Here is a 72,089-nt window from a genome sequence, read left to right on the forward strand (position 1 = left end):
TTACCCTTTTACTGTCAATAGTGTACTCAGTCTGGTGCTTTGCTTTCAAGGTCTGCTAAATATTTTATCCAGACTTATTTAACAGTAATTTTTGAAACTACCACATTACTTATTTATTCCACAGGTGTATTCTATCTGTAGGGTCTAGGACTAAGGAAACCAGCTAACTGTATTTTAGTATTTATGTTGGTAGAATTCCCATTTAGGCATATGAACATCATCTTTTAATTAGACTCATCCAAAGCCATGGTTCTTGAAAAATAGAACTGACAATTTGAATTATATTTGGAATAGAATGTCTATAGATAGTGCAAAGTGCTACTACTAAATGGAGAATGTTGCTAAAAAAAAGTGCTGTAATGAATTGCCATCAAAGCTAATAAGGCCATGCAGATTACATAGAAATATATTTGAACAGATCTCAATAAACTACATTGATCATTGTGTTTGACACCTATGGATCAGGGAAAAGTCTGACCTTGAGAAATGCAACCATAACTTTGATTAGCTGACAGAAGGTAAAACCACAGACATTAACAGTATTACTCCAGACCTAACACCAATTTAAGTGGCAGCAGGATTTATGATTAAAAAATTAAGTGTATATGTGTCTTATTAAATAAAAATTTGTGTAGGAAATTCAGTGATTTTTGTAATCAATGATTTTTTTTAATTGGTGTCTTCAAAACAAAAAGAGGACACTTTCCCTAGCCTGGAAAAATCTAATGAAGTTCTGAAAAATAAATATTATATCAACTGATGACAGCTTTAAAGAAGAGAAAACAGAATTAGAAACCTTGGGCTAATAAAATACGACAAGGCATAAGATTGCAACCAGAGTTCCTGCAGCACATTAAAAAGAGAAAGAAATCAAACAAGACAGTCTAATAAATATAATATGTTTCCTCTTCTTCCCTTTCTTCTCTGTGCACAGGTTTTATCTCTTGTTGTGAATACTTAAAGAAGAAAGCAGTAAAAGTATCCCAGTTGCCTGTGTTCATAGTTATGTATTCTGAACACTGTTATTCAAAACATAGAACTCTTGAAGGCATAATATGAAACACTGCTGCTTATACAATATTAAGATGACAAAATAAAATGAAGGGAGTTAGTAACAAGGAATCAGTCAATAACTTGATCATAGTTGGAATGCTGGGTAGAAAGTAAGGTGGGGTTTTTTTTTAAATAATAAATATGTAAGTATAACTGCATTATGCTTACTTGCAAATCCTACTTAGAATTCTTGCCAAAATTTGTTGAAACTTTTTGTAAAAATGATTGGAAAGTACTTAACTGTCCCTCTCTATATATTCTGTCTCTTTTGCTCTTGCTGTTTGATAAATTATCTCTTTGTTTTTCTTGGTTTTCTTTCAACTTATTCCTAGGGAGAATTATTTTTCTAAGTTTAGCGACTTTGCTTTTCAAATGTTTTTCTTCAAAATATATGTTGAATTACAAATAAAAACCCACATCTTGATAAGCTATTTTAACCACTTGAGTTTTAAAATTTAAGGTTTAGATTCTGAAAACTATATAGCTAATATATTAATGGATTATTTGCTGAATATGGACTTAAAAACCTGTGACTTGTTTTTATACAGTTTATAATACTATATTTTGATCTAGAAAGTCTGTTAAAATAACTTATGTCTTAACAGGAAAGGACAAAATAACAAGAATCTTGGCACACATAGCATTAAGATGCCCTTTCATGTTTCGTGTATCCTGTTGATTGTGTTCCTGTAACACTGAGAATTCTAAAGCACTAGTTCTTTCTTAAGGCCTTATCCTAGGATCCTAGCCATCCAAGATTCTGAGAACCTCTTGTGTGCATATGTAACACAAAGACACAGCGAGCCTTTATTGAAAAGGAACTGCACTGAGGTCATTCTTTCACGCACTCAGTGTTAGAAAATACCAGAATTTAGAACACAAGCAAAATGTAATTGCTCTCCCTGACGTATATGCAGTGTAGTTCACTCTTTAATCATAGAACCACCTATTCTTATACCCCTCCCCAACAGAAGATATGCTTCTATTCATATGCAGGCTGGATTATGATCGTTTAATGAGAAGCTATCATATTTTCTTTTCACTACTCTATAGCTGGCCCCAGGCATTATTATTTACTCTACACTATTCAAAGTCTTGTTCAAAGACAGGACTATGAATTTTCTTATCGATCTTTATGGAACTCACTTTAGCATCTGAGTGCTTCATAAACATTAATACATCTCCTTTCACAAGTCTCTGAGATAAAGCGATACTATTATCCCCACTCTGTAGCCTCTGGGCTTCGGTTCCCATCTACATTCCTCAAATATATAGGTACATCAGATATATGGGAACATGACTTCTACTAATTTCAGTGGAAATTAGATATTTGAATACTCAAGGTCAAAAATTGTTTAGCATTGCCATTAGAATTGATAATGAGCTTTGAGAAAACTTGCTTGAATAAAAAAAATTATAAAAATCCACATCATATGTTGTGTAATATAAATAAAACAAAATAATGACAGTTTTTTAAAAAGCTTATTCCTATCCAGTTTTACCACAGTACTGTCCTTTGGCTTAATTTTACATTATCCCTGGAGCTTACCTGCTTTCTTACTTTACAGAAAGAAACAATACCTCCTCTCAGTTTTTTATATATTATGTGTGTGTGTATGTATGTGTGTGTGTGTGTTTACAGCTTAAATATATATACAAACACACACCTAGATTTCTGAAATGGAAAGATATCTATATAGTGATGCCCAATATCTTAGCATATACGCTAAAATAAATAGATTATATCTTTGAAGAGACTGCCTTGCTTAATGGGAGTGCATATGCACTAAGCAATATCTTTAAATGTTGCTTATATATTGTATTCTTAATTTCTCTGATCAACCTTACAGATCTTTTCGATCTGGACAAAGGGAATAGTTGATGAATCTGTCCACTTAAGTGTATCTGAGACCCCTGTACAGGATTAGTAGATACACAAGATGTATTGAAAATCCAGATTTCCTGAGTCACAGCTGAAACCACATAAAGTATTCTAGAATATATCAAATGGAACCAGATGTTTATGTGTGGGCACTTGAATCAAGGCCTGTTTCTCCAGTAACTACAACGTGAAGATGTATAGACATCTTCCTTGCATATTGGCACAGTTATTTCTGTGTCTACATGTAAGCATCTACAGTGTATGTATCTGTAGTCTAGAACTGAGCTGTACTTTTAGATGTTTTCTGTCAGCATTATAAATGAATATATTAGACTATCAGTCTGAACACCATTCCTTGATAAACGCCATAGGTAACAACTCTGTACCCTTCTTCTGCCATCTCTCTCCTAACCAGTTACTTAGACACTGAGAAAGTCAATGTTAGAAGAGAATCACTTCTTTCCAAAACTTTCAGAGTTCTCAGCCTGATGTAAATTAAAATATGTAATCCCAAAATGGGATTTAGGAAAAATTATAACCAAATCTTTTAGTGGGAAATGGTGACAAATTTAACAAGCAGTAAGAAATAGCAGATGTCTGTACCTGACCATACAAGCAACAACTGTCACAGTCATAATTTTGCCATCATTAGTAAAATATTTGGCTTTAGACCCTTCATAATGCCTCCATCTTCAGATTTTATAAGAGTTAAAAGTAGTCTTAATTTTCTTTTTTACATCACAACTGTGTTAATCCTTCCTAGGGTAGCTAGTGAAAATGTCAATTGATTACAAAGACAGTGATGTCATGTATTCCTAGAACTGAGCTTGAATTGTCGAAGTAACAGATTATCTCCTCAGAGCTAAAGACAGAAGTCAGTATATTACTGCTGATATAATGTCTATCAGCAATCTTTATCAGAGTCAAATCCTTTCTCACATTCTACTTCCATTTCAAAATTCTGATTTTCCCATAGTTTATCTATTGAAGATGTATGAAGAAATGACAGCTACATCTGCTGCAAACACAAGTGCTAGGATAATGGAAACTGACTGGCAGACAGACTTTAATGAAAGATAGGAAAAACTTAATGCAATTATGTGCCCGGACTAGGCATATTACTGGGTGAAATCCTTGTTATTGTAAATTAAAATCAGAAACAAAGTTACAAACAAAACTGTATTTCCCTTCAACAGGACTAGACTGTATAATATGTCAATGATTTGACCGTTTTGGAGTATTGTCTAAATTCATAAAGTCAATTTGAAACTTACATTGTTATCTCAAATGCATCCATACAAATTAATTTTTCTGTGAAACTCGGTAGTTAATATTTTTTTCAGAACCTACTTTACAGCCACTGACAAAAGACACGGAAAACTACACTAACACAAACGTCTAGGACCTTTGGATACTATATCATGTGCACGTACGGAGTTTGAATAAATACAAAAAATAATGAGGAGAGTATTTTGGAATGGAAAGAAACAGAAAACTTCAAGCGCTAAAGTCACTACAAGCTTCTTTTCAATACCAGCAAAAAAATATCATTGTAAAATAATAATTGTGATTGTGGCCAGAATATCCAATTTAAAATAGCAAAATGCTAATTAAAAAAAAAAAGCTAAATTACATCCCTGTCTTACAAATAAAGTAATCAACAAAAACCCCAAGTAATTTGAAAAAATAGGTTAAATTGTAAGTATTTCAGCTTTTAGCCATCTTGAGATCTACTGGAAGGGCAACACAGCATGGCACAAGCAATCCAGGATTTTTTTGGAGTACATTGATAGCAACTTCCTGCCAAAGGAGATCAAAGAGCCAATAAGAGAACTTGCTCTCCTGGACTACATACTTGCAAACAAGGAGGAATTGGTCAGGGATGTGGAGGTTGGGGGCAGCTTGCTACAGTGACTATGAGATGGTGCAGTTCAGAACCCTGACAGGAAGGAAAATAGGAAAGGGCAGAATCACAACCCTGGCCTTCAGGAGAACAGATTTCAGCCTGTTCAGGGACCTGCTGGGAAGAATCCCAGGCGATATGGCCCTGGAAAGCATTGGGTTCCAAGAGAGATGGTTGCTTTTCAAGAATTACTTCCTCCAAGCTCAAGAATGGTCCATCCCAACATACAGGAAGTCAAGTAAAGGTGGCAGAAGGCCTGCAGAGGTGAACAAGGATCTCCTGGCAAAACTCAGACATAAAAAGGAAGCATACAGGAGGTCAATGAAGGGTTTACTCACCCAGGAAGAATACAGAGACACTGTCTGAGTGGTCATGTATGGGGTGAGGAAAACCAAAACTCACCTGGTGTAGAGTCTGGCAAGTGATATGAAGGGCAAGAGGAATACCTTAGATAGACAGGTGTATCAGCAGCAAAAGAAAGATAAGGGAAAATGTGGACCAGCTGCTGAATAGGGCAGAAGACTTTTTGGCAAATCTCATGGAAAAGGCCAAGGTACTCAATGCCTTCTTCACATTGGTCTTTACTGTAAGACTGATCTTCAGGAATCCTAGGCCTCTGAGGTCAAAGGGAAAGTCTGGAGCAAAGAATACTTTTCATCAGTATAGGAGGATCAAGTTAGGGAACATTTAGAGAAACTGAACAGACAAAAGTTTATGGGACTTGAGTGCTGAGGGACTTGGCCAATGTCACTGCAAGACCACTCTCAATTATCTTTGAAAGGTCATAGAAATCAGAAGAGATTCCTGAGGACTGAAAGGAAACAAATGTCACTCCTGTCTTCAAGGGGGGCAAGAAGGAGGATGCAGGAAACTACAGGCTGGTCAGCTTCGCCTTAATCCTTAGGAATTTAATGAAGCAAATGATCTCAGAAACCTTGTTCAAACATATAAAGGATAAGAATTTGATCAGGAAAAATCAGCATGGATTTATGAAGGAGAAAACATACTTTACCAAGTTGAGAACCTTCTGTGATGAAATGACCAGCCTGGTGGCTGAGGTGAGAGAAGTGGATACTGTTTATCTTGACATTAGCAAGACTTCTGACACTGTCTTCCATAACATCCTCATTGACAAATTGATAAAACACAGACTAAATAAGTGGACAGTTACGTAAACAGAAAACTGGCTGAACTGCTAGGTACAAATGACTGTTGCCAGCAGCACGAAGTCCAGCTGGAGGCCAGTCATTAAAGCTATGTCTGGGGTCACACCAGGTGTTGATAGTCTTTGGTAGTGACCCAAATGATGGGACAGAGTGCACCTTCAGCAAATTTGTAGAGTGTACAGGACTGGGAGGATTATTTGATACACCAGATGATTGTGGTGCCTTTTTGGCAGGACAAATGGACCAACAGGAATATCAGGAAAGCAAAAAAGGGCAGATTCCTTCCCTACACCTGGGGGGCAATAACCAAGACAGGCTGCAGGCTGACTGACTGGAAAGCAACTTGGCAGAAAAGGGTCCTGGTGAACAACAAGTTGAACGTGAGCCAAAATTTCTGCCTTGCAGCAAGGAAGACTGACAGCATCTTGGGCTGCTTAGGAACAGTGTCACCAGCCCATCAAGTGAGGTGATCCTTCTCCTCTGCTCAGCACTGGAGAGACCACACCTGGAGTGCTGTGCCTTGGTCTGGGACCCCCAGTACAAAAGAGACATGAACGTACCAGAATTGGTCCAGCAAAAGGCCATAATGATGATTAAGCGACTGGAGCATCTCTCCTATGAGGAAAGGCTGAGAGAGCTGGGACTGATCAGCCTGGGGAAGAGGAGGCTCAAGGGGGATCTTATCAACAACTGATGGAAGGGGGAATAGAGAAGATGGAGCCAGACTCTTCTCAGTGCCAACCTGTGCCAGATAAAAGGCACTAGGCACAAACTGAAACACAGGAAATTCCATTTCAACATGTTTTTATTTTATTTTTTACTGTGAGAGTCATCAAACCCTGGAAGAGGTTCGCTAGAAAGGCTGTGAATTCTCCATCCTTGGAGATATTCAAAATGTGACTGGACACAGCTCTGAGGAATTTGCTGGAGTTAACCCTGCTTTCTGCTGGGGAGTTGAACTGGATGATCTCCAGAAGTCCCTTCCAATGTCAATGGTTGTGTGATTCTGTGATATGCATAAGTATTTATCATTTTTTTCTGTAGATTGAGAAAAGTTATATAAAATCGGTACTGCTTAATCACTGAAGTCATCTTCTATTGCTTTCACTATAGAGTTTACTACCTTACACAATGTCAATGTTTCTATCTATAAAATAACCTATTTTTTATTTCCTCAATAACTATTCAAGCACTGAAACAAACAAATTACTTTGTACAAGTTTATATGCTTATGCAACTTGAGCATGTACATTTTTACAAAAAGTAAACATGAAAGGGTCATGAACAATGCCAACTCTACATTTGCCTTTGAATTTTAATGCATGTTTGTAGTAATTTTCTGTTCTAACTCTGATCCACTATGCTGATCTTACACAAACACGTTGTCTCTTCTGACTAACTGCATTGAAAAATCTTTTTTTCTAGACTAGTGAGTACTCAAAGTAATGTATTTTAAACAGTCCAAAAATGACAACATAAATAATTTTATCCAAAACCAAACACAGCATAAACAGAAAATACTTTATGCGTACAGCTTTTTGTGTAGGTATCTGCTACAGAACCACGATGAACAGGCACACCTAACAGGGAGTCAGCAGTTAATGTGATAGTTGTTTAATATTTACAAACAGAGCTGTACTCCTATTTCTGTTGATTGTTTCCTGATTAGAGTCTGCCTATACTTTCTAACTTTAACTGATCCCTGATTCAGGTGGATCAGGAATCCTATTCAACCTCTTATTCAACTGCCGCTAGGGGGCACCTAAGTAAGTGTTGGTCACAATGCTCAGGAGACCTGGAAAGAGAATTAGCTAATAGGGATTTTAGCACTATGCATGGAGGATAGCCTGGGACATGCTGGAGTGCTAATCTGTGCAGTAACAGCAGTGACACAACACAGGATGTCTTGTGGAGCTAGTAGAGGGAGGAGGTAGCAATGGAAACCTCAGGCTGCACGGGTGTGTGGTGGGTTGACCCTGGCTGGATGCCAGATGCCCACCAAGCTGCTCTATCACTCCCCCTCCTTAGCTGGACAGAGGAGAGAAAATATAGCGAAAGGCTTATGGGTCGAAATAAGGACAGGGAGAGATCACTCACCAATTACTGTCTCGGGCAAAACAGACTCGACTTGGGAAAAAAAATTAGTTTAATTTATTGCCATTCAAATCAGAGTATGATAGTGAGAAATAAAACCAAATCTTAAAAACGCCTTCCCCCCACCCCTCCCTTCTTCCTGGGCTTAACCTTACTCCTGAATTCTCTCCCTCCTCCCCCTCAGCAGCACAGGGGGATGGGGAATGGGTGTTGTGATCAGTTCATCACACGGTGTTTCTGCCGCTCCTTCCTCCTCAGAGGGAGGACTCCTCACACTCTTCCCCTGCTCCAGCATGGGGTACCTCCCACTGGAGACAGTCCTCCATGAACTTCTCCAATGTGAGTCCTTCCCACAGGCTACAGTTCTTCGTGAACTGCTCCAGCATAGGTCCTTTCCGTGGGGTGCAGTCCTTCAGGAACAGACTGCTCCAGTGTGGGTCCCCTGCGGGGTCACAAGTCCTGCCAGAAAACCTGCTCCAGCGTGGACTCCTCTCTTTCCACGGGTCCACAGGTCCTGCCAGGAGCTTCCTCCAGCGCTGGCTTCCCATGGGGTCACAGCGTCCTTCAGGCATCTACCTGCTCCAGCGTGGGGTCCTCCACGGGCTGCAGGTGGATATCTTCTTCACCATGGACCTCCATGGGCTGCAGGGGGACAGCCTGCCTCACCATGGTCTTCACCATGGGCTGCAGGGGAATCTGCTTCGGCACCTGGAGCACCTCCTCCCCCTCCTTCTTCCCTGACCTTGGTGTCTGCAGAGTTGTTGCTCTCACATATTCTCACTCCTCTCTCTGGTTGCAATTGCTGCTGCCCAGTAACTTTTCCCTTTCTCAAATCTGTTATCACAGAGGCGCTACCACTGTCACTGATGGGCTCGGCTTTGGCCAGTGGTGGGTCCGTCTTGGAGCTGGCTGGCATTGGCTCTATTGGACATAGGGGAAGCTTCTAGCAGCTTCTCACAGAAGCCACCCCTGTAGCCCCCCTGCTGCCAAAACCTTGCCATGCAAACCCGATACAGGGTGCATGTCTAAGGGGTGCATTTAGGGAATGAAGGTGACGGCAGCTTCACCAGTGGGATGTGTTGGCACTGAGCTGCCAGGTGAAACAGCTGTGGCAGGAGGCAAGTTGACCGCAAGGCATCAGGGAGGAGGAACAGGACATTTGCACAGACAAGAATTTGAATCCTGAATTGCATGGAAGGAGGGACTATGCTTGAAAGACCAATGGATAGAGACTCCCAAGATGGAAAAGGCTGAAAACCTGTGACTTCTAGCCACAAAAGGTAGGCTGCTTCTCCACCTTCAGACATACATCTACAGAATAAGTGCAGTGGCCTGGTAACAGTTCAGGAGAAATCACAATTATCAAGGGAGGCATTAGCAACAGCTGAGGCAGTAAAGCAGCATCCTCAGAACAGCGTGACTAGGGACTCTCACTTATTTCCAATGCAAAGAACAACGCAGCTGGATGTTTGTTTTGAATGCCTGTACGTGATTATATAAAGCATAGGAAACAGTGGAGAAATTTGAAAACCACAGGCAATTTCAGAGCTATGATATCAATGGGATCACACAGATGTGGGATAGCTCACCTGACTGGAGTACTGTGATGGATAGATAGAGGTTGTTTAGATAGACTAGGTATGTGAAGAGAAGGAGGGTTTGTACTCTAAAGCAAAGGACTAGCTTGAATGCATGGAACTTTAGCTTATCATGGGTGACAAGACAAGCCAGTTGAGAGTTTATAAATTAAAATCAGAAGGCAAACCAATACAGGTGATGTCACAATCTGAAATAGTCCACATGATCAAGAAGAGGAAGTAGATGAAGTTTTCCTTAGACGGATGAAAGAAGTCTCATCAGCCAAGCCTGGATGACCTCCAGAGACTCCTTCAAACTTAAGTTAGTCTTTGAATCTATTTTGAGAAGCTACTTCAGGCAAAAGTCAGTTAATGACATTTCTATAGATCTAAGTCCTTTGACATTTGTTATCCATATAAACAATATAGTTTAAGATATAAAAATTAGGTCTGGCTCCATAGGATTTAACTATGTAACTGCACTCTATGTACATGTATGTACTATGTAAAGTACTATGTACTTCAGCTACCTAAAGTAATTCCAAGTTTCCTGTTTAATCAAAAGAGTTACAAGCAATTCTAGAGAACCAGACAAACATCTCTACAGGAGATGTCTGTCTCTCAGCAGTCTAAGATGAAAAGGTTATAGTCTTTGGCAAGTGACTGAAATTAGGTGGGGAATCTACTAGTAATTCAGTATAATGCATTATGAAACAGACATTTTTAGTTAGTGACAGTTTCATCTTAGAAGTGGGGTGCAAGGATACAGTATATTTAACGAAAAAGAGGAAGAATTTTTTATTATGATTAAAGGGCTAATAATGCCAGAAAATTGTTGATCACCACAAAATCATAGGATGAACGATGAAAATTATAGTGGAGCAATCCACTGAGCTTCATAGATGTTTGTGTACTAATATACTGAAAACCCAGGAAGAACTGGAAGTGTTAATACACAAGATAATCATGGTTAAATTGTCTTTGTAGGGTTTAGCTTACTTAGAAAACAATTTATCTTGTTGTATTGGGAGACAGGAAGATATATCTTAAAAAAGCAAAAATAGATGAGCGATGTTTTTCATACTAAGAATGTAAACTCTTGGTCTGAATCCAAACTGTAGAAAGCTAGGGAGTTTTTTAAAATAATTTTTGGGAAAACAATAAAGGTGCTTCCAAAGAGCTATCAATAAGGTTAAACAGAAATAAGGAAGGTTTAGACTATCTACTGTAATTATTTTTAGTAGTAAGGATAATTATGCTCTGCAGAAAAGAGCAGGAAGGCTGTAAAAACCCCAGTAGTTGAGGTTTTTAACTATAATACTTTTAACCATGAAGCATTTTGTTGTGTCACTTGTCTTTCTGTTTTGTTTTGGTTTTTAATTATTATTTTGTTTTTACTTACTTAAGAATAAGAACATTATAAGCATTGTACCCAAGGGCCATAACTTTGGATATAAACAAAGGATTCTTTCAGACTCTATGATTCCATAATTGTACAATTTTTCTATGATTGTGTGATTAGTTCATAATCTGAATGGATTTATACATGTTATGTTTCAACATCCTTCTTTGTGAATGTAAGAGGAGGTGCCTGCCTTTGAGAAGAGCTGAACAGCTTGATATTCTGACTGAAAAACTGAGTCCAGAAAAAGGAGACAATCAACGTGACTTTACTATCTAAAAGTAAACAACTATGGAGCAAGTCAGGTGCCTAAATACAAGAATTTAGTGTGATGAAGTACTTGAAATGTCTGTACAGGGCTGGCAAGCATGACATGGACCTGTGGGAGATTCATGTCCTTCTGAAGCAATAGCTGGAAGACCTGCTGGGATACCACATAGATGTAAGCTCTCAAATTACACTATGTATCTATATTTCACCACCTGAATTGATTCCCTAACCAACAGTTGCCTCAGCAATGGTATTTCCAAAGAGTGATTCTTATTTTAGAATATACGGTCTCTTTAGAAATGCTTTTTTTCCCAAGGATTATACAGAAAAACTAGATGACTAACTAATTTCTGAACTTTTAGATAAGCTACTGTTAGGTGAAATAAGACACCCATAAGTCATGTAAGATCATTCTCAGACTTACAAAGTTCAGCACCTTCTGTTTTACAAGTCTATACAAGTTGCATGAGGAGACCTGATGTGTGGCTGTAGGTGCATATTATATTGCTAGAGCAACAGCAAAAAACTAGTCTTTAGAATTCACCACTACACCATCTCAGATCTTCAGACACTGTAACCCTTAACCTTTCCACAGCTAATTGTTAGAGCCAAGGAGTTTAAAAGCATGTTCAAAGTCATTAACTAAAGAACAAAAGTGGTAAGAAAATAATCTTAGTGAATTGATATGTTTTAATAGAAGCCTTAACACCTGTAAGTACTAACTAATTAAATATTCTTAAATACACCACTTAGTAGAAAAATATAATTGCTTACTATGCTCGCTAGAATGTTGAGATATGCAGTACAAAATACAGTATTACAACACCCTCGATAGGATCAACAAACAAGGGACATGCCACTGTATGATCAAGAAAACTGACATTATCATATATAAATGCACTTTGCATTACACTTTGAACTCATGGATTTTAAAGAAGTTCTTAAGTTTAAAACACAACTTTGCATAGCTTCAGAACAATAATGCATCTCTAAACAGTATTCAGTTCTGTGTTGATATGGTGTAAACTCAACTAGTGAGGGCAGAGGAAGTAAATGGGGGCTGTACATTTCAGAAATATGTTTACTGTGGTCATCCTCTTTTAGAAGATAAGTGTGCATATCAAGAAAACTGAGAGCATATTATACAATTCCAGCTACATGCATGGCCTACAAAATTTCTAAGTTCTGCTTATAATCCAGATTTATTGTCAGATCTACAGCAAATTTATTGACAACTCTCATTCAGGTGTTTTCTCCTGCACACTTGTTGTGGCTTCTTTTTACAGGATTTTATTCTCATTCTTTAGAACTAAACAAAATAGAAGAATCACCTTGATTCTGAAATAATAAACATTTTTTCACAACTTAAAACAAGACTATATTTTATTAAATTACCTACTCCTATGGTAGTTATTCTGTTCTAGCCCAGCTGAAATGAAGGTACGAAATCTACAGTTGTATCCAAACAAAGGAGTTTTTGTTTGTTTGTTTGGGTTTTTTCTGCAACCTCAACTGACAATGTTAGACTGGGGACTAATAAAACTAAATGAAGCTTGTCTTGACATAACGGAAGTTACTCAGTACTAACCAGGATCTCACCATGATCTGAAGTATCCTCTTTGACAGGTAGATTATAGATATTGATATTTTTACATTTCATTTCCTGATGTGTTGAGAAGTGGACAAGGAAAAGGAGAAAGAATATTTTCTCTATCTAAAACCTAAAGCTGAATTTCATTGTACAGTGTTTCCTGCCATTGATTACTGTAACAGCATTTTGGTATGCCATTAAATAATATGTAATCTGCATGTGAGGAGGAGCTGTTTTGCTGTGGTCTTTGAAATAATCACCAATCACACTGCATAAAAAAGTTCAAGCTTGTGAAGCTTGAGTCCTTCAAAATGAAAGACTGGAGACCTGAAGCCCTGCAGTCCTTCAAAATGAAATATTGTTAGTCTAATATTACAAGTAACACTTCACGAACTGTGAGTTTCTTAAAAGCCATAATTACACAAACTTTTTTTTTTTTTTTTAAATCAGAAGTACTAGAGACAACCTGTGGAAATCTGTGCATTTAATAGATTCTCACAATAACTTGCTGGAACTACAGTGTTTATAGTGTAGAAGCCCACATTACATAAAACTTATTGAACTCATACAGTGAATAAGAACTGATTCTGTATGACTCAAAGCCTTTGAGATCACAGTCACAGAAGTACAGTAAAAATATATAAATCGAAGAGGTAAGTCCAAATAGCTCTGGAAATACCTTAATATGGCAGAAGTTATGAACAGTATTTCACAGCTAATTCTGAAACATGTGATATGTCTTCATATTTTTTTAGTTAATCACAACAATCATAGGTAAAATAAATTAAACTTTACACTTTCACCAGTAACATTATCTCCTCAAAGAAAATATGTGAATGAAATTAAAAGATGTAACTTCAAACTGTATGTGAAGGGGAAACATTCCCATAATTGGCACAAACTATATTCAGCCTACATATGTTGAGCCCGGCCTATTAAGTAGTAGGTAATGCTTAGAACTGAAGTAGAGCTTGAGAGCTTGAGAACTTCCAAGGAGATAAAAGAAGCATTGATGAGTAAAAAGGAGATCTAAAGAAGCTCAGACATGCAGACATTTGTAGAGCTGTGGAAGTCCTGTTTATCCTAGGATGCTACAAGTGAGGCTTCATAATCAGCTTTATTCAGTCTATCTGCAAGCTACTGTTGATTTTTTTTCAATGGCACTCGCAAGTGTATGATCAGATAGTAAGTCAGAGCAGACTACTGATTCGGTTAAAGACAGTGTTAAAGACACTCCCCCCATAAGAAATGTTTGGAAAAGATCTCCTGGGTTATGAAGTCCAAATCCCTTGCATGTCATTACAGAAGAGTGTATTTCACACAATTTCAGGTATCTAAACAGAATTAGCTGATCAATATGAGCACGTAAGATTTCACAGTAAGAAAAGAATCTTGTTAAGGTAACTCACTATTAACCACGGAGGTACGCTAAACAATGCGAGCAGAGACTAGATACCTTTTACAGAATTAGAGCTATGTAAGAGTAATTATTTCATAATCCATGAATCTATAAAATGGGCTCCTTTGCTGTTTCCTGCAATCTAGACATTAAGTCAATCTACATATTACCTATAGCTATTTTCCTCTATTTCCTATTCCAGCATATGCAGTAAATTCATTCAATGTCATCTACTGAAGATTTCATACACTGAAGATGGCGACATTTTACTCTTTTCAGAAAGATTTTATTTATTGCATTTCCCTAGTTTAACTTTCTGACAGCCACATACCCAGAGAATTTCGAAGTCTGATTAAATTGTGAATACATCAAAGAATGTCACCGAGACAGCCAAGTACTGCAAGAGAACAAAATCCTACAGTAATTAGCAGTACAAAACACACACCATACTGTGCAGTCATTCTTGTGTCAGCAGAATAAATCCTGTTCAGGTGCATCAAAGCCTACTTATCCTATCTGTTAGCATAAACTCATGAACTTTTGCTGTAGTAGACAAACTAACCAACCTTTTGTTTAAGTAGAAGTATACAAAATATGATCAAAGACCTGTCCCAAACAACAGAACTAACATTGAATAGTTTTTGTGTGCTCAGGGAAATAGACAGCCAAACTATACAAACAACCGGCTGATCATCAAGAAGTGCAAACTTTCAGAAGTGTCCTGAACAAGCAAGTATTAAACACCAACAAAGGAGACCACAAATCAGACAACATTAGTGTAATTTGAATGGACCAGTCAGCAAGGAAGTATTCTCTTCCTAATCCTATAACTAGGAGAGACGCATCAAGGAACCTAGAAAAAGGAGAACCTGAGGGACTCTGAAGGAACCCCACAACCCTCCCCCAGGACTATGTAATGCACAGCTGGAATGACTGTGCTGATCTGCCCAACTTTTCTTCTGGATTGCGACATCTCTCCCACAGAAAGGGGAAGTCACGTAATCCATAAAATTGCACGTATTTGTGATTAAAGTGTTTTGGTTTCCAAACTCTTTACACTATTTTGTCTTAAAAAGCAAGGTAAGTGTTAAAAGGACTGATGACATGGACTGCACCATGGGCATCCATGGGCAATTTACAATGGCACTCGTGTTTTACACACTCTAACATTCACATTTTTTTCTTAACGTAGGGTGGAGGTTCTCCTACACTTTAGAACTCACAACTCAGATAAAATTTCAGCATCCAAAAACTAATTTCAGAGTTTGAAGTACAGGTTTTGTTCTAAGTATGTGAATATCTTTTAATCAATATAACTTCCCCTCATGAATAAAACAACATCTGTAGTGTTACATGTTGTCAGTTTTGCCCTCTGCTGCCAATAAAGAACAAATCATTTCCTGCCATAAAGAAACTTGCTGGAGAAGATGTCAGAGTATTTAATGAAAGTGAACAGTATTATGTCTTGCTCTCTAAGGTGAAATACATCCCACTTACTTTTCTTAGTCATGCTAAGGATCATCACGATCAGTGATTGACTATTTCACCATAGAACAGAATGAACTTCATACTGTATAATTATTTTCTTGTATCTGCAATTAGTTTAAGAGCTAAGGATACAAACATTGCTATTTAAGCCATGTCGGATAAAGCAGTTGCCACAGGACTTTCACTATTTTAATTATAACCACCAATGTTATTCCAGATTTATTAATTTAAAAACAAACATCACAACACCATTTCACACATTAAAAATCTCCCAGTTTTAGCATGAAATGCCAAGTGCAGCAGAGAAGTGTAAAGGGAATATTTAAAGAAAATCCAAAACATCTTCCTGAAATCTTGTTACCCAGGTAAAGTGCTCATACTTGAACAGGAATTGTGCTACTGCAACTGACATTGTGGAAGAGGATTGCTTACTCAACAGGCAGCTCCTCTTATTTAAATAGCAGCCTTTTGAGTTAACTGTGACTGGGATCAAGTCCTTGATAGATGATCAGTGTAGATGCTTAGCAATCTCATCTTTATGTAGATAACTTACTGGTGCAAAGATACAGTCTTTACATTTTGCAATGTTACTTTGTTGCCTGTTCTTTAATCAAGGAGAGTGGTCTGTGATCAATACAGTGATGGTTTTATGCTAATCATCTGTCATTTATTCATAAACGTGCAGATGTTAGTCTTCTAGAAGCACCATTTGCAATTTTTTCAATGTATGATAAAATGAGGTGAAGTAATTCCATCCTTCCTTAAAAGCTGTAAAACTGCTACACATATTACATGAATATTACAAGGGCATGTTCTTGCCAATGCTTTGTTTAAAAGTTGTACAGTTAAGTTAGTGGCAGTTGTTGGAAGAGGTCATTTTCTTATAGCATTGCTCTGTCACTAGTAATCTAATTTCACCCTCTGACCACACCTGCCCTAATATATCCCACAGTTGCCTATTACCATGTGCTATCTCTTAAATGGCACCATGTGATATGAAAAACAGTCAAGCTATTTTTTTGTTTGCATACAAAAACATTTATGAAACCTTCAAGACTAAAAGAAAAGAATTCAGAGAAAACCAATTACTTAAATTCACATAAAGTCAGCAGAGGCTCAAACCCATTTGCACCAGCTTTTGCAATACACTTAATGTATATTTTATTTAGACAAAACTCGCTAACCCAGTGGCCAGTCCCAGGGTCTCCCATGTCCCATCAGCCACAGCAGGAGAAGCAGGCCCTCCTGGGACAAGAACCAGCCTATCAGGAAATGGCTGGCAGGTGCCATTACTGGCAGGAGCTCCTGGAAGCTTCCAGAAGCAGCTGGCACTAGGGGTCCAGATTTACCAAAAACAAACCCAAAACAAATAAGCAAATGAATAATCACACAAAAAAGCTGCTCAGGTGGGAAGAGCTATTAACTTCCCTTCCCTCCTCCTCCCCACCCCCACAAATTATCCCTGCCAAAATACATAAAATTAACCCACAGCAAACTGCCAAAACCCAGGATCCTTCCCCCAGAACTGCTAAAAGCAAAGATAGGCCAAACAGACAGTGATAAAACATGTGGAAACCGCCCCAAATGCAGACTACTAGAAAACAAGGCTGGGGACATAAACACTCACTGCCCCCAGTAACAACAGGAACCACTGTTGGGTACTCATATTTAGAAGTTCAGTGTACAGATAGCTGTTTGGGATATAAATGTCATCCTTTCTAATCCCAGCTGTGCTAATGACCTTCAGAAAGTCACTTTACCTTCTGTAATCTTATATAACCTTTTCACATAATCACAGAATCACAGAATGGTTGAGGTTGGAAGGGACCTCCGGAGGTCATCTGGTCCAATCCCCCTGCTCAAGGAGGGCAACCTAAAGCCTGTTGCTCAGGATCATGTCTACACAGCTTTTGAATATCTCCAAGGATGGAGAATCCACAGTGTCTCTGGGAAACCTATTTCAGTGCTCCATCATCATCACAGTTAAAAAGTGTTTCCTTATGCTCAGAGGGAACCTCCTGTGTTTCAGTTTGTGCCCATTGCCTCTGGTCCTGTCACTGGGCACCACTGACAAGAGCCTGGCTCCATCCTCTTTCCACCCTCCCTTCAGGTATTTGTATACATTGTTGAGATTCCTCCTGACCCTTCTCTTCTCCAGACTAAACAGTCCCAGATCTCTCAGCCTTTCCACAGGACAGATGCTCTAGTCCCTTAATCGTCCCTGTGGCCCTTTTTTGGACTCTCTCCAGTATGTTGATGTCTCTCTTGTACTGAGGAGGCCAGAACTGGACCCAGGACTCCAGATGTGGCCTCACTAGTACTGAGTAGAGGGGAAGGATCACCTCCCTTGACCTGCTGGCAACGTTCCTGCTAATGCAGCCCAAGATACCATTAGTCTTCTTTGAGGCAAAAGCGTATTGCTGGCTGATGTTCAACTTGGTGTCCACCAGGACCCCTAGGTTCTTTTCTGCCAAGCTGCTTTCCAGCTGGGTGGCCCCCAGCATATATTGGTGCATGGGGTTGTTCCTCTCCAGGTGCAGGACTTTGCACTTCTCATTGAGCTTCTTGAGGTTCCTGTCAGCCCATTTTTACAGATTGTCAAGGTCCCTCTGGAGGGCATCACAACCCTCTGGCATGTCGGTCATTCCTCCCAGTTTGATGTCATCTGCAAAGTTGTTCAAGGTACACTCTGCCCCATCATCCAGATCATTAATGAAGATGTTAAACAGGACTGGACCCAGTATTGATCCCTGGGGTACACTGCTAGTCACTGGCCTCCAACTAGACTTTGCACCATTGATCACCACCCTTTGGGCCTGGCTGTTCTGCCAGTTTTCAACCCACCTCACTGTCAACTCATCCAGCCCATACATCAACAGCTTCTCTATGAGGATCTTATGGGAGACAATGTCAAAGGCCTTCCTGAAGTCCAAGTACAAAATATCCAATGCTCTCCCCTCATCTACCAGGACAGTCACTTGATCATAGAAGTTTATCAAGTTGGTCATGCATGATGTCCTTTGGTGAAGGCAAACTGACTTCTTGTGATGATTTTCTTGTCCTTAATGTGCCTGGAAATGGTTTCTAAGATTAGCTGTTCCATCACCTTCCCAGGGACTGAGCTGAGGCTGAAAAGCCTGTAGTTCCCTGGGTTCTCCTTCTTGCCTTTCTTGAAGATGGATGTGACATTTGCTTTTCTCCAGTCTTCGAGCATTTCTCCCTGTCACCATGATCAATGAAAGATTATCGAGAATGGCCTTGCAATGACATCTTCCAGCTCCCTCAACACTCGTGGATGCATCCCATCAGGGCCCATGGACTTATGTATGCCCAGTTTGCATAAGTGTTCCCTGACTTCTTCCACCAAGGGTAGATCTTCCTTGCTCCAGCCTTTCTCCCGGGTCTCTGGGACCTGGGATTCCTGAAGGCTGGTCTTATTAGTAAAGACTGAGGCAAAGGCGGCATTCATTTTAAAGGTAGGCTTAGCATTGTTATTTACATATACAGTAGTTTGCAAAATTGAGATCCAGTCTAAATTGGATTTCTTGGTATTAGCGTCATGCAAGAAAACCCCATAATGCTAGCTCTGGGTTGTTGTTCTACATCTCTTAATAAAGCACAATATTCATCCACAAAAATGACAAAACCAAAATATAGGTAGATGTATTGGTCATATCTACTTCTAGATATCAACAGTATAGCTACATATAGTACTTCTCAGATAGTGTCCTCAAGCCCACTTTATATTCAATGAAGGAAAAAAAAAATATTTTTTTGACACAGTCCATCTACAAAATGCAAATGTGTACTTTAGAATGCATTCTACTTTGGGTGATTACTCAAACAAAAATCTTAACAATCAAATTGTATATAAACTAAAATCATAGATATGGTCAGTACTGCATAACACTGCATAATATTGAAAGACTTATACTCCAAGGTTCTTAAGTTTTTCTCAAAACCTTTCCTTTAACTGTACACAAAAGAAATCAATGACTTTGTGTCATTTTAATTAAACTATGCATTATAATTTCTTAAAAGTTGCCAGACATTTATAAAATTCTAAAATTTTCTACTGCTGTAGAGAAGTCTACCGAGTAAACTACTAGAAAAGTCCTTAAACATTGTGGAAAACAAATTGTCTTCTGGAAATTATATCCCTTTTATCCTCTCGAAACAGTCAGAATAGTCATGGTGTTCAGGAACTGGTACTTTACTCCTAAATTTCTTTTTAATATTAAAAGTGATAAATAACTAATACCCCTCTTTAAAGACAATTTAAAATCACTTAAAGTGTATCTGCATTATTTAATTAAAAAGGAAATTAATCTGAGGAATCTACTTATCAACTTTTTAGCAATTATTTAACATCTGTGCAATTAACAAAGATCTATCTTTTGTTTGGTGGCTAAAACTGTCAGCATTCTTACAATGTGATGTAAGACACCCTAGACCAAGTCTGCAATGTGTCATTTATTAGTCATGTATTCATACATTGGAATATCAGAGATTTTAAAAGAACTGAATACTTGTATTTGTAACACTGCTGATATCTTTGTTGAAAGTACACAGTCAACATTTTTTACTACGTTACTTTATTAAAGATGTGCCAAATAGTTGAGGTACTCAGCTTAGAAACTTCTGGAAGCTTTTTTCCCTGAAGAGAGGAAAAGGAAACTAAAATTATTTTTGTAACTTTTGTATCACCATGCGATTGCCTTGTGGGTTGGTTAATGTCATTCAAAATTTGATATACTAAAGCAATATGAGTAAGGTAAAGAATATAACATTAATTTACAGTAAGAATGAATTATGTTAATCTTGTCAAGGCAAACAAGTAAGAAACAAAAGTAAAAGCTTGAAGGCAGCTAGGTATTCTAATAAAAAATATTTACAGGAGTTTCCTCCTCCACTGTAAATTCAGCAGATTGCTTTGAGTTATAGCACTGACGTAAGGTTTTTTGCTCCAGTATTTATTTTAGATAATAGCTATAGTCTCAAAGAAACAAGTCAGAGAACTTAAATTAAAAATATTACTCAGCTCACCTAATAGCTCTTTATACCGATAGTGTACTATCCTAAATGGGCTGTAACCCTTACTCAATGTGAGTGTATTTGCACTGGTATTTCAGAAATACCAAATAGCAGCTTCTTCCTCACAAATTCCAAAGTGATGCAAGGAAAACATTTTAAAAAGAACTGAAGGGGGGGGTGGAATTAGTTTTCTCAGTGTTAACGTAATTAATATTACGTGAATACTGGAGATTACTACTTAAAGTGAAACTTTCCTGGAGTTTTGTGCAGGAGGAAGAAGGAATAGATTCCATGGAAGAAAACAATCCATGATCCTATGCTTTGTGTCAGCAAAATATTTCCTAACTTCTTAATGAAAGTGATAGTCTATGCTGAAATGATGCACAAACTCTTTAAATTTACATGAAACACTCTGTTGTACCAAGGTTAGATTTAATCACTTTGTGCAAAATTATTGTGAATTATTAATATTTAACAAAAGAACAAGTAAAATAAGATCATCTTCTGCTCCCTGTGCTTTCAGAAAAAAATAAATTCTCATAGAATCATTATTTTTAAAAATTGAACACTTATATTCCTTTAAAATCAAGGGTAATCACTTAAAGTGGTGAAAAAACAATAGAAACCAAGTGAAATACTAATTAATATCATATTAAAGGAAAATGAATAGAAATTTAAAATAAGCAGTAAATTTAGGAGCTTTGCTTAGTAAAGAGTAGATATTTTACTGAAATAATTAGCACTGGGGGAAACATCACCAGTACTTTACAGTAATGTGCATCTTCTTTAAACAAAAAATAACTAATCTTATTTTCCAGGTAATACACAATATATCTGCTATTTATTTTGCTAATGGTACAGGATGCATTCTACCACTTGAATCAGTTTTTATTTATTTTTATTTTATACTGTTGATTCCTGGTAGAAAAGGAGCAAATGTATGACGTGATAAAAGAGATCATGTACCATAAACAGGAAGTGTCATGCCATAAAATAGTACAGATTATGTCAGAATTATGGCAAAAAAACCTCTCAATACCTGCATAATCCATTACAATATTGGAGATCTGCTGATTCTGGAAATGTTGGTGATGAGGGCATACAGAAATAGCTGGTCTCTCATTGCTAACTGTGCCCCTTCTCAAATACTTAATTACATTAAAGCTGCAACTATGCAATATACTTTTGTGAAAGCTATTTTGGATGGAGGCGGTATGAAAATGGAAGGCAGCCATTTATGGAAAATAGTGAAAACAGATTTAATACAGAGTTCAGCATCTCTATTAACACTGACAAAGGTAGATAACCCACGGTGAAATAAGTACTGCGGAAATAATGGCAGCTTACTCAAGGAAGTGGTAAAACTTTCTGTTGTTCCTATCCTATTGTAACCTAAATGTTATTTTCAGATTTTGATGCAAACAAGCCATGTTTATTAAAAACTTTGCAAGTGTTTAGATTTTGTTTAAAACTAGAGAATAAGGGAAAGGAAGCCATAAACTGGGTGAACTTGTTTACTGCACCTTCATCTCTCAGATAAAATTTTTGAAAGCTTTTAGATAAAATGGAAATCAAAGTTAAATGAGGTCATAATCATTTCTTCTACTTTAATGCTAAGGACAATTAAATACCAAAATTAGCATCTTGGTTTGACCACTGTTCAGAGCTGCTATGAAATATTCACATTTTAGGCAGTAGAGTTCCACAGTGTACGTGTGCGTACATACCCATTTATACCCCCCAAAAGGCCAAAATATGAGGGGTTAGATACCTAAAATTTATACCTAAAATCCTAAACCACTCAAGGCACCTGATCGATGCTCCTACATCTAATATGATACTAAGTTAAGCTTAGTAGCTGATATCTACCTTTCACACAGTAAGAAGGTGATCAGATCACTTGCTTAGGATGTAGAACATCCAGATTAAAAAATCCCCAAACTTATTTAGATTGATAAATATCCCATCTCTACTGCTGGAGAAGAGACCAAACACTGAGATGTAGAAAAGTATGACTCAGGGTCCCTCTCCATGCTTCCTTGAAAGGCAAAAGGTAGTAGACAGTAAAAGAATGCAATATTTACAGGACCAAAAACCAGCATTAGCAAGAGGGAACTTTACTGTTGAATTTACTGTTGCAGTCATATTCCTGAAAAATAAAATTCTCGGATATGAACCCTGTTCCAGGGCTAAGACATAATGCTGCTACTGCTTAAAATCAGCTTTTGCAATCTAAGTTCATGTTTAATTACAAAAATTCACCTAAAACTGCCACTCTGAACAGTGCTTAGCTGCTCAACATTTTGTTTTGAGCAGAGTTGTGTAAAAGTAGTAGGGAACGATAAAATAGAGAAGAGTACGTGGTATGTGTTAGGATTATGTTTGTAGAGCTAATGAAGTTCTTAGAAGAAAATAAGATTTCATTAAGTGCTTCTTTGGGGGAATGACCAGTTACGTTCTGGGGGACACAAATTTAGTATGCGCAACCTCCTGTGATTGAAAGGTATTTGTGTAACATCTTCATGAACGACTTGCAGTTTATGTGCATGCATTCTTATATAATATATACTCATACAAGTTGTAGCCATGCATATGAATCCAAAATATTCAGTGTAAATATTAACATATTTTTCCCTCCCCTTGAGGAAAGCACTGTCATATGTTGAAATTTTCACTCTTATTTTAAATTCTCAATATTCTGAAGATTAAAATACTGAGAAAAATTCTAAAAAAAAAATTTCTTGTTCAGAAATATTCTAAGAAAGATATTCTTCAGTTATTATAGCTAAATATCTTAGAACTTGTGTTCCTATATGAAAATTTGCAAAAATCGTGAAACATAAATCAGTACTTTTTATTTCAACAAAGTTATTGCAATGTGAACAGAAGGTTTTTCAATGTTATTATTTTTATCTATAAATTCTTTCTTGTTTGTTGGGTTTTTTTTAATTAAGAAGAATCATAAAGTGATGTCCTTGCCTCAATAAATATTTAATTATACTATAAATGTAGAAAAGCCCCAACGGAAGAGATGAAGGAACCACTTCCCTTTTACCTTGTAGTTGAGTCCTTTTTTTAAGCAGGACCTGAATTTGAATCTTCCCTGGGAGTTCCCAGATAGAAGCTACATTGTGAGAACTTTAGAAGAGCAGCACCGCAAAAAGAACTTGTGAATTTTCATAGCACTAGGTAAAACTTAGTAGGGATGAAATAGAGCTCGGTGCTTCAGCTCTGACACCTAAAAGTCATGTGTTAAGGAGCTTTCTCTTGTTATTAATCTGCCAGTTAGTAATGCAAAGTTCTGTAAAATTGATCAAAAAGGTAACTGCACAATTTACATCAGCGTAACCAATATGGCTTTTTAACATTTAACTGTAAAGTGTGAAATGATTATTCAAGCACTCTCCCAGACACAAACAGAGCAGGACATCATTATAAGTGAGTTCACTAGGTACTTTGCTGTTGGTTTAGTATGAGTAAGATATATCACTCTGGTAAAATGCTGTCTTGTTAAAACTGCGTATGAGTGTTTCCTAAAAAAAGGAAAACCTCTGATTTCTCATGTAGTAACTTTAGTGAATTGTGTGCTATCTGGTATTCAAAAGAAAAATTGCTCTGTCCCCCCTATTGTCTAACACAGAATCACAAATGGATTAATCTGTTTGTCTTTTCCACTGGTTTGCCTAGCTTATTTGTTTGTCTATTCTACTGAAAATAAGATGATCTCATGACTGAATACTTATATGCAATCATCCTGTCCTTACAAGATGACTTACATCCCTACAGGACAGGACAGGACAGGACAGGACTCATTCAACCAAATTTAGACTTCTGTAATGTACATCCCTATATTCAGGCTAGTTCCCCTAGGCTTCCGTTGTCCTGACTGAAAAGAAATAGGTTCTTTTAAAATAAAATTCACCTCATCCTAAAAATAGGTCAGATGTATTGCTTCTTAGAAGTGCCCATTTCCCTTCATTAATTGTAAAGGAAGCTTTGGTGATTAATTCAGATGAAGACATGTAGGCCATAGATATCTGGTTGCTGGTTCAGTTACCTAAACATAGGTGTCTGGCAACATTTAAGATGCCCTAGGATATCCAAGGGCACATGCACAAGAATGGAAAGTATAACACAAGGCCCATGAGAGAAGCCAGCCCTTCTAAAGTGGGAGCTGGAAGCCAGGCAGGGTTCATGAAGAAATCTCGCATGAGCTACTTAAGAAAATTCATCAAGTCCTATGGGTGTTTTCAGTTCCAGATTAGATGCCTGCATTTGAGTACCTGTAGTATATGGGGAGTAACCATTCCACTAAAACTAATTTAGTTAAGTATACTTTATCAACTGTACAGTTTCCCAGACTCCACAGACTGTATTAACTATACATATAATAATAGAAGTTAAAAATTCCAATTACTTACATTTAAACACCTAAATTCACGTGTTGACAATCTGGAAGTAAATCTAACCCCTGTGATAAAATGAATCTTACTTCAAGTGTGTTGATTGCAAATAGATCAAGCCTATTTAAATCCATATATCTACCTTGTACACATTTCAAATTAAGCTAAATAAATATTTTCCAAAATATCTCTGGAAAATTCCAGCAAGTTCTAAGTAGGTAGTTCATTGTTCACACATTCACATCCTGGAACAGTAGACACAAGCTCTTAAATTCCACTTCTGAATTAGAATGTCTTTAAGAAAGGTCATCAAGATATAGCCCAGTTGAGACAGAAACTCTGAAAATCACCTTTATTAACCAGTGACACTTAGGCAATTAAGAAAGGGCAAATACAAGTGATGAAAAGAAAGTAGGTGACTTGAGTGAGCACTGGAAACTATATCAAGAATTATTTAATTAGCTAGGTAAACATACTTAACTAATCAGGCTTTTCTTGCACAGTTTAAATCTCCTTCCTACAACCTTCTGCTTTCTCTTCAGTCCTTGTTCCAGTTCCTTCTTTGCTTTTGTACATTCATTATCTCCCTTTTCTCACCATTTCTCCTTACTTTACAAACATTTTCTCTTCCCTTACCTTGCTGCTGGGAACTCCCATATACCTCTACATTTCAGCTTTCTCCTTGTTTATTTTTGCACGATCTTACGTTTCACTCTTACTCTCAAATATTCTAAATTTCTTTTTCCTCTAGCTTCACAATAAGGTCTTCCGTTGCTCTTTCTCCTTTGCTTCCTGCAACTCTGACAAATCCTCTTCATCATTTCTTTCAAATGCTTTTCCTTTTATTCCTGCAATCTTTCTAGGTTCATTTCAATCATTCTTTAATAACACCTGATCTTAATAATCTGATCTTAACAGATAATACTGTTTGATAAGAGTAAGCAAATCCTTCTCAGGAAAACAAAGTGCCTGAGAATCTGGATCCATACTATAGCTTCATTATCAAAATACAGTTCTCTGTTATTCTGTTTTTGTCAATCTCTCTCTATATATTGGTAAATGATAATACAGCTATGTATACCTTTCTGTTTTTTTGAAGCTATGGATAAAAAATAGTTATTCTTCAGATGTCCTGATCTGATAACTTATAGTTTCCTTATGTGTTTTTAATAAAGCAATATTTATTGTTTCTCCCTTTCTTTTACACACACATACATATTTGAGTGAGAGAATATATTCTTTTAACCGAAGCCATCTGTCAGTGGCAAAACAAAAATCTAAAACTAATGAAGTAGCACATGCTTTAAATGTGAGCAGCATCTTCCCTGATGACAATGCCATTCTTTAATGGTTCTGAAATATTTTTTATGGGAAAATGGTACAACACTAAATAAATCTACTTTTAACAGACAGCTGGCTGAATATGAGCTGGCACTGTGCCCAGGTGGTCAAGAAGGCCAATAGCATCCTGGCTTGGATCAGAAATAGTGTGGCCAGCAGGACTAGGGAAGCGATTGTGCCCCTATACTCGGCACCGGTGAGGCTGCACTTCGAATACTGTGTTCAGTTTTGGGCCCCTCACTACAAGAAAGACGTTGAGGTGCTGGAGCACATCCAAAGAAGTGCAATGAAGCTGGTGAAGGGTCTAGAGAGCAAGTCTTATGAGGAGCTGCTGAGGGAACTGGGGTTGGAGAAAAGGAGGCTGAGGGCAGACCTTACCATTCTCTACAACTACCTGAAAGGAGGTTGTAGCAAGGTGGGTGTCGGTCTCTCCTCCTGAGTAACAAGCAATAGGACAAGAGGAAACGACCTCAAGTTGCACCAGGGGAGGTTTCGATTGGATATTAAGAAAAATTTATTCACTGAAAGGGTTGTCAAGCATTGGAAGAGGCTGCCCGGGGAAGTGGTTGAGCCACCATCCCTGGAGGTATTTAAAAGACGTGTAGATGTGGCGCTTAGGTACATGGTTTAATGGTGGACTTGGCAGTGCTAGGTTAGTGGTTGGACTTGATCTTAAGGGTCTTTTCCAACCTAGCCAATTCTATGATGCTATGATTCTATGAGAACGTAGGGAAAATAACAGGAAAAAAGCTTCTTAAATTACTGTCATGGTTTAACCCCAGCCAGCAACTAAGCACCACACAGCCGCTCACTCCCTCTCCTGCAGAAGGGTGGGGGAGGGAATCGGAAGAGTAAAAATGAGAAAACTCGTGGGGTGAGATAAAGACAGTTTAATAAGTAAAGCAAAAGCCACACACCCAAGCAAAGCAAAACAAGGAATCCATTCACCACTTCCCATCGGCAGGCTGGTGTTCAGCCATCTCCAGGGAAGCAGGGCTCCATCATGCATAATGGTTACTTGGGAAAACAAACGCCATCACTCCGAACATCCCCCCCTTCCTTCTTCTTCCCCTAGCTTTATATTGCTGAGCATGATGTCATAAGGTATGGAATATCCCTTTGGTCAGTTGGGGTCAGCTGTCCCAGCTGTGTACCCTCCCAACTTCTTGTGCACTCCCAACCTACTTGCTGGTGGGGTGGTGTGAGGAGCAGACAAGGCCTTGACTCTGTGTAAGCACTGCTCAGCAAAAACGAAAACATCTCTGTATTATCAGCACTGTTTTCAGCACAAATCCAAAACATAGCCCTATACTAGCTACTATGAAGAAAATTAACTCTATCCCAGCCAAACCCAGCACAATTACAATGAAATTCATAGTCTGAAATGAATAGCTAGACAACTGTGTTACCTCTTGTGGGCTGAATTGTGTTCAGAGCTACTCTAACACCAATTTGACTTAATCCCCAATGAGTTCAACAGAGTTACAGCATTAAAAAATTGAACAAAACAAAATAAAAAAAATATACTTCTTTGGATTATTAGCGTATTTCTTTTTAGCAGAACATGTTGTAATGAGTTTCTCCCCGATATTCTCACACATAATTTCATTATTTTTTTCTGAAATATTAAGAAAGACTGGTTTCCCTGTCCTGACCTCAATTTGAAAGAAGAGTCTCAGGCGTTCAGATACTGTCTCCATTGCAGACTTTATGTTGGACTTTATGGACATATTGCTTTATATAGAATTTGGGGATGTTGGTTGACGAGAAGCTCAACATGACCCGACAATGTACATTTGCAACCCAGAAAGCAAATCATATCCTGGGCTGCATCAAAAGAAGTGTGAACGGCAGGTCGAGGGAGGTGATTCTCCCCCTCTACTCTGCTCTCGTGAGACCTCACCTGCAGTACTGCATTCAGGTCTGGGGCCCCCAACATAAGAAGGACATGGACCTGTTGGAGTGAGTCCAGAGGAGGGCCACAAAGATGATTGGAGGGCTGGAGCACCTCTCCTTTGAAGACAGGCTGAGAGAGTTGGGGTTGTTCAGCCTGGAGAAGAGAAGGCTCCAGGGAGACCTCATAGCAGCCTTCCAGTACCTAAAGGGGGACTACAAGAAAGCTGGAGATGCACTTTTTACAAGGGCATGTAGCGATAGGACAAGGAGCAATGGCTTTAAACTGAAAGAGGGTAGATTTAGATGAGATGTAAGGAAGAAGTTCTTCACTGTGAGGGTGGTGAGGCACTGGAACAGGTTGCCCAGAGAGGCTGTGGATGCCCCCTCCCTGGAAGTGTTGAAGTCCAGGTTGGATGGGGCTTTGAGCAACCTGGTCTAGTGGAAGGTGTCCCTGCCCATGGCAGGGGGGTTGCAACTAGCTGATCTTTAAGGTCCCTTCCAACCCAAACCATTCTATGATTCTATGATTCTATGATTTTATGATTCTATGTTCAGTTTCAGCTTCCCTAAAAAAACAGGTACAGGTTGCATACATATAAAACTGCAGCATATCAGGTTTTCTAAAATGCCTTAAAAATACCCAAATCCCTTCTATTCTCATGAAAAACTAATTCTAAAGCAGTGCTTCTTTGTTCTTACCTTTTTCAGCCACTGTGTTCTTACAGAATGTATTTGACTGGGAAATATTAATTATCAAAATTTTCATAGAGAATGCATTCTCTACCAAGGGTAGAAATAGAACAGAGAAGCACTGACCCATTATCCAATCATCTCAAACACAGATCAGTTGCACATGCTAGAGTGTGCCTTAAGTTTTAGGAAAATGTATCACAATACTTCTGAGGAATAACTTCCCACTTTTTAGTGGTATCTCAAGGACTTCCCTTAGTAGAAGTGGTATATGCAAATATAATTGTCTCACATAATTTTAGTTGTCTACAGTACTAGTATCTAAATCTAAGCTAGTCACCCTAAGATTCCTTTTAATTCAAAAGAGAGAAATAAGCACTTTTGAGTGTGATGCATCTTTAGATTACTACCTTAAGAAGAAATGAATTGCACTCTAAAGCTAGACGTATGCAGTTGGCCAGATGAATCCCACATAAGAATATTTTATTAATTTCTTTTCAGTTAATATATCTAATTTTTTAAATTATTATTTATGGATTTTAGCATTTGTATTTCTGTTATCTGAAAGTCTAGTAGATAATATTGCTTGGCTTTTCTTTGGATCCATTTAGCGGCTATGTTTTGAGGATGAAGGATTCTAAATTACTGAGTTGACTTCTGAGAAATATTTATACAAAAAGTAAAGAACCTGAGAAAGATTTCTAAATATAACTGAAGGCTCAGCACTGACACAGAGATGTAGCAATATCAGTATAGGAATTCCAGTGTGAATCTTATTTGTCCTGTATCTTAAAAAATGTTGCACAAGTGCTTGCTTGGCATATTGTCAGATGCCAGACTATTTTAATTACTCTGTGTCAGAGTCTGAACTCATTAGTTAAAAAAAAAAAAAAAAGTGTGAATTTAAAATAGTGAACATATGTATTTAAAAAATAAACTTTCCCACAAACAAACCCACTAATTAGTGAAAATTGCAGAGAATTCACCTACTACAAGTCTGATATAGGATTATGTATCTTAGAGCCTCTTATTTGCAGTCTTTGTTGTATCAAAAGAAAAGGTAAAATATACCTCTGGTTTTTATTCTTTTGATAATTTCCGCAATGCAGATAGAAGTTAATTTTTTTAGATCCTTACAAGATAAGTTTTTGAATAATTAGCTTTTGAGAGGCCTAGAGTGACAACAAATATAAACAGCATGTAACAGAAAAATATATTTCCACTTACACGTGTTGTGCTTGACCTCAATCGTCATTGCGTTTGATACACTCATGTTAGATAGAAAATTGGCGCTTTCTATAGCTACTATGATTTCTGAGTGATACTCTGTAAGAAACACTGTGTTATCATTTTATACCAAAGGGATTATTTTAATGAAGATGTAGTCATGTAGGATAGTGTATTAGCATGAAGTGCGTTACGTAGGATCAATTTTATAAAAACAAACAAACAAACAAACAAACCCAAAACTAAAAACCAAAAACCAACCAATAAACTTAACCCAAGGTACCTATATTTAATTTTGTCATAAAGATGAGCATCCAGGAAACTAAACATCAGTATATGAAACTGATAGACAAAACAATCCAGTCTGTTGAAAAGAAAAATTATTAATTCCTGTATATGTACAGTGAAAGGGCATTTTCATTGTCTGCATACCAAGTGATTCAGATATTCATAATTTATTTGAAGCATTTCTAACAATATTTGAAAACAGGCTTGGTTCCCCCTGAAAAAAATCATCCAAAACCCCAAACAAGGATAAATCTAGGTACTGCATCTTATTTATATTGTAAATCATTTTCATTTTACCTGTAAAAATTGAAATATGCATTCTATCTATCTATCTATCTATCTATCTATCTATCTACCTGTATATATATATGTATCTATATGTATGTATGTATATAAACTCCAAACTCCCAGGGGATGGTATCTCAAATATTTTGTGTGCTAATAAATGCCAATCTATCTCAGGTTTCTATAAACAAACAATATTATTGAAAACATAAATTCTCCTATCTAAACTGTATGATGACATTTACAGTAAAAGAAGCCTTTTCAACTTTTAAAATATTCCTGTACAAGTATAGTTTTAGTTAATGTGTCAAGTCATTGCTTTTTAGCCACAAGCTTAGTTTTCATAGCTCTGCAGGAGAACTAGCATAAAGAACCACTGATTCTGACTTTAACCTTGGGACACAACTGCAATATAAATATTAAGGATTGGAGTTCTAATTTCTCTAACATAGACATGAAGGAGAACAGCAAAAAACCCAAGGATTCCTACCTCCTTCAGATGTCCGGAGGTTATGTACTTCTAAATTCACAGTGCACAAGAGAGTAGAAAAATCTGATGCAGAGATATTCTACTGTGAAGAAGGGGGAGGAAGTGGATTTATGTTCCTTGCAAAAGAAGAAATGTTGTTTTCTCCTTTGCAGGCTTGCAGAGAACAGGAAAATTTTGAAAGAACGTGCAGCTGCTGTTACAGATAATTCTCAGATTATTCCTTTCTGCATGTGAGAAGCATATTGAAAGCATTTCTGCTTCAGAAGTCTGACAGTATCTACTGTAACTCAGTATTCTGAGGACAAATCTCTCCATGGTTGTGGCTGATCATAAGAGCACATCTTAGCCCCATACAAAAAGCATAATATCTAATCATCAGTCTCATATACTATTTTTCTCTCCCTTTCCTCTTTCAGATCATATTTTATTTTGTTATAACCAAAAAGCACTGAGACATCAAAAAATTTTGCCTGTTGTTTTCATGTTCCCAAGCCCATTTAATATTCATTCTATTTTTCTGCAAAAGTCCAATGACATAAAATAAAAACCTTCACAGTTCTATTGCATGGTAAGTAAAGTAATACAAGCAATGAGTCCCAGGTATTTGCAGGTAATCATCCTATTTGATATTCCAGAAGAAATATCAGTAGTAATCAATATCTGACATTTTGTTATTGTGGTATTTCACTTTGTAATCAAGCTTCATTAACAGTGTAGCCAAAAAGATAAATCTCTCATTGTGTTTCCCTGTAGTGTGCTGTTACTGGAATAAATACTAGCTACTCTCCACAACAAAGAAAAATCTAATAATTGGCATATACATATTTTTTCTATTTGTTTGTTGAATAAAACAATTAGTGTAAATTGTCTGTATTAAGTTAAAGTTTACTGGAAAAAGTTATACTTGTACTTCAAATGCTTGAATTTCTGGTAGAAAAGTAAAAAATATTGACTTTGAGTGACTTGATCTTTCTACAAGATAAGAGATAATTATTCTTTTGTTACTGAATACCTGAATAATGACATTTTGTATGCAAATATACATATGAATGATATGGCAATAATAGCATATTTTTCTGTTCCTCTATTCCTGAAAGAGGAAGAAAGAGATATTTAGGCTATTGTCCTAATTTATTTTGATATTGTGTTAACTCTTGGTTAAAATTTGTGTGCAATGAATAACTTCTGTGTGAACATGTTTGCCTTAAATTATTTTTAGCAGGTATTCCTTGTAAACAATTGTGGTATGAAGGACGGACTTAAAAAATCTCTGTATCTCGAGAATATACTTAAGCTGTCTGCTACACTGACAATTTATAAATGCAATGGACTTTCAGAACCAAAAAACTACTGCACGATTATTGTCCATATTAATCTATACAGCATTATGTTACCATTTTTACCTGATGAAAAGATTTCTTCTCTTGAATAACCCCATGGTTTTGCCTGTTGCTGCTCCTGAGTACTCTGAAGACATACATGTAAAAACCTCAGCAGATTAAGATGGAAAGCAGCACAGTGGTGCCACTTTTCTGAGTATCTTTTTCCCCAGCTTTCATTTTGCTTCCTGACGTTTACTCTTGACTGCCAGGTAGAGCTGATACACTTTTGTTTGATTCAAATTTTATAAGCAAAACAATTTTTCTCTGCACATATTTCTTATTTGATATCATTGGCAATAAAAAGCAAATAAACAAACTCCAGGGCATCAAAAATATTTGTGCAGTTGACCAAAACATTATGACGTTTGATTGATAAGAAATATTTTAAAAATGGGTGGTTTGCAATTGACTTCTAGTAGGCATACTTTTATAACCCATTTTGTAAAGTTTTGCTGAGATTTAGAGAGTTTTTTTCTTGTTTATTTTTTAGAGAAGAATCATTATTCCTTGGAGTTACTGTCAGGATATTATGTCATCTTCATTAACATAAAGGAATTCCTCACCTCCAGGAATTTTTTTCTATGATGTTTAACCTCAATGTAGCTCTAATGATTAAATAACTGATCTCATAGGGGTTATGCAGAAATGAATTTTATGAATCAGATGCAGCATCCCTACTTGGAAGGGGACAGTATGCCCTATATCAAAGTCTGTACTAGTTTTAAGGATAATCCTAGAATTAACTCAACTTCACCATCATAAAGAGTTAGTAAAGGCTGCTGGTTTTGGGGGGTGAGTTTTTTCATATTTGATAGGATGGGATATTTATTAGCAGAATGTATGAACTCAATCTGTACCTTTTCTCTGATGCTTAGCATCCAAAAACATTGATGCATGCAAATGAATTCTGCAAGTATGACTTTTTTTTTATTACCTTTCACCAGGAAATAGCTGAGCTTCTTTGGAAGTATCCTGCCTATTGATAGGATTAATTTAACAAAAAAGAAAAACATGGAAAAGGTCAGTTGAATTTAAAATGCTGCCATTAAGATTTTTTTCCCCCTGATCATACAAGCTGTAACAAAGAACTTTAACAAACAGTTTGAATCCTTTATGTCTGTAATTTGGATTGGTGCTGTTCATGCACTTAGATACACAGCAGCTTTTTCTTTTCTGATACAGAAAGAATAGGAATTGTCATTATCTTGTCCAAGTGCTGAAAAAAAGCTTCTTTTAGAAAACTGCTTCAAAAGTACATGCATTTGTAGTACAAATAATGCTGTCTTAATCAGGAGCTGCTGTTACCATAGTAACCCTTTACTACTTTCTGTACACACACACATGTATATATATGCACACACGTACACACGCACACACATGCACACACATACACACACACACATTCTCTCTCTCTCTCTCTCAATGTATATTTAAAGATACATAGAATTTGCAGGTACATCACCAAACAGGAGTCTTTACCCCTGCTTCTACATTGCAATTTGCCTTCTTGACACATGCAAATTAGTTCTGGAGTACTTTTTAATGTGTATAGGCCTAAAATAGTCCATTCCCCCTTTTACAGAAAAGCCTCTGCACCTTGTCCTGTCAAGTACAAAACTTTCTGTTTGAGAGGGTTTAAGGACAGTAACGGTAGTTTAGATGTCAATGAAGTAAAAATATTAGATTTACCCTCATTTTTAGTTTTGTTTACATTTTCAAAACAGTGGAAAGAGATGTCATTGCAAATGGGAATCAAACATAAAACCATTAAGCAATATAAGAATAGATGAATTATATATAATAAATGAAAATATTAATCTGTCCATTAAACATGTTAGTCTTATTTTGTAATTGACTAATATTAAAATGATAATTCTTCTGTGGTTGGAAGCCAATCAAATGGGATTAAGGATACACATAATTTAAAAACAAAACAAAACCAAACCAAAAACAAAAAACCAATTTTTAAACTAATTAGCAATCGTAGCACAAAAGATGTCATAACCTATTTTATACTATGTGAAGAAGCATGGTGCAAAGATGCTTGAATGAATGCCAATATTTATAGTTTCACCTGATGAAGTATTAGCTGAGGTATACTCACTGCTTGTGTTCTGTCAGCCAGCCAAGTGCATGCTGAAATTCATCCTACAGTCCGAGTACTCCAATGATCCAGAACAGGAAACTTAACAGAAACTTAACAGGTGCATTGCACCTCCCTTTTCTGCATTCATACCAATCTTAGGAAAAGATAATGTACCTTTTGTAAACACAGCCTGGTACATACATATTTTCTGAATAATGTCAGTGGAAAGTTAAGAAAGATGCTATGCCATTGTTGTTGAAACGTAACGTACAATATACTGCATAAAAACAAATAAAAGTTGTTCTTTTTTTAAGAGATGGTATATGCTGTACAGTGAACAAAATACAAACCAGTGTTCCTGTGATAAGGGAGACTAATCATTAGCAAAGACACTTCACTATATATATATATTTAATATATTCCTGTGAGAAAACAGTTCTGCATTTTGTATTTTTAATGCATCTGAAAATCAAACAAATTTGGCAAATAGCTTATTTAATCTTTGCAGTGGTTTTTGGACATAGAAAATTAGTACAAGAGTTGAATTGATTTGGTTTATCCAGTTTATCCAGAAACCACTGATAAACTGTGTTTTTGTAAATTGAGGAGAGAACTTGAAAGGATTGGAATAATATTAAGCTCATGTAAAATATATAAACTTGATACAACTCTGTGATGGTTACTTACTTTTTTGTTTTTTGTTTAGGGAGGTCAGTTGCTACTTGGTTATTTTAATTATTTGCATAATACTACCTTGCATTGAAGAAAAATGTTTTTCAAGTTTGTATTTTTTGTATTCGAAAAATACTCAAAGGTTAAAAACTAGCTAGCAAGTGGCCTGCAGAAATTAAGAATTCAGAAAGAAAATAAAGCACACTATATATCTGTATCTATATCCATATATCTATACATCTCAACCCAATCTAGTGATGTCTCATCTGATATCTTTTTTTGTTATAATGACATCTGAACAAATGGCACAGATAAATGTCCAAATGGGTAACTCCTCTAAATCTGGAGGCAATAAAAAGCATTATTCTGTGCAAGGACATTGTTTCTTTACATAGACTCTGATGAGCTGAACTGTTAATGCATTTTGGACTTGGTTGGCTGCCAAGGTCAAAGCATCATTATCATCAAGCTGGTTTAGCTCAGTTGCTGAACCAAAAAATTGAGAATTGAAAGAAAAGAAAAAAAATCCCCCTGTTGGTTATTTTCTCCGCACCTAATGTAGAGAGTCTCATAATTCATTGCCTGCTCTCCCTCCACCCCCGTTGCTGAGAAGCAACAGCAACCTCTGTGCTGCTTGAATTCCACCAGAGGCCCCAGGAAGCACAGAGGAGAGTCTGGACATGTGATCAGTTAGATAATGCTGGGTCGTAAAAGAAATGCAACTGCATATCTGTTCTCCTGTATTCTATAGTCATTTCGTCAGTATTGTTTTCAGTGATGATATATTGCTTATTATATGGTGCATGGAAACATACAGAGAGGATTTTACAATCACTTTTTGCTTCTCTTCTACTTTTATGAGAAGTAAACATGAGTGTCAGAAAGGCTATTAGAGTCAATTTATCATTGAATAATTCTGTCTCTGACTGAGGTGTGTTATTTAGTCTCCAAGTTTAATATGTTTGTTAGCTGCTTGAATACTCACAGACCTTCAGATATCATGGTGATGAAGACAAGATGAAAGATGAATTGCCGGTACAAGCCAAATACATTGATTTATAATAGTGACTGCTGATGGAAATCAGCACATCACTGCATCTTCCCTTCTATTGAACTTTTTACTTTATGCTTGCGTATACAAATGCAATACATTATTTCGCCTTTTTTAAAGGCTTGCATTTGATTTCATGCAATTCAGTTTCATGAAGAACAAGTTTCTATTAGATTTTCAGGTGTTATTATAGGTCTTTTTTTCCTGACAAGTTATTCCTATTTCAGTTGCAGCCCTTATATGCCCTCTGCTTTCCTCTGTGTTGAGTTCCTATTATGGGAAGACCACTTCATAAAAAGCTGCAATGCTACATTCTTGTGGCACCTCTAGTACTTCTTAAAACCCAATAGTAGCACGATTGTCTTGAAATACATCAGTCTTAGTCATGTTTTCCTGTGTTTCTCCTTATTCGTTCATGTTAATGTTGTATTGTCTCTGCTCATACAGTTTGTTTACAAACTATTTGAGACAGGGCCCATATTTTTCTTTCTAAATGTTCATAGTGACTACAACACATAGATCTGTCCTTTTATAGGGCCATTAGAGATCTGTCATAAATTAATATTCACAATAGGGTTAATATAGCTGTACAACAGATTGGAGAATGAGAAGTTTACTTAACAAATCATCAGTGTTACTCTCAGAGTTAGCAGTGAACTTTGCAACTCTTTGGCCTCAGTCTAACTGCAGAATTACAGTATTGCTACATTACCTAGGTAAGCTTGGTTTTCTCTGAAAATGGGTAATATTTTTGCTAATGCTTTCAAGTTCTTGTGTCTCCAGGCCTTTGCAGAAGAGGCAACTAGGTGTCAAGAAGGATAGTGACAGCTTGGATATCTAGCTCCTGTATAAACATGAACCTATAAATGCTAAATGTATTTCTCTTAAAGTCAGTCTAAATCTCATCCATATATATTGCCAATATGTTCAAAAAATAATAGAGAGAGAAAACAAACGTAATGCTAACCTCAGGAAAATGAATCACCCAAACTAGGCACTTCAGTTATATGTATAAATATAGGTCCATTTGACAACACGAAACAGAGTGAGTTTTATGGGCAAAAGACAAAAATTTCTGTTTCCTCCTTGTTCTTATGTTAGGAAGTCCTTTCTGGGTGTTCCGTCACTGACGTTAGGGAGAGCACACCAGGTCTACCATGAGTAAAGAAGTCAGACATTCATATCTCAGATCAATGTATGCTCCAACCAGAGGTGGTCTGGCTCAGGCTGCATTGCTGGTATGCCACACACAGCTCAATAACAAGATTCACTTCCTCTTATATTCTCTCTTTCCCTCTTGCTCCCCACCTGAGTTCTTTCCTCTTATCATGGTGATCCCCTTCCAAATAAGCAGCACACTTCTGCTTACCCTTACCCCATTGGCTATGGTCTTGCTGACTTTGTAACCTTATTGTATACAAAACTCTTGCCCTGATAAGTTCTACCTTGGTGAGCAATTATGTTATGCTATTAATTTCCTTTTGTTGTCTATAATGGTTCTTCTTTCTGCCATTTCTCATGTCATTTTCTTGTTAGTGTAGCTACAGGTCAGGATTGACTGTACTGTATGTTGGTTTTTGTATTGTTACTGATTTTCACATTGTGCTGTACTGAAGTAGGAACTTAGCCTGAAGCAATTTGTTTCTTTTAAGTCAGATCTCACAAATGTATTAAAAAAAATCTGTTGCCCATGCAGAGGTGAACTCTGTTGTGCATAATGGAGGTTAAAGTTATAGTGAACAATTAGATTCAGATTCAGACATCGAATTGTAGGCCCCTATATGTAAGTGCATACATCTCGTCTAAGTGTCATTTTCATGAAAGAAAACCTAGGATTTGATTCGGTTGCCTGATAGTACTATTCCCGACACCAAAGTGTGTCCAAGACATATGCATGGGTTTGGCAGATACAACATGGGAACTACAAGAGACCTTCACCCTTCTGGAACACTCCAGCTTGAAGCTAGTCGAATATTCTGTTCAGCTCATTATAAAATAGATACATTTGGTCTGTAAAATCATTTTTCGGTCTCCACTGAATGGACGTGCTAGGAGCTCATTTCAGTTGTTAAGCATACATGTCTAATATTATTTAAGATTCTCCAGAATATCAAGCCCCAAGCTGCTACTCAGGTACAGCAAAACTCTCTTCTATATTGTGCAGCTCTATAAAGTTATTTCAAATAGCCTAGGAAGCTGCCTGTGTTTAGACAACAGATTTCCTCTGACTCTAATGGTAGCTTAGCCATATAACTCAGGTATGCACCCTTACCTAAATGTAAGTATACACCCATTTGTGGACCCCAATTCAGTTCTAAATGTTAATATATATGGTCCATACCTACAGTGACTTTAATATTCTAGACGCTCTCAGAACAACATAATAGCTATAGATTGGCTGCCAAATTTACCTGTGCTGAACCCATGTAAAGCCAAGCTGATAGCTGCCACTTTTGTTCACCAGGGGAATGGCATAATATGAAAGGAAGCAGCTAGTCCTGGGGTTATTGACCAGTATTGCTTCTTTTTTCCCCCCATGCTTTATTCCCCTTCACCTTCCACCCTACTTCAGCTAGAGCAGTAGGCTCAGCTCCCTAACACTCAGTGTACTTGTTCAGCTCCTTCTCCCTGTCCCTCCTCTGACAATAGGAGGACTGCCTGCCCCTTGGATTCTCATCCTTTCAGGAGTTTCACATTCAGTTTTGTCTGCACGGCTGAGAAGCCTGAGACAACTCTTGCAAGTGAATCCTTACTGTAATAGAATCCGTGGTGAATAAACACAGCAGAGAAACTGAGCATTTTATAATGATTTTTGAAAAGGAGAGTTTAGAGTTCACTGCTTTCTTCCATAGCCTATAGGTTTGAAAATTTATACCTTCATAAAATTTATCAAATGCCATTTCAAAAAATCTCTTGAAATTAAAAAGATTAATTGGTTAACTGATGATGTGGTTGAGTTCTCAAAAGAACAGCCATTCCTTTTGTTCTTTCAGAAAAGTACGATAAGATACACTTGCAGTAATTACCTGAAAAAACATGTTGGTTTATTACATTTTATAAGCTATCCCAAATTAGAGGCATTTTTTAAATGAAAAGAGAAAGAAAAGTCCAGAATTCAAAGCTACAGTATAGCTCTCTGCAGTTAAATATTTTCGAAGAAAAACTTGTGGGGATTTTGTTTCTTTTTTGTGTTTGTGTGTTTGTGTAAAAATTACTCTGTTTTCTGATCAGAGGAATAAATACCTTTAATTATATTTACAGTAAATAGAATACCATTCTTTGCTCAGTCCCACAGAACGAGATACTCATTCGAGGTGTAAGTACTGCTCAGTGTTAATAAGACCTTGGCCTTTAGTGAACACTTCTGATATATGCAACAACAGCTTTTGGTGAAAAAAATCTGCATACAAAAGAACAGAATAAAATACCATAGTTATGCCATTTCTTTTATTTCCTCATAATTAAGTGTAAAAATATCTGCTTTATGGCACAGCCAAGAAGTATGCATTCTTTTATGTGATTTACCATTTTTGTTAACAGTTTTGTGTTAAATGTTGATATTATTGAATTAGATGTTTTCAGCGGTGATATTTCGAATGCTTAAGTATTTGAATTACATGATGGCAATAATATTGAGAATATTAAAAAAGAAGAATAGTCAAAGCTCACATCTTGATTGGGGTTTTTTATTATTTTTAAGGGAGAAAATGCAGTATTCAATTGGTTGAAAATTAAAATTATTAGTTACTACTTTGAATCTTATTTTGAAAAAAATGAGAAAGTATCAAAAGCAAGTATGAAGACTCTCAAAGTGTTCATGTTTGAATGTCATCATCCCTCTACAGTTTAGGATAATCTTTTTGCAGTGCTGTGGATTGAAAACAAAGGATTTGTGCGAAAAGATATCTGTTGTCAACTCATGTCACATGAAAAGACTATTTTATATTTTAGAGTTAATGACAGTATACAAAATGCTGTGAATTAAAGACAATTTTAGAAATATATATACAGTCATGTTTTGAAAAAAATATCCATTTTGATTCTGAAAGAGTTGCAAGTGGATTAACTAAGTGGAGAAGCATACAGCAAGCTAAACAGACTAATATTATCTGAAATGAGTTAATAGACCTGTGTTTCATTGCAGCATATTCCCTCACACTCTGTTGCAGAAAGGCAAACTTTACAATATTTGCCTCTGGCTCAGCGATATTGTTTTCTGTTTTGGTTCGGCTTGATTATTTCTCTGAAGAATTTCACTGCAGTTACTGAAAATTAGGTGCTCTACAAGTCTTTCTGAGTTGTGTTCTCCAGAAGGAAAGCTGGAATGTGTAAGTATCCTGATAAAGTATAATTATTTGCAGTGTTGAAGTAATAGCTGATATGTATCTTTTATATTACATTATTTACACTTCTAAATAGGTAATGATATTTAATTTGCAAATATGACACACAAAGCCTCCTTATCTATTAAATTATACCTGGAGGTAAGGCAGAGCATATTATGAAGAAAGTATTGCAGTCTAAAGGCTTCAGATGTTAGTATTCATTGAACAGATGTACACCAAGTCGTTGACTGTGAAATATTTAGAAAGCTTTATTAACACCCACAATTGAATACAGTAACTACCACCATGTCAACACTATGAATCAATCTCTTAAGATGTTAATAGCTCTTTTGTTTACCCTCCGACCATCTGGAATATTTAGCAGATTCAGACACTCAAAATGAGAAAGCAGCATGCTCAGGTGCTACCATCCTTTCAGCTGGGCAGCTTTTATAACACAGCTATTAGCCTGAATATTCTCCATCTGTAGTGGCACGGTCCATCTAGAACATATAAATTATTTAGAAAATTCATCTTTTCTCATTAGTTTTACATCAAAAAATAGTTCATTTAGACAATTAAATTGCACATAATATTAACATTGTGCAGTATGTTGGAGATGACTGCATTGAATTTATCAGTCTATATTTTACCTGACAGACAGAAACATAACATTCTGTAGATATTGTAGCAAATTGTAAGGTGGAAATGAGGCAGTAAAAGCAAACATTTAGGAAGATGGAAGAAACATTTATGCAAATCTTTGAGAATGTCTTGGAGGTAATTTGTTAATCATATTTGGTTTGATTTGTGGAAACACACATTACCTTCTTTGGAGCCGCTGCAAAAATTAAAGGAGTTGCATTGATTAATCCTATATCACAATACCAATGGAAATACAACTCTCCTACAACTGCCAAAAAATAGTTTATAAGAAATATTTAGTGAAGAACTCTAAATGCAAAGTTGTGAATTATAGCAAGGGTTGAATTCTTTTAACTTCCTTAATATAATCTGGATGACAACAAGTCTGGAAAGCACAGTTATTTATTAACTAACACTATTGGAAAAACATTTCTATTGAATGTGTAACTATTTTTGTGTATTTAATATCCCCAAGTTCAAGTAGGTTAATGAAAATGTTCGTATTATGGCACAAATGGAATGAATGAATTGATGATATCACTTGGACATTATAATATTAAGAAAACAGAAGGGAAAAGAGCAGAGAAGAATTAAATTGGTTGACATGATGTTGTGGTTTAACCCCAGCTCACCCCTCCCCGCTCCCAGTGGGATGGGAAGGACAGTCGAGAAAAAAAGTAAAACTCATGGGTTGAGATAAGAACAGTTTAATAACTAAAATAATAATAATATAATAATAACAACAATACTAATAATACAAATAACAATAATAATAATTGTAATGAAAAGGAATATAACATAAAAAAAGAAGTAACACCCAAGAAAAAGACAAGTGATGCACAATGCAATTGCTCACCACCTGCTGACTGATGCCCAAGCAGTGATCCACCCCTCCCAGCCAACTCCCCCCAGGTTATATACTGAGCATGACATTCTACCATATGGAATATCCCTTTGGCTAGTTCGGGTCAGCTGTCCTGGCTATGTTCCCTCCCAGCTTCTTGTACACCTGCTTGCCAGCAGAGCATGGGAAACTGAAAAAATCCTTGACTTAAGATAGGCACTACTTAGCAACAACTAAAACATCACCATGTTATCAACATTATTCTCACACTAAATCCAAAACACACTGTACCAGTTACTAGGAAGAAAATTAACTCTATCCCAGCTGAAACCAAGACACATGAACTTTATTCCTCTTTGACTTGTCCAAAACAAGACAAAAATTGTAATTAGATTCCATCTGCATATGTGCTGGGTAAATATGGGACCTCATTATTGTCTCCAATTCCTCTTCACTTTCTATATTCTACAAATTTCATGTCAAATTAGTCTGTTTAAGGCTAAAATTGTTCTTCATTCTTCTGCAAGGTGCATAGGACATTCCAGTGTGGTGGGAAAAAAAAAGAAACAAATTTAAAAAAAAAAGAATTTTTGTCTCGAACAATTGAGACTACTTGAGGTAAACTGTAAAAAAATTGAGAGTTGAATGAATTTCACAAAATTTCTCATGCCTTAGGTAACAGAGCCATGCCATGGACAACATGACCTGAGGCCCCACTTCTAACAGAATCTGAAAGTAGATTTTTGTTTTGTTTTGTTTTGTTTTGAAATTGTCTACATGTTTCCTGGTATATTTATGCACAGGAACAAAAGCCCTACCTGTTCTCCATGTATTCTGTTTTCCCTTGATATCTCAGTTCCTAATATTACCTCGTATGTTATTTCCAGCAACTAAGAACGGCTCTCACTTCTTCTTTTAATTTTAGTTCATAGAGGAATGTCATATGAGCCTTCAAAAGACTTTTTGAGGAAGTCACCCTTTCCATCTAGTTCAAAAGGACAGCAAGGGCAGAACTGTGTTACAATCCATTCTGTCATTTCATTTGTGCAGATTACCTCCGATCATTTAGCCATCCTTGTAATGTTACATTTTCTATTTTTTTTTAATTATAATTTTGCGTTTGCATGTTTTTTTCTGGTTTTGAAAGTATACAGTAAACCTAAAGTACTATTTTAGGTACAGAGTAAACTAATTTTGTACAGAACTCACAAAATTTATCTTTATAGTTGATTGAATTCAGAACATATTTTATTAAAACTCAAAACCATAATCAACATACTTTGTTTACTTGTGAGGTTATTTATTCAGTGGTGAAGTATTTTATCAGTTTCATAATTAAGAAACAATTCTTTCAAGACTTTGCAAAACTTTGCATAACTGTAATCAACACAATGTTGAAGACACCAATATGTAATTTGACATAAATGTATAGCATAATTTATACAAAATAAATACTTCATGCTAGAGTAAATATTTGTATTTTGTGCTATAACATTACACAGATTATTTATAGCTATAGTTTACAAGCCTTCAAAAAGAAAATTAAAATCTTCATTATTTTTATTTAGTCTTTGTCAAATAAAGCAGTGAGTTTACTAAATTTTTGCCCTCATCTCTTAACAAATAACAGTTTCTGATTTTCACACATGCCTCTAGATAATCTATTCTAAAAGTTCTGTTACTGTACAGTAAACTCCAAGACAACCTGTGTCCGCAGATATTCACCATACACAGTCCATATAAAATTAGGATAGATGCAGAGGCTATCAGAGGCACTGGTGACAGTACACTTTCTTGCATCTCAGAAGAGGGGTATACAGGAAGCAGGAAGTTTAGGGAGAAGAGATGGATCAAACATAGGTAGGCCATTTTTTCTTTTTCCAAGTGGTACAGAAGTCACTGGTTGCTTCTTTTTTGCATTTTCTGTTTCTTAAAAGACAAGTTCCTTAAGTTAATGTTCACATCTGAAAACTTTCATTTATGCAGGTAGCTCTGTTTTTTATTCTGTTTTTTTTCCCTCTACTTTGTGTTTGAATGGAGTGGGTAAGTCTGGTCTTTTAGCAAATAATGTATACTTTTCAGGAATAAACAGTATGTAATAGAGCTTTGTAGATACTTCTCTTGAATTTTTGTCATCTTTAAATAGATGCTTTAGGGGATTTTTTTTTTATATGTCACTTTCTTAGATCTTTCAGCTGTTTTGCCTAAGTAAACAATTGGCATCTGTCTTATAATTGTTTTTTATGTATTATGCCAAATGAAACTGGAAAAACTATTCTGTCAGACTGACTCCCAGGGGAGCATGGAAATTTTCAGTAATAAAATACCCTCCGTAAACATCAAAGTAGATCCTCTTTTGTTTTGCAACAAATTGAAATGTAGCTGAGAAGTGGACAATATTTTTATTCCAGTAATCTTCTGGCACAATCTTCTGTTCAAAATCTACTATCTTGATGAATAGGATAAAACATAGATGCAATGTGCAAAACATGAAGATGCACTAAAAATATGTTTTAGCATTCTATTTATGCTGCCAAATCAGCACTCAAAACTCATTGTTTTTGCTGGGCGGCTTGCATTCTGCCAGCAGAATGTTTAAAAAACATAGGCTCTACACTGCATTAACATTCCTGATTTTAGAACCAAAGTTTCCAAACTTAAAGAGGGATTCATCTGATACTACAGATATCTACATATGAGCTAATTCCCAGGGTCTTTTCTATAATTCCCAGAGAGGGGGAAAAAGTAATTTTCACTTGATAAAAGGTAGATGTTTACTGTGCTAATGAATCTGCCCTAGAAATGCCTGTATTTCTCCACTGACAAGGGACTTTAGATGTCAAATTTAGCTGTTCATATATACATATTCAAGTATCTCAAGTTAAATGAACTGAGTATTAGTTTTTGTTCCTATGTTACTGAAACCAGTTTTTTAACCTTTTAAATCTTTACATAGTTTGCATATCCTTATGCAAACATGGAATCAATTAAACAGAGCAGAGAAGTCTTACATTAACTAAGAACAATACAGACATGGATCCTTCACATATATTGTTGGAATACTGAGGTGTGCCTCTGCAAGAGGTATAACATTTTTCTCAGCATGATGTAGGGCATGACAAGGCACTTCAGCATTCAACCAGAAGTACTAATAAGAAGAGACAACTGAACGTATGAGATACTTCTCTGACATGCTCTGAAAGTTACTGAATTTGAAATGATTCAAAACCCAAAAGAAGAAAAGGTGTCATGGGGGGACAGTGTGGGAGAGGTGTGTGTGAATATCTGTGTATGTGCATGTATGGAGCACATTGTGTAGAAAACTAGACTGTATTTATATAATAATTTCCTACACATTTTGTATCATTTTATCTTTTCCCCCCTGTATGGTTATACTATTCTTTATTTACTCACACTATTTTATCTCTCTTTTCACTGTTTGGAACTGTCCCTCCTCTATTTTGACTTAGCCAAGTTGCTAGTTTATTGCACTTGTATACTTTTGATGCACTTGGATAATTTGGTCTTGTGCTTTCTCTTCAAATATTGCTTATGTAAGATAGATCTCTTTAAATGTTTTTTACCTTACACTTAACTCCCATGTGATTTCTTTTGCTATTTCCTGAATTTACTTATGACTGCCTCCTTGAAGACCAGTGTTTTATGTTTACTAATATTCCTTCTCCTCATTTTAAGGTTCATAATCTCCATAGTTGCTCTTACCAAAGTTACCTTCTGACTTCAAATTCTCTACCAACTCATCCCTGTTAGCAATAAAAAAAAAAAAAGAGGGTAGTTTATTTCTGCTGTGTTTCTTATCCAGCAAATGTTTTTCTAAATTTTTTAATTGATAACAGGTGATCCTTAATACATCCTTGACAAATTTTTGAAATATCTAGGTCAATTTACTTATTTTTTCCTGCCATTGAAAGTGATATAATTTGATTGTTCCTTGACTCCACTGTTTTAATCATCCTGAATATAAACCATTGTGACAGCTAAATTGTTATTACCATCAGTACCATCCGACACCATCAGCTATCTTAGACTTTGTGTAAATATGTCCTCCTTGCTATCACTGGGAAAAGCCTTAACTGTGCCACTTTTTTTGTCCATCTGATATGTTTAGGTAACACCAGGGAACTTAATGAGAAACCTGAAAGGTAAAAACTCTGGAGATTACTATCTGCAAAAGAACGAAACTTCTCTGCAAGAGGTGTAAAAACTCTGTGAAACCTAGACAATTCAGACAAGTTTGTGTATTCTTCAGATTTGGGGCTATGAAATTCAAGGGATTATAGAAATGAAGATTCTACAAAGAAGTGAATACCAGCCACATATAACAATAATGTAAGCACTATATATTTTCAAGATGCATCTAAACGAGTCATCTGTGAAGTCTAAACAGCAATATCATCTCTTGCAGTGATTTGACAACCATAATCGTTGCAATGCAATTATCTGTTTTTAAAATTGGTTCCAGATTCAAGGAAGTATTAAATGTTCAAGTTGTCTGTGTCTGACTGAAATTTCTTTGAAGTTGACACTTTAAATGTTACATTTGTTGTAAACATAAACTAGGGATAGTGCTTCTATCTCATGTAATGCAAATAAATGTGCTACTTGCAGTTAGTTCCTTATTGTTCAATCTTGTGTTATAACAAAAGAGAAGAAAGAAAATTCTTGCAAATTATAGTTATAATTGTTGGGATTTATTGGGTGGAATTATTTCTTATGGTTCATGATTGATACCATTCTTACTAAGGCAGCATGTTAGGGGACTAATATTGAAACTGAGTAATAATTGGAGTCATGTCAAAAATTATTTCTATTAAAGAATTTACTTTTGAGGAACTTGAAGTTCAAAATAAGGAATATTTCTGCCAAGAACTGCTCCATAATGAAGTGGGGAGATACTGAAGAGAGGACCTTAATGGTAATAGGGAGGGAATAGTAGAGGAACTGGAGATTGTGACTGTCTGTTGATAGAAAGGCTTGTGGTATGATTTTCAAAGGAGCACTAAAGATTGTGAGGAATCTGCAGAAGCAGACTTTGTGCTAATTTCATTCAGATTTTAGTCTGTAAGTCATATTGGGTTCTGCAGGGAAAACGGATCTGAAGGTACGCAATTTATGTATTCTTTGTTTACAATATACTAAATCACTGCTGAAAGTACAGGAAGGGTATGATACATTTCATCCTAAAGTAGGAATCTAAAATAGTTCAAATGAATCATACTCTAAAAAAAAATCTATTTCTCTCTGTTAAATGTGAAGAGATCTTAGAACATCTAACTCACATGTAGAAACTTGTAATTGTAGCTGATTAATGTTTTGTAGATAGCTCCCTTTGACTGCTGCTCAACTTTCATTCTTTTGGGATCCTTTGGAAAAGAACTATATATTTACTTTTTCCTTCTACTTAATTGAAACTGGTTTAGATTTTGTTTCTTTGCTAATAATTGCCATTTACTTGCCATTTGCTTTAGTTTTGCTCAGAATTAACTTTAAGTTTTTACCATTCTAGGATGACTTTAATCTGTTCCTCGTTGATTACATGTATTGCTATTCATTTACATAGCTCAATATTCATTTGTTTTGCTTTGCAGACTTCCTTTCACTTGCAACTTTGTGACCTTTCATTTACCTTCTCCAAGGCTTTAGTGGCAGTGTTACTACCCCTGACTTCCCAAATGCTCTCATCCTCACTGTCTTGCACCTGCAACCTCCAACTCTGCTATGGATCACTGCTGTGTCTGTTTGTTGAGTTTCTCTAGGGAAACAATCACCATTGATGTATGAATTGCCCTTCCTTCCCTTCCTCTTTCACACATTGCTTTGCAGCTTTTAATTTGTTAATTCGTGCTAGAGAAAAACAGAGCTTAGTGGAAAATATTAGTAGATAATAGTCTATAAGACATCCAATAAGTAATACCCAATGATATACATGCACAAAGTTTAACATCCAATTAGCATGTTCAACAACTGCACCTGATCAAGTGTGCACCAGTCAGTAGCAGAATGATGAGTGAGAGCATAATAATGAACGATAAGAGAGTTTGAGCAAGTCCTGAAGAAATTATGCACTTCCTGTGAAAAAAGTATTTTGACTGAAAACTTGATACGCTTGGAAGGTTACCAGAAAATACATGTCTGGGGACATGTATTGCTTCCCTTCCCAGCTGGCCATTGGGAAAGGTTTTATTTTCTCTCTCCTTTTTATCTTTTTTTTTTTTTCCTTATAATACACTTTTACTATTAGAGTCAATGTATGTCAATGTATGACAATGAATAAATATATATGCATGTAAGCCTGTCTCATCATCCTTTGTATATCAGTGAATATCAGAGCATGTGGTTTTGGTCCACAATGTCAGAGCAAAGATACTTCAGAGTTTGTATGTCAGCACTTATTTCGGAATGTTTCTTGTTCCATAAAGCTTCAAGCTTTCAACTTCTCATTTCAGTTTGTGATTAAGATAAATATGTGGGGATCAAACATTCCTAAAAAAAAAAAAAAAAACAAATAATCTCATTTTCCTGTCGTCACTAGCATGAACCAAGGGAAAGATATGTTTTTAGATTAACTTTATGAAGTATTGGTCTGAGGTAAATTTTATAATGGTTTGGTGTTCATATATTGGTTTGGATCTTTATTTTTCCCAACTAAAAAAGATAAACTAGGAAAAGCCAATTACTTTTTAGGAATTAGATAGCATTTCTTCTACTGCTGTTGCAGAGTCATCTCAATCTCACATGAATTATTCAAATTACAGTAAATTGTGGTAACTAAAATAGTATGGAGCTAATGAAGAAAATGAGAAGTGAAAAGTATTTTAGACAATCACTGTACTAAAGTAAAAATAAATTTAAGGTTGTAATAGTATCTTCTTGAAATCTATATTGTGACAATTACATAATTCAAAATTACATAAGTACTTCTGACACTCTTAATAAAGATATGTCCTGGTTTTGCCTGGGATAGAGTTGATTTTCTTCTTGGTAGCTGCTACAGTGCTGCGTTTTGGATTTAGTGTGAGAATATTGTTGATAACATACTGATGTTTTAGTTGTTGCTAAGTAACGCTTATCTTAAGCCAAGGACTTTTCAGTTTCCCATGCTTTGCCAGCAAGCAGGTGTGCAAGAACTGGGAGGGAGCATAGCCAGGACAGCTGACCCTAACTGGCCAAAGGGATATTCCATACCATGGAATGTCATGCTCAGTATATAAACAGGGGGGAGTTGGCTGGGAGGCGCGGATCGCTGCTTGGGCATCGATCAGCGGGTGGTGGGCAGTTGCATTGTGCATCACTTGTCTTTTCTTGGGTGTTACTTCTTTTTTTATGTTATATTCCTTTTCATTGCAGTTATTATTGTTATATTATTATTGGTTTTTTTAGTTAGTAGTGTATTTTATTTTGCTTTAGTTGTTGAACTGTTCTTGTCTCGACCCACGAGTTTTGCTTTTTTTCATCCTCCCCACCCCACTGGGGGGCGAGGGGAGGCGGCTGCATGGTGCTTGCTTGCTGGCTGGGGTTAAACCACAGATAAAAGGACTGTTCTTAGGAAACAGATCTAGCAGGAATAAGTGCTTACACAGTTCCCTAGAAATCATAAAGAAGTTCAAAATACTTTGAAAAAACTACTTTTTAAAATATTAGGCTGGTACCCAATCTATATAAAATCCATTTGGTTTAGTATTTAAGCACCTAAACCCCACATATCTTCAAACAGCATCAAGGGTTTTTCAGGACTACTGAAGTCTATAGGTCACAAAATTTGGGGCTCTTTCAGTCACCTAAACAAGAGGCCCAGACCCACTGGAGATGTTCTAGGGTCTCCTGAACTGCTTCCATCTCCTGTCCCGGAAGGCATCCCATAAATCATGTGTCATACCTGCTTTCCTTACATAGATGTTACAGATACTTTAGGAAATAACCTGGATATCCTGAATTGAGTCTCTGGTGAGTCAGTTACTTAAATGTTGGCGTGTAGTGTCATTTCAGATGCTGTAATGTATTTGTGACTTTCACGAAGTGATGATAAATAAGACAGAGGATCTGTGAGAGAACTAAGGAGTCATAATAGCTGGAGGACATTTGGGATATCCTGATGTACTGTAAATGATTTTAGAATTCTGTGTATAAGTAACTGAGTTAAGTGTCTGCTTTTCATCTACTATCATAGACACTTAGCAATCTAGCTCCCAGGAAGATATCTGAAAGTAAATATCTGCATACGGAACTCACCAGGTCATACGGTACCCTGCAGAATGGCTTTCTCCAGCCTCATGAAGCTGTGCCACTGTGCAGCCAAGACTGCAAGTCTACATATATACCAGTTCACTGGTTTTGCCTGGGATACAGATAATTTTCTTCATAGTAGCTAGTATAGGGCTATGTTTTGGATTTGTGCTGAAAATAATGTTGATAATACAGAGATGTTTTTGTTATTGCTGAGCAGTGCTTACACAGAGTCAAGGCCTTGTCTGCTTCTCACACCACCCCACCAGCAAGTAGGTTGGGAGTGCACAAGAAGTTGGGAGGGTACACAGCTGGGACAGCTGACCCCAACTGACCAAAGGGATATTCCATACCTTATGACATCATGCTCAGCATATAAAGCTAGGGGAAGAAGAAGGAAGGGGGGATGTTCGGAGTGATGGCGTTTGTTTTCCCAAGTAACCATTATGCATGATGGAGCCCTGCTTCCGTGGAGATGGCTGAACACCTGCCTGCCGATGGGAAATAGTGAATGAATTCCTTGTTTTGCTTTGCTTGCATGCGTGGCTTTTGTTTTACCTATTAAACTGTCTTTATCTCAACCCACAAGTTTTCTCACTTTTACCTTTCTGATTCTCTCCTCCATCCCACCGGGGGGAGTGAGTGAGCGGCTGTGTGGTGCTTAGTTGCTGGCTGGGGTTAAAACACGACAACCAGTAAATTAGGTAGATCCAGGGAACACTCATGGGAACTACAAAGTGATTATCTGTACATTTAAATAGTTAGAAGAATCCCTGGCATGAGTTGTTTGTGACAACGAATACTAACCCAAACAGTTGCCAGGCATAGTTTGGGAACTTGTATGTGCCAGAAACCCTTCCCAATAAGCACGCAGAATTTTTCTGAAAATTGGGAAACTTTAATATGGTAGAGATAATCTTTTTCCCTGCCAATTGGCTTCAGTCCCAGAGAGGAATTCTTGACACATTAAATTTGCTAGTCCAAACTTAGCCCAGCATTCTTGTATGGAGAGGACAAACAAAAAGGAGGTCTTGTGCTCACCTAAAGATGACTGCAAATCTGAGAAAGATTTGGGGAGGTAGGCCTTCATTCCATGACTGTTTGGTTTTGGTTTCAAATCCATTGATAAACTAACATAAAATGCTGCTCCAGAGTACAGCCCATGTCCATCTATCATGCTAGACCCAGGCTTCTGCCAACATTAGCATTATATGTGAAGTTATCTATTTATGTTAAGCTGTCAGGCAAAAAAAAGAAAACAAAATAGTAATCTGCAAAATCAACTGGATAACCCTCTGGAGGAATTATGAGTATGTACATTTCCCAAACAGATGTCTCCTCTGCAAGTCTTGAGTGGAGCTAACGACCTCCATTCTCTGTATAGTTCCCTACCTGATGCAAAATGGATGCCTCATCTCACCCAACCTATCTCTCCTCTTCCACTTTTTCAAAATATCAGTGAAATGGTACCTACTTTAAGAATCTATGTTTGATGGGTTATATTCCACTAATTCTACTTTAAACTTTCTGTCCTTTATAAACTGACTCACTCCTACAGCTCTTGTCCTGATTTTCTCCCTTGAAAATTTGACTGTAATCAGTCCTTTGCATATTGTACTGAGTAAAATGTGAAACAGTCAAAGGCTTACTTTTATTAAAGTGTCTGCGATAGTTATGATTTTAGATTTGTCTCCCCTTTTATTTCTTTTTCTTGAAAAGGAAATAAACCTCCTCTACGCACTTAGAATTTAAGAAATCAACTACTTATATCATTATATAAGATCACTTACTCTCCAGGTGATCCTTCCTTTATTTATTTATTTTTTGCATCCAAATAATAAAATATGTAGCACTTATTTCAGTCAAAAGGCACATCCGTCAATGTTTACCAAGACACCTACCCCTTCAAGCACCTTTTTTCTTTGCAGCAGTCTAAGCAGGGTTCTTGATATACCTTCTCATGGAAAGTACATACTGCTTCACCTCCATGATCTGAGAATGCAGTTTATGACATTTGACTTTTTTTTGCCTCATACTGATAATGTGAAGCAAGGCAGAGAATTCTCAGAGTTATGATGAGTACCCCAGATGCATCTGTATATGTGTGCAAGGAAAAGAGAGTTTCTCTCTGTCTGCCTTGCATGTCTGTAAGCTGGAAAAGGAAAACACTAAACAGACAAAAAGCACACCTGCTGGGTCCTTACAGGGCTGAAGGATTAATTCCCAGGTTGCCGCCATGAACAGCTGAGGTTTTCAGTGTAGCAAGGAACTGAAAATGTCTGACACCTGACACCTTAAATGTCTTTGTGAGTAAGGACAATTATGAGAAAAACATATAAAGTTGCTGGGTTTTCCTTCCTCTTACCATGTCTATCTTTTTGCACAGTGGGTATTTCAGGTTTCGTTTTCTTTTACTTTTTTCTTATTGACATGTTCGCATATTTAAATTATCACTATGCCCATCCATTTATTTCTGAAAAACCCAAGGAAAGTCATACTCATGTTGGTCAAACAAGTGAATAAAATTATATTAAATGGAATCAGTAGTATTGGGAAAACCAAACACATATGCAGAGACCTGTATGGTTTTGCATATTGAAACCTATACTTTCATTAATCTCTTTCTATTATGATCTGGACCAGTTCAATCTGGTATGTTGTGATAAAATCAGCTGCTGCTGCTACTTGGCCTCATACTGAATATCTATAGCTACACTTCTAGCTCAGAGATATGGAAGAAGATCAAGGCTTGTTCTCAAGCTTTTTGCCATGGGCATCTGTACTGAAAACACTTAATTAAATCTCTGGTAGCCATCTACACATGTTTTAGATATCCGGCATTGCGTGGATATAAAATCAGCCTCACTGCTGAAGATTAATTTTTTCTAGGGTGGGTATAACCTGCTTAAGTGCAACTATGTTTGTACATAAAGAAGTCTAATAACCCTGTTCTTGACACCTGGTATTTATGCATTGTCATTTACACTCTTTGGCCCAGACATAGGACATGACAGTGACACATATTTCTATGTGACTACATAGTACATGTACTAACTATTTTGCTGTAGAGAATTTATTTTGAAAAGAGATGTCACCTGAGTTGGGTGGAGAGTAAAGTTCTCTATATAAGAAAAATCTAAGTATAATTAAGGCATTGTTATTGAATTCCTTGTTACAAAATGCATTGTGGAAAGCCACAATAAACTTTAGAAAATGCTTGTTATTTCTAAAACACAGGCTTGGTAAATGGATCTTTTTATGGAATATGGCTTTTAGCTGTATGACAGAGAACAGAACAGGGAAGGGAAGGGAAGGGAAGGGAAGGGAAGGGAAGGGAAGGGAAGGGAAGGGAAGGGGAAACTGAAAAAAGGAACATTAGATGTATAGACACAGATTTACCTGTATGTGTATGAGAAAATGGACAAGTACTTAAGCTTTCTGTTATAGTCTCTTTCAAACTAATGTTAGGAGTAGAATATCATGACTAAATAGTATTAGACTAATTCTTCTAGTTTTGACTATTCACTGAGAACTTCAAATTGATGGAATTATCTAGCTACTCTGTGAGAAAGCTGTTCCTACATAGACATCTATACAATTTATTTCTTGCATTTCATTGTGAAAGCAAAGTACAGCACTAATAAGATCCATGGAGAATCACTGCAATGTTACAAGTATCTGTATCAAGTTACAACTGCAATGTTGCAAGTATCTGCTAGTACTGGACATTCGTAATGCACAAGAATCGTTGTTGTCCCTGACTTGTAAAATGAAGACTCCATTTTTCTGTTATGAATTCGAAACCTATTTTAAAAAAAATACATTTCCATATGTTTTAACTTCCACTTTCCAAAAAACAAATATCCAATTGACAGGGAATTTTTACTTACCTTCTGTGATATCAGGTACAAAAAAGAAGAGGAAGATATTTCATCCTTGACCAGAGCTGAGCTTTATCTAATCAATCTAATTGTCATTTGTTAGGGTATAAGGTTGCATACTGACTGTTTAACACAGAAACACAGCATATCTTTATAGCTGTGGAAAAATACAGAATAGGTTAATTTCTTCAAATAGTAAATATCTATAAATAGTAAATCCTTTTCAAAGGAAATTATAATTTAAAAAATTATATTTTGCATTCTGGATCTGATATTGTTCTGAATTGCATGTTTATCAGTTTATAATACATGTGAGTATTTCATTGAGCAAGAACATGAAACACTAATCTAACATAGCAGTAAGAGACATAATAAACCCTGAGGGAATTACTATATTACTGTCATCAGGAAAAGGTGACCAAGCTACTTCAGCTATATTAGTGTTAACTTCCGACTTATTTAGATTATTGCCATTAGCAACAAGTAAATGATATGTCAACTAAGTTGAGAAATATGTGGTCATATGTGGAGATTCCTTCACAAAGAAAAAAAAAAAGAAAAGAAAAGATAAAAAGGGCTCTGAATAAATATATGGAATAATACATTTTAGCGAATGAAAGAGTTTTGGCAAAGAGACAGTACAGAATGACCTAACAGAAATTGTAAATTATATAATTAAGCTCTAAATTATATAATCTATATCAGCATTATAGAATGGTGAATAATAAGATACTAATGAATTATTTTGCAATTTTTTTAATAATACTTGCTATCTAGAATTAGAAAATGTTTTTCATTTATATTATTTACATATAGACCAAAATGCTTTGAGACCATCGAGGCTAAACCAGCTAATTGCACTGATTTCTGAATGAATCTTATTCCTTTTAAAATAGCATGAGATCTATACAAAGTAAGAGGGCAACACCTACCTTCATTTCCCAGGGAGAAAAGTCAACACTAAAAGGATCTGAAAGTTGTGATTCAGACTTTGGTCCTGCTTTTTCTTTGGACCACACAGAAAGAAAGCTGCAACCATCCTTTCCTTAGCAAGTTTATTGTCTTTTTCTTTTCCTGCTTTGTTTAACATGTTGAAAAAGAATAAGATTCAAGCCTTCTCCCTGCCCACACATCAGCCTGCTTCTTCAGGTACAGAAGAATGCAACAGATGGCCTTCTTCCTGTCCTCCATAATATTGATCTAATAATACATGTGCAGAGCACAAAAAATCTTGCAATTGCAAAGCAAGAAAAAGCAGGGCTATATCTGACTTTCACGACAGGGAAATTCCCTGCTTGCCATCCATCTCTTGAATTTGCTGCTGCTAGCAATTACTTTTCTGTCCAATTTGTTTGTTTGTTTCTTTGGGTAGCTGGTTGGGGGGTTTTGTTTAAATGTTTGTTACTTGCTATTTTGAAGTTCTTACCACTTTTGCAGCTAAAAAAAAAAAAAAAAATTGCTTATATCCTGACTGGATCCCAACATTTCCTATAGACAGAAATAAAACTGTAGAACTGTGATTGACCCTTACAAATATATATATATATATATATGTTTCTCTGTGTGTGTCTGTGTAATACGTTTCATATTTTACTTGAATTTGGTATTAAGTTTTTATTTTTATACCTGACTTTTTCTACTGCAGTGCGTGATACCGTTAAACTACCTGGCAACCAGCATTTCACAGTACTTTTTTTTCTTTTTTTTTCTATATGAATTTTAGGTACTGAGTTAATTATTAGTAAACAATTTAAGAAAACATCTTGCAAGAGTCTTTCAGAAAATAATTGATCTAGTGGCTTTGTAAAATTTTCTCTCTACTTTTCTTCTTTTTCTGAATTCCAAATCTGATGTTCAAATTAAATCCACTGAACATGAATTGATGATGTGATATTGACAGAATTTGTGACTTCAACATCTTTAAAAGTCAATGTGAACATTGATCTGGATCTAGCAAATAATTTACATAAATTACTATGATGTAATCATTCACTATAGAAACCAGCAATGTCCATTTACTATGAAAGTTAAAACTGAGATATATATAAACACACATGTATGTATATGTACTTATATGTGTGTATATATGCATATGCATATGTCTGCATATGCATGTGTACATATGTACATATACAGAGAGAGAGAGAATGAGAGACAGACGTATTTTATACCCTTCCAGAGCTCTAATTTCCCCAGATGATGCAGGGCACATAGTTCTTACATTCTTCTTTACAGTTAACCTCCAACAATAATGAAATTATTTTAAAATTTTGATTCACATCTGGTTTTCTAGTTATAAAAAGAGAATAACATTAATTTAACCAATTATTCCAAGAACTTGGGTTTTGCACTTCAGGTAAATGCAGTTCTTCTGTAATGAAGAATTTGGTACAGATTTCCTAAACTCATAAATAATCCTCTGAAATTCATTAATCTGCTGGGTTTTTTTTTTTTCTGGATACGGTCACTTGTTCTATATTGATCTATTCTGCTTTGTTTGTGCTTTAGTATTTAATTTTTGTAAGTTTTTTTTTTCTGTGTATTTTAGCTAATATTTTTCACTTGTTCATGAGCAATAATACAGCAATTAGCTGCATTAATGCTCCAAGCATTTTTCCAGAATTGAAATATTTTTTTTAGACCCAGTAATTCAGTTAATGCATTTAAAATAAACCGTTTGGAAAAGTAATTTAATTTCTATATTATGTTGCAATGTCTCCTGCACTTAGCATAACCCCAGTATTTGTTAATATGGATTAGGTGTATCACCACAGTCCATTGGTGGTGATGCTTTTTCTCCTTTCTACCCACTCCCTCTGTGGAACTTTGACAGGGAAACTTTAAAAAATAATAATATAAAGTATTTTAGAAATAACCATCAAAAATCTCTGTAAAAACAATTATTTTATTCTGAGTTTGGAGAATTAGAAGATTTTAATCCTTTACCATTTCAAAAATTTTGGCCTAAATACCCATCCATATATCACTTTCCCTATCAAAATAATAATTAGGATAGTGTATTCTTTATTAATCATTGTATAATCCAGGAAAAGTAAGGTAATTTTTGTTACGAGCAGTTTACAGTAAATATATGTACTGAAGTGTGTTATATATAAATGACAGCAGAATATGAAATGAGATAGCAGCGATACATAAAGCTGAAAATTGTAGTTTAAGAACTAACACTGATAACTTGGTGGGAAGATTCTTGTAACGGTAATACATTTCAGTTTTTACAAGGAGCTGAGGGAAAAATTAACCATATTGTCTTTCAAACAGCTTCACAATTCAAGTAAATTATGTTTCCACAATAAAGGTATAAGAAGGAGAAATTTGAGTTAAAATGTGCATTTGCTACTACCAGTTCCAGGTACTGGAAGACAGAAAGTGTAAAAATTCATAACCTACTTTTCAGGTTCATGAAACAAAAGATTTTTTCATTTGTACTGTGTTTATGGAATATTTATGCAGTGATATATTTGGAAAATGTCCTAATTTCATTATTAATTAAATTCTTGAATCATAAAGAAAGGTTTTTATTATCCAACAAATAAGGATTCAGGCAGAGAAGCCATCTTGAAACTTATCTCATTATCAATGAGACTATGAGACTCACTCAGTAAGTAAAGAAGCTGCTTTTGGTATATAACACTGTAAGTTAATGTTAGATTTCAAGTCAGAAATTCAGGATAATTAAGAGATCATAAAGTTTTAAGTGCCTCTTCAGGGTGTACATTAAGAAGCAAGAAGGAAGTGCACTGATAGCTTTAGTATGTATAAATTGGCAGTTCCAGATTAATCGGAATGGTTCTTTCTCTCAGGACAATGGGGTCTGTCCCATCAGAACTTTACCAGGGAGCACTTTTGTAAAGTCCTTCTGAGTTATTTTCTTTGCCTGAAACATGAAAGCCAACAACGCACATGCCACCACCAAGCTCAGCAGCACAATTGCCAAAGTACTCTGTGCCTGTGCAGTAACTTTTCACTGCGGTGCAGAAGAACCTCCCATCAGCTGAAAAGCATCAGAGTAGCCCTATAGAGTAATGCTATATTCAGTCTAGAGTAATGAAGTACTTGGACAAACATATTATTTTTTCAAAGTAGCCAAGTGGGTAAGTATCAGGACATTAAACAAAGTCACCAGTTGCACCATTTTGTCATTACAGGTAAGCAAACCCCACTACCGTCTGGAAAATCATCTTCTGGAACTAATAAAGAGGTAGACAAGGAAGTTCATGTATCTAAGTGTCGTGGTTTAACCCCAGTCGGCAACTAAAAGTACCACGCAGCCGCTTCCCCCTCCCCCCTCCCAGTGGGGTGAGGAGGAGGAAAGGAAAAAAAAGTAAAGCTTGTGGGTTGAGATAAGAACAGTTTAATAACTAAAGTAAAATATAATACTAACAATAGTAATAATGAAATATAATAATAATAATAGTAATGAAAAGGAATACAACAAAAAAAGGAGGTGGGGGGAAGGAAAAAAAAACAGTGATGCACAATGCACTTGCTCACCACCCGCTGACTGATGCCGCAGCAGCGATCTGCCCCTCCTGGCCAACTCCCCCCTGTTTATATACTGGGCATGACATTCCATGGTATGGAATATCCCTTTGGCTAGTTCGGGTCAGCTGCCCCGGCTATGCTCCCTCCCAGCTTCTTGCACACCTGCTTGCTGGCAGAGCATGGGAAGCTGAAAAGTCCTTGGCTTAAGACAAGTGCTACTCAGCAACAACTAAAACATCAGAGTGTTACCAACGTCATTCTCACACTAAATCCAAAATCCAGCGCTGTACCAGCTACTAAGAAGAGAGTTAACTCTGTCCCAGCCGAAACCAGGACACTAAGTAAATGATGTCATGTTATCTGAGTGGTGTGCTGTACTGTCATGTGCCTCATGAAGAACAACAAAGAGAACTGCAAAGTCCTGCTCCTGAAGAGGAAAAACCGCATACAGCAATATGTGCTGGGGGCCACCCAACTGGAAAGCAGCTTGGCCAAAAATGACCTTGGGGTCCTGGTGGACACCACGTTGAACATCAGCCAGCAATGTGCCTTTTCTGTGAAGAAGACTAATGATATCCTGGGCTGCACTAGGCAAAGCATTGCCAGAAGTTGAGGGAAGTTATCCTTCCCCTCTACTCAGCACTAGTGAGGCCACATCTGGAGTCCTGGGTCCAGTTCTGGGCTCCCCAGTACAAGAGAGACATCGACATACTGGAGAGAGTCCAAAAAAGGGCCACAGGGATGATTAAGGGACTAGAGCATCTGTCTTGTGGAAAGGCTGAGAGATCTGGGACTGTTTAGTCTGGAGAAGAGAAGGGTCAGGAGGAATCTCAACAATGTATACAAATACCTGAAGGGAGGGTGGAAAGAGGATGGAGCCAGGCTCTTGTCAGTGGTGCCCAGTGACAGGACTAGAGGCAACAGGCACAAACTGAGACACAGGAATTTCCCTCTGAACATCAGGAAACATTTTTTCACTGTGGTGAAAAGTGATCTAGTCTTGCTTGAGCAAGCTCTAAACTTAAATCTCTAATTTAAAACTACTTTTTATGTATCTAATAACTTAATTCTCCTAAACTATATGCCTCAGAACCTCACACAGTGGAAAAGATTGCATGTCTTTGAAGGCTTCTAGATGGGATCCTACCCATTATGCAAGCTTAGTTGGACTCAGTGTCGCTGGGAGCATTTGGAGGTGCCCATCTCTCTCTGTTTACTCCAGAAAAAGACTGAGATACTTTCCTTGGAATGCCTGCTTCAATGTATGCCAAAAATGTATGTTGATGCTTAAGTTAAGCATGGTTGAAGACAACTATAAAAATCAACCAGTTTTAATAAAAGACCTGAATTTAAAATGTGAATATACAAAGAATTTAGGTCTGTCACCAAGAGAACAAAATGAAACAGCATTTTTTGTTATCAACAGCTGGACTGGGAAAAAAGCAGGAGCTGTTCATCACAGTAAGCTCTAGTACTCTTTTTGGCACTATGTGGAACTGGCTAAAAGATTCTTAGCAGAGAAGCCTTCCTTTTGAGAACAGAGTTATAGAAACATAGACATATTTCAGAAGAACCCATTTATCTTTTAAATCAACAGAGAACAATAACCATTAGCTTCATTTGTTAATGGATTTTTTTAATTAATACCTACTAACGTTACATTTTACATAATATTATTGTTACTATTGTGCATTTAGTGTTTTTCCCTAGAAATAAAACATTTATAACACTGAACAAAAATTATAGTCCTTTTTCTGGATTTTTTTTTTCCTGCAGGAAATGCTTTCTGGATGCTTCTCAACATGGGATTAAAATGTCAGCATTTTCTATGTAGTAAAAGTTACCTTTTAACTGTATGTGGCGCATAATCCCTCCTGTCATTACTGGTAAATCATTTTTTGTCTGTCAATAGGAAAAAAGAAGAGCTAACCAATACAGCTGTAAGAAACATTGGTATCACATTTTGCACATCAATTTCAGTCTGCCTGAAAGAGGGAGTTCATATTCTTAGAGGAATAAAGAGCCTAAAATACCCTGTCCTGATAAAACTGAAAGCAAGACAGAAAATGTAGATTATCCTGAAATGCTAATGGAATATGTATACAGCTAGTAAAGTCATACATTTTAACATTCATATCACAGCATTAGCAAATTGTGATATGCAGAATTTTCTGGTATCTTTTTATGCATAACTAATTTACAGTCAGGTTGAATGTTTTACTTTAGCCTTAGTTTAGTTTACTGTTTTACTAAAAAAAATGTATATAGATAAAATGGTACCATTGCACTACATGATGAAGAAATACTTCTATAAGGGCACAAAGCAAAAATGTCCCATGTATAAATGGTATTATTAATGAATGCAAATTATCCAGGAAATGTCTGACTGTCTTAAATTAGAAGGGATTAAATTAATGGGATGCAACAGATTAGGCTAAAAGTATTCTGAAGATCTGTCAATGTACTGAAAATCTCATTGTTATTTGTATATTTCAAGACTAATAATCTGCTTAGCATTTAAGCAGAATGAAAGCTGTTTCCAACATGCAGGAAGCTTATTTGTAAAAATGCCAGAATTACTATGATACCAACTGTTCTGCATACTTTTAATTTGAAGATGTACACAGTTTTATTTCAAAAGCAAAAAAAGAAAAAAAAATGTAGATGGGGAAAACATGTTCAAAGAATCCTGAAAAAAAACCACTTGAATTTGTAAAGTCTAAAGTGTTTGGTTTATTCCCTTTACTTTTCTTCTTTGTATAAACAAAATGGCTTGTCAGCACTGCAGTTCATGGTCCTTAGGTAATCAATAGCAAGACAGCTTCATGTGTCATAACATAACTGTTATCCTAATGATCTCTGCAAAGCCCAGCTGGAAAACATCTGGAGACACACAAATTTGATTAAATGCTGAGATTCAAAAATTTTGGGCTTCAGTGTTTGAATGATTTTGGGCAATTTTAACAAAAATTAAACAAAGGTTTTTCTTTGTACAAGTATCTGTCTGGAGCTAATTATGCTAATTGCTATCAGTTGCCTGGCAAACTTACAAACTGCTTTTTTTTTTTTTTTTTTATGATCAGAGAGGTAAAATACATGTGAGAAATGTCTATTGGTATAAAGATATGCTATTCTTTGGAGCAGTTACTAAGTTGTTTCATGTTTTGTAATTATGATTTGACTTTGGTGACTAAGTTTATTTCACTATTTTAGTACTAATTTAGCTTAAAAAAATTATATACCGACATACGTAGTTGTGTAAGATGAATCAAAACTTTTTTTTCTTCTTTTTTCTTTTTTTCCCCTCCTTTTCTTTCTGGCACTGCTTTACTGCTCATATAATATGAGCTTAGTGTGTGTGACATTTTCAGTACCTAAGCTGGAAAGGTTATTTGTCTTCTGCACAAGCTTGTAAAAGTTGAAGACATCAGGGCTATTAAGATTGGAATATTTTGATATCATGGGTGGAAGGTCGTTACTCAGATATTTTGAAATTCAGGTATATGGGTGCATGGACTTCTGAGTAAAAATGGCAAAAGTTGGTCCCATACAGATGACTCTTTTCCACCACCATTAAGATAGTCGTTTAAAAGAAGTGGTTTGTCTTTCCATCTGGAGCAATATTTCTTTGACCTTTGACCAGGTAAGCAGTTGAGGCTACTAGGTTAGATTACTTACCTACTTTTTTATGGTGCTAAATCTGGGTGTGATAAATCCTACCCCTATGTAAAGCAGCTGATTTAATTCTATCAAGCAAATTCCTGAATGAAAATAAATACTGTAATGCCAGGTAGACATTAGTCATATACTCAGACATCTTCTTAAAACACTGTGCTAAGTGGTCTGTTTAAAGCAAAGCAAAGTGTGGTTTTCCAGGCTTACAATTTTATCATAGCACTTAGTATAATTGTTCACACAGTACTTTCATTGACTTAATACAGAATATTATCTATGAACAAGAGGAGGCTACGAGATTTGACACTTACTTTAATTGCACATACTGTTTTTTAATCAATATCTGCTAGTAAAGCTATGATGTATTTACAGTATTTTTACAATGAATCATGTTCTTTGTTTGATAGTTCTGTCTCTTCTGTTTGATAGTCAACATATCACCTAATATAGGAAAGGACAATTGTTCTGTAATATAAAACAGCAGGCTGTAACTAATGACAAATATGCAGTTCCAGAGGGAAAGCACTGACTACAGTAGATTCTATTATTTTAAGTGTCATTTTCATGGCATATTCAGAGAATTAGAAAAGTGTAATGATAGTTTTGTAGCTTTGAAACTTTTTTTACTCCATTTTTATTCCATTTATGAAATATTTTCAGTGTACTATGGTTTTCTCCTGAAGCACACAATTTATTAGGAAGCTGACAGGATGCTGTATATTTAGCCTCTGTGTTCCAACTACTGTTTTCAAAATGACTCTGGTAAGCCACAGCATCCTGAAAACATTGTTATATTGAATAGACCAGTGTGTCTTCCTTGGGAGCAGCCCTCTCCAGGAACTACAGACTCTCGGACACTACTTGGCTACATTAGTGTGAGTGTTGCTTTATTTCTCTAAGCCTGTCTTCTTGGAAATGTCTGAGGCTTGTTGATCTCCATTACTGTCTTGTTTCTTTACTTTTTTCTGAAAAGGCCAGCATGACGATGATGTCTGACTTTTTCAGAGGAGCTGTAGCTGGGAATCTTGAGTAAAAAATGGTATTTAGCTCTAGTTCAGAATGAAGCATGTAATTAACTTCACTATGTGCAATCTTAAGCATCTTCTTATGCCTTTAGTAGTTTCTGAGACAACTGTTTTTTAGGAAGGTAATACTAGGACATCACATAGAGACAGCAGAGCAACAAAGACTTTTTCATGGCCCATAAAACTCCCCCAAAAAGGGATGGAGAATGGTACTTTGGCTGTAAGACCATCCTGAGCCCTGTATTGTTTTAGCTGCATTGCTGTCAGTATCTGTGTTATATTTATGTTTACATTAGTTGCAATTATTACAGTGCAGGTATAATCTTAAACTACTGTTTAACTACATCTTGGGCTATTGAAATCTTCACAAATACTTTCATCACTGTCTTCCCAATTTAGGGATAGCCCTACAGTAAGCCTTATATTTTAGTTCATGGTGCTTGATTGTGGCTTGGCCAAGTATACCTCTTGTACCATCTTAAGAGGTGTGCTCCCCACTTTTGTACACATTGCCGTGAATGGTTAACTCTGTCCATGTTCTCTGTGGGAAACTGATGGGCTGGACTCAGAGCTGAGGATTCTGCCAATAGACAGACGGTAAGATTCACCTCATCTTAATGTAAATGTCTCAAACAGGTCAGGTGAATCATAGATTCATAGACTCATTTAGGTTGGAAAAGACCTTTAAGATCATCGAGTCCAACTGTAGTCATGCCCTAACATTCCTATTTTTCTCTGGACCTAATCCAGTTGCCCACACTTAGGCATCTAATGTCATCTGAGGTGCCCTATGGTATCTCTTTGGCCTCCATCTGTCATTTTGTAGGGTTTGGATCTCCCTTAGATCCCGTGTGATATCTGCTTCGCTCATATAAATATCTCAGACACCATAGTCTGTCTAAAATTATACTAAGCACTTTTGTTTAGGGAATGTGTTGACTATAAAATGTACTTTGAGATACTAGTTTTGCTATAGTTTTTGTCTACACCAGAAATATCTGGAGTTAGGTAAGATAACCTGCATTAAGAACATCTCAATATTAAGTATTACATTGCTAAATCTCTCTATAGAATCTTCCCGCACCTAAATATCAAAATTTCCCACACTTAAATATTACTGACAATGGTAGCAGCACCAACAGCAAGTGCTACAGTAATTATCCTAGGGAGTATATATAAAAAACAGGGGCACCTAGGGCCTCAGCAGGATTCACTTTGCTGTGACAGTCCTACAACAGTTTGGGAACTCTGTCTTAAGACATATGCCTAAGGTTATAAAAAGGACTACAAAAACCTAGAAACTCCACACATTTTTTTCTGACTCTCAGACAAGTGAATTGATTGAAACAGTATTCTTCTCTGCAGTGTTATCTAGGTATTTTTATATATATCAAATACATGACAACATTCAATTACTCCTTACGTAACTAAAAATAAAAGTCTTATCTCAGCATTTTATTAAATTAATTGTGAGTGTCAAGAGACCCTAAATGAGAGTTTATCATGTTGAAGTGATGAGACCTACTCATACATTGTAAATTGTGCTATTGGCTGGTACACAAAGATGGTGAGATGCTCCTAGTCTTGAATCATTAAAGATTCAAATAACTCTCTGAACAAATATCAAACAGAAATAGTCTGAAGAGTATTGACTATCGATTAAAAATGCATTTATTCACCTTTTATATGTGCAAATGTGAAACAAAATTGCTTGTCTTTCTTCTTAATGTAAATCAAAGCAATTATATATGAAGTGATAAGGAGTTGGCAAGGTCTTTAATTCTAAAAAGTGTTAAATAGTTGGGACATTCACCTGTCTTCTGGTATGCATGACAATCTAATTAATCTCTCAAAGAACATTTATGCTATTATCTGGCCATTAACCACATTACTATTGCCAGATCTTATTGGTAAGGATAAAACTCTGCAGCATTTCTCCGTCTCATTTACTGGAAGTCCAGGAAGTCTATAAAATGATTTACAGATTCCATGCTCAAATTTACCTTACTCACCAATTTGTGTAATTGCTGAAAGAAAAAAAATAGAAAAAAGAATTAACTTCACAAGTTAATAGAACTTCATTCTTTTTTTTAGTGTTGTCATCAAAAAGTTACATATAAAATTATTGCATATATATATATCCCAAATATTCATTTTATATAACTTATTGAAAACAACAATAAAATGGATGCTTACTCTACCTTACAGCATGCTGCAATAAAAACAAGGAACCTTTTTGTAGATTGTCAGGTAGAATATTTAAGATATTCACAGAGAGATGGAATTAAGAAAGGAAATATAGAACAAGTAAGATGGTAGTTTTAAGTTTCCATAGATATGTCTTTACACTTTTCTTTCAGAAGTATTTATGTAAGATTTATTTATTTAAGTCACACTGTAAGTTCACATCTACTGTAGTTTTGTTTGACATAACGAGATTGTGAACACTGTCATGGTTTAACCCCAGCTGGCAACTAAGCACCACACAGCCACCCGCTCACTCCCCTCCCCAGTGGGAAGGGGGAGAGAACTGGAAGAGTAAAAGTAAGAAAATTCATGGGTTGAGATAAGAACAGTTTCATAATTGAAATTTGAGAAAAAAAAAAAGTAATGAAAAGAAAAATAACAAAAAGAGAGAGAAATAAAACCCAGGAAAAAGAAGTGATGCAAGTGAAAAACAATTGCCTATGACCAGCTGACCGATGCCCAGCCTGTTCCTGAGCAGCAGCCCCCTGGCCAGCTTTTCCCCTAGTTTATATGCTAAGCATGATGTCATATGGTATGGAATATCCCTTTGGCCAGTTTGGGTCAGCTGTCCTGGCTGTGTCCCCTCCCATCTTCTTGTGCACCCCCAGCCTCCTCACTGGCAGGGCAGCATGAGAAGCTGAAAAGTCCTTGACTTCATGTAAGTGTTGCTCAGCAACAACTAAAACATCAGTGTGTCATCAACATTATTCTCATCCTAAATCCAAAACACAGCACTATACCAGCTACTAGGAAGAAAATTAACTCTATCCGGGCCAAAACCAGGACACTATTACATACTTGGATTATGTTGCAGGCTTCACTGAAAATTGTTCTCTGGCGCTTAGCTAAGAGTTTTTGTTGAGACCTATCAAAGGTTGCGAAGCACTACAATGTCTTGTCATATTATTTTGTTAGACAAGAGTTTATCAGTGGGGTCTTTGAATCATAAATGACTACACATGTGCAAGAATATCCTGTATAATACTTACTATCTCCTGAGCCATTTATCCATGGCTGCATGAAGTGGTTTTCTTGCATTATCATGCTTTCGGCAGTTTTCAAATCGCTTTGTGAAACTTAACAAAGGAGAAACAAAAAAACAGAGAGCAAGATGCTATTTAGTTATGGGATGCAATAAATGCATATTTTACAGGATTTTGGAGGAAGTAATATCAGAATATTTATTTCTGAAATATTCTATGCAGCCACTCACAAAATATCTACATGAAAGTGCTCAAAATAATCCATTGATACAATTTGTTGTATTCAGGTCTTAATTTCAGTCATGGACTTACATATTTAATCACATTGATTAGCAAAAATAGTATGTTAATTACAAAGACAGTAAACACTTCACCATCTATAATAGTTTGTTTATTATGGGTAACAATAGGATTTCTCCCTCTCCCATTAACCTTCAAAAAGGAAGATAAAATAGAAACACATTTTCATCCTGAAAACTTCTTAAAAAATAGTTACATTAGATTAGGATCAAATTTCATTTTGAATTCTTATGAAATCACAGCAAAATGTAATTAAAAACCCCAGTTTTAATTATTGTGAGACCAATACAACTTCATTTCATAAACTTCAACAAACTAATACCCAGTATTTGACATAACAAGTTAAATCAGTATCAGGTTTCTTCTTTTTATTGCTGAAAAAACAATTATGTCTTTTTAGAAGTCTTTTTTTTTTTAAAGTATTTTTGCTGCCTTCATATTTTTCTCATGCAAACAATAAATTAGAATTATTCCTATGGTTAAGCTGTAACATTATAAAAATTCTACACATTCAAGGTGATGATTAGCAATATTTTTATAGAGGTGAAAGATAAATGAATAGATTAAAAGAAGATGAATAAGAAAGAGAACAAGATTTTGCTGGTATTCTTCTTTAAATATAATTAATTTTTCAGCCTCCATTTTTCTTTTTTTAGTAACTAAATATCTGTATAGTTTGAAATCTGAGATGTGAATTCAAGGAGTTAATTTTAAAGAGTTTGCATGAATGATTTTGAAATGAATTGAATGACTCGAAGAACTACCTATAGACCCTGACCATGCTATTTCTTCTATGGGGAGATAAATCGTGTTTGTAGTCCTGCTGGTAAGTATTTATCACCAGTACTACTCTCTGGTGTGCATAAAGTGATCAGATACGATAACATATTTTAGTCATCTATGTAACTTATTAGGTCATCCCATTCTCATTTACAGAGTTGTTCAATGAACTCTTCTCTCTGTGTGAGCATAATCTCTGCTAATATAAGCTATTTAGACTCCCTTGTCTCTACCTTCACCTTGTCTGCTCAGAAAAGGAAATTCTAAAAGCACATGGCACTGTATCTGTTTATATTTAAATTAGGCAATTAGATTCACACAATGGGAACAAGGCCTAGTTCTCTAAAATACTTTCACTAAATACTTTTCATAAAAGAATAAGAGAAGATTCAATGATGACAAATGATGACAAAAAAATTGGAAGAAATAGAAAGTACTTTTCAGGGATAGGATCGTAACTCAAGAAAGTGACAGAAATGAAATCAATGAAGACAAAAGAAGATTATTATATCTGATAAGAAAATGCATAAATAATAGAAAACATGGTGGTCAAAAGACTTTACATTTCTGGATGCTGGTAGACCTCTGAACGAAAGAGTCAGGAATGTGACATCAAAGCAAAATAGAAGAAATAATTGTATTTTAACATTAATAGTCATATCAACTATAAAGTTTAATAGTGAAATATTTACATGATATTGATATATCCTTAGCTGCAATACTATATATAATTTCAGCTCTACATTGTAAAGAGATCCTAGTAAATTGTTGAGTCCTAAGGAGAAACAAAAGAATCATCAGAAGTTTAGAAAGCCACATTCATGATGAATCATTGTTGGGCAGGAAATATAAAAGGAGGAAAGTAGCAAAAAAGGCAGAAAATAACGGGGTGAAAAGGTGGCAACTTTTTTAAAATAAACTGCTAAAAGGGAAAAGTTATAAAATGTTTTTGGGCACTGAGATAAGAAGATATTTTACTTCTACACAGATTAAGGTTAGATATTAAAGAAAGACAAAGCAAAAAAAGATTTTCTGAATGAGAACTTAAGGATGACAACAGAGTACCTTGGGACATTGTAAAATCTCACTCTTCAAAGATTGTCAAGAATAAGTTAGGCAAACAGATACAGGGGTTATCTACAAATATATCTTTATATCTTCTCACAAGGAGTATACTATTCAGTTTCCTTGTATACCTTCTAGCACTGTTTTGTTGATATTATTGAAGAAGGAATTTGATAGCAACTATACTCCAGCCCTAAACTATAAATAATTTGAAAGCACAGGAAAGAGGGAAATCTGTTCTCTCCTTTTCCCTTGAAAATCTTCCATTTGTAAAAAATAAGTAAGTCTAAAAGATTCATTTGAAGACTTCTTACTGCTATGTGAGTGTTATAACCACCTGACTACAGTCAACATTTTGCTTTCCTTCTCTTGGGTCAAAAAACCTTGAAATACTGTTTTGGTATTGAAACATAACTTACGCAGAAGGAGAGCGACGTCCACGTTGGTTTGGTAGCTCTAACGTTCTTTGATTAAGAAGGCTTTGTACGTTTGTATTCTGTCAACATGAAAAGGTCATGGTATTCTGTCAGGAATGCCCTCAGATTCCCAAACACCAAGCAAGTAATTGATAGAATGTGGCTAATATATACGAGATTCTTCTGGCTACATTTAGAAGACAGTTACTGTCAGTTCACATTTGTGCAGTCTAGTCGATAAGGTGTGCTCTAAAAATGTCCACTGGAACAAGCTTCTGATGATTAATCTGTAGAGGAACAACACGTCTGCACACTGTAGTTCAGATTTGAGCTAGTCACCAGCATGCACAGACATGTTGAGACATGGAGTCTCTCAGAAGATAAACATCCAGGGCTACAGAACTTACATAGCAAATTCTAGGAAACCTTAAAAATTGCAGAAGCTGAATAGCTTCCTTTGATCATTATTTTAGATTCATTAGTTAGACTTCTCTGAGATACATAGCTTAACCTTCCTTTGTAGGGAAACAAATAAACTGACGTATCTGGAAAAACAATATTCTCCTCCTGCTGTAGGTATATCAAATAAGTAAGATGTACTGTACTCTGTAAAAGCCCCCTCTAAAAAAAAATATATATATATCAAATTGGATTGATTTACTCCAAGTTACACCTCAGAAGTATAGGGAGGAAAGTTGGTCAAACACTGGCTTCCATCCACTTTGATGCACCCTAGTGCTTTTCAGAATACGGAGCTGGCAAACATGACCTAGGAACCACCCTTCTGGGAACTTGCAGGTAAAGATCTGTAGGATACTTTAGTTTATCTCAAGTAGTATAAAAACCTATAGTGAAGTATCTCAGTCCTACCTTTGGTATATTCTCTATGTTGGGTTGTATAGGACACTATTGGAAGTATTGACTAGGTCTTTTCTGACAGACACCTGGGACTCGGTCTAAATCTGGGTAAGTAATGCTACTGAAACATGCCAGAGTGTTTAAACATTTGCATGAGTCTGAAAGTTATGGCACAATACCTATGAGACACCAGAGTCTTCCTGAAGTAGCAGGTTGAAGCCAGCTGGGTTTATACTAGGAAATCTCAAGCTGATTGAGACATCTGTGTTTAGACAACTGAATTGAGTTCTATATGTTTTAAACCCACCTCTTATCTTTTTTCACCTAGTGCTTTGTGATTTAGAATGCTTTTAACACATGAAGGACAGTTTGTCCTTTCTCCTCAGCAGTTCCAAACCTTCACCTAAAATAAACAATTGGATTCAACACAAACAATATTTTATTTTAATGAATGACCTGTCGATTAGATATAATTGCAACTATTATCTGAAAGCTGATTGCTATTATCTGGTGATGAATACGTGAAATATAGTCCTTTCTTCCTAAAACAAAAAGAAATTGGATGACATTACTAATTCTGTGATATTTTCCACCTCTGCCTGTTCAAATCCACTTATAAAACAAACCAAAACAGCAATAACCAAAATTTCCTGGAAACAAATACCCAGTTTTCAGATGTATTACTGTTTAGTTTCTTATGAGTATTGCTACCTTTTACTAACACTATTAATACACAATATTTACATTGTTAATATTTTCTTGGCATCATAATTGTCCTTTTATCACCATTACCATAACAATAGTATCCGAGAGTAACAGGAGCCCAAGATACTGAAAAAGTGTAACAAAAATTCTACCCTTAAAAGTACATATTTAAATTGTGACTATTTGTGCAGAGTTCAGATGCTATACTAATAATGGAAAATGTATTTAATTGTTTTAAAAATGGTAAGAAGTTTCCTTTCCTATGGTGCACAGTCAGCACAGCAATTTTGTTATCCACTTTGATGTAGTGTAGTACCCTTTGTAACAAATTAGCAGTGGTGATCCAATTGCATTTTTTTTGGATATAACAACTACTGTTAAGGTTAAGCTGGTTTGATCCTAAGAATTTTGATAGGATAATTCTAAGGTCATTCTGACTTTAATGATGTTCAGAGTCTGCATGTGATTTAATCTCATCTGACAAGTAATAGGATCAAACCAAGTTGCTGATTATCCTTCTGCTTTAAAAAAAAATTCAATAGCAGATTAAGATGTTTGGACAGGGATGTAGAAGATTCAGACATACCAAAAGACCGTTTTAAGTCCTGGCATGAAGTTCAAATTAAGATTAGAGCAAAATTACAAATGAAAGAATCACCCTTACTCCTTCATTAAAAAAAAATAGTAAATGTGCAAGGATTACATTGAAGTTTCAAGATCAGAAATAAAAGGAATGAGCTCATGTGCATTTTTGTATGTAATCTTCAATATATGTCAAAGATGTTTTATATTGACCTCACCTAACTTCAGGCACAGACACAGCTGAGGCTCCTGAGTTAACATTTCTGTTATGATCCCTGTTAGAGTTTGAATCACTTCTCACTTATCTGCATGATAACTAAAATACAAATAATATGGCAAAT

Source organism: Gymnogyps californianus, chromosome 1 (genome assembly GCF_018139145.2).
Source record: "Gymnogyps californianus isolate 813 chromosome 1, ASM1813914v2, whole genome shotgun sequence".
In the NCBI taxonomy this organism is placed as follows: domain Eukaryota; kingdom Metazoa; phylum Chordata; class Aves; order Accipitriformes; family Cathartidae; genus Gymnogyps; species Gymnogyps californianus.